General features: G+C 42.5%; 6 protein-coding genes across 6 annotated transcripts in view; 4 read left to right on the top strand and 2 right to left on the bottom strand.

Moving 5' to 3' along the window:
- The first annotated feature begins 11,511 nt into the window (after nt 1-11,511).
- On the top strand, nt 11,512-19,550 carry LOC124481282 (sodium- and chloride-dependent GABA transporter 1-like). The gene is made up of 15 exons (XM_047041221.1): nt 11,512-11,917; nt 12,957-13,335; nt 13,516-13,647; nt 13,849-13,949; nt 14,084-14,193; nt 14,340-14,472; nt 15,193-15,327; nt 15,435-15,538; nt 16,175-16,299; nt 16,499-16,611; nt 17,244-17,375; nt 17,594-17,696; nt 18,076-18,176; nt 18,331-18,498; nt 18,699-19,550. The coding sequence occupies exons 2-15, from the start codon at nt 13,110-13,112 to the stop codon at nt 19,164-19,166; spliced, it is 2,151 nt and encodes a 716-aa protein (XP_046897177.1). The 5' UTR covers nt 11,512-11,917; nt 12,957-13,109; the 3' UTR covers nt 19,167-19,550.
- An 11,083-nt stretch (nt 19,551-30,633) lies between these two features.
- Nucleotides 30,634-35,536, bottom strand: LOC124481278 (transcription cofactor vestigial-like protein 4). The gene is made up of 6 exons (XM_047041214.1): nt 35,350-35,536; nt 34,803-34,946; nt 34,117-34,282; nt 33,634-33,859; nt 33,418-33,532; nt 30,634-33,240 (listed from the first exon to the last, which is right to left on the bottom strand). The coding sequence occupies exons 2-6, from the start codon at nt 34,882-34,884 to the stop codon at nt 33,041-33,043; spliced, it is 789 nt and encodes a 262-aa protein (XP_046897170.1). The 5' UTR covers nt 34,885-34,946; nt 35,350-35,536; the 3' UTR covers nt 30,634-33,040.
- A 2,189-nt stretch (nt 35,537-37,725) lies between these two features.
- syn2a (synapsin IIa) lies at nt 37,726-51,858 on the top strand. Its single transcript, XM_047041199.1, has 13 exons — nt 37,726-38,279; nt 45,946-46,003; nt 46,150-46,241; nt 46,314-46,470; nt 46,685-46,774; nt 46,977-47,039; nt 47,291-47,433; nt 47,519-47,593; nt 47,874-47,976; nt 48,076-48,225; nt 48,311-48,377; nt 51,415-51,598; nt 51,706-51,858. The coding sequence occupies exons 1-13, from the start codon at nt 37,948-37,950 to the stop codon at nt 51,836-51,838; spliced, it is 1,647 nt and encodes a 548-aa protein (XP_046897155.1). The 5' UTR covers nt 37,726-37,947; the 3' UTR covers nt 51,839-51,858.
- An 813-nt stretch (nt 51,859-52,671) lies between these two features.
- On the top strand, nt 52,672-56,811 carry LOC124481272 (peroxisome proliferator-activated receptor gamma-like). The gene is made up of 7 exons (XM_047041200.1): nt 52,672-52,774; nt 53,391-53,618; nt 53,746-53,978; nt 54,232-54,370; nt 54,958-55,154; nt 55,331-55,835; nt 56,070-56,811. Exons 2-7 carry the CDS (start codon nt 53,393-53,395, stop codon nt 56,315-56,317), a joined length of 1,548 nt encoding a protein of 515 aa, XP_046897156.1. The 5' UTR covers nt 52,672-52,774; nt 53,391-53,392; the 3' UTR covers nt 56,318-56,811.
- Nucleotides 56,812-57,459: 648 nt separating this feature from the next.
- On the bottom strand, nt 57,460-66,982 carry raf1a (Raf-1 proto-oncogene, serine/threonine kinase a). The gene is made up of 18 exons (XM_047041222.1): nt 66,492-66,982; nt 64,772-64,998; nt 64,537-64,649; nt 63,997-64,099; nt 63,748-63,905; nt 63,298-63,390; nt 61,861-62,014; nt 61,234-61,350; nt 61,045-61,069; nt 60,810-60,925; nt 60,527-60,644; nt 60,286-60,370; nt 59,947-60,123; nt 59,793-59,839; nt 59,528-59,646; nt 59,251-59,382; nt 58,824-58,958; nt 57,460-58,695 (listed from the first exon to the last, which is right to left on the bottom strand). Exons 2-18 carry the CDS (start codon nt 64,970-64,972, stop codon nt 58,555-58,557), a joined length of 2,034 nt encoding a protein of 677 aa, XP_046897178.1. The 5' UTR covers nt 64,973-64,998; nt 66,492-66,982; the 3' UTR covers nt 57,460-58,554.
- Nucleotides 66,983-69,550: 2,568 nt separating this feature from the next.
- cnbpa (CCHC-type zinc finger, nucleic acid binding protein a) overlaps nt 69,551-70,510 on the top strand; it is a 3,400-nt gene continuing 2,440 nt past the window's right edge. The window contains exon 1 of the mRNA XM_047041218.1: nt 69,551-69,648. The gene's annotated coding sequence lies outside the window, so the exon portion shown is untranslated. The remainder of the gene's footprint in view (nt 69,649-70,510) is intronic.

Below are 70,510 nucleotides of genomic sequence, written 5' to 3'. Positions count from 1 at the left end.
TTGACATGAGGTAATGATGTGCAAATATTGAATTAGATTATCTCCCTTCACGGGAGATACCTGTCACCTAGATACCTAGAATATACTAAGTCTTGTGGTATGAATCAAGGCCATTTTGACAAGCAAAATAAACCCTGCAGAGTTCAGTCATGAAAGCCATTGCCGTAAAGAGACATTCTTATGTTGTTTTGTTAAAATGAGTCCATGAAGAGACAAAGTTTATTTTTCAGAATAATCCATGTTTCCGCCAACATCATACTGGCTTTCAGTACGCATCTGAAATTGTGCAATATTTTGGATAACGGAAATATTCAGTGCACTCATGCTCTGCTACATTATCTTCATGCTAATGTATCTCGAAGGAGAGATACAAGCTGTCTGTAGTGAGATAGAAACACACAAACACACATGCAGTGAGCTGTGGCAGGCACTTTGAGTGACTAGTGATCATGCTGGGTTATAATGGGATGCTAATGGGGACTGGCACAGCCAACAACCACTGCACAACAACCCAAAGAGAGAGAGAGAAATAAAGAGAGTGGCAGAGAGATGGAGAGAGAGAGGGAGAGAGAGAGAGACAGAGAGAGGGGAATGGAAAGGGAGCGATCAAGGTGGTGGTGGTCGTGATGGATGTAAGTGTGTGTGAGTGAGTGTTGGGGCGGGGGGTGCTGGTGTTCACACTGAACAACACATTGCTACCATGTACACCCTTGCTGACACACAGAGACCATCACAGATCGCCTTGACTGTGAGGCGGCCATGCTCAACATCACTCATGCACAGACTTCCCAGACAGAGCCCACACACACCAAACCATCATTCACCAGCTGATCGAGAGAGATACAGAGAAAGAGAGAGGGAGAGACACACAGAGATAGAAAGAGAGAGAGGGAAGGAATGGATGAAACAAGAAAGGCTGAATGATTTGATGGTGGATGTCCTTGATAGCTGTCATCACAGTCATTTGTCATTGTTCTATGTAGGGTTGATCTCATGAGGCCCATGTCCAGCGCCCAGCCCCCAGCCAGTCCAGTCAGTTCTTCCAGCGTAAGCCTATAAGGTTGCCTGTCTGGGTTGGGGTCAGTGCAGTGGCACAATGGATTGAGTCCCTGTTTGGGGAGACAGAGAGCAGAGTGATGAATCCACAGTATCTGTCCCACACAGACCCACCACAGGAGCCAGCAGTAATGAGCTGCTCTGCAGGGGGCAGCAGATTCTAATGTAAAGCTGCTTTGAGCTCACAAACACACAGCGGTATAGAACTCTGCTTGGCACTGCCACAGAGCCTGCATACACGTACATCAAACACAGCATATGGAGAGGGTCGTTTCAATGGAGCACTCCACCAATTTCCTGGTACAGGGGAAGGCTGAGGAGGGAGAGTCAGCCATCTCCTCCACACTCCACAATCAGGCAGTGCATCTCGAATCCACAATTCACCGCACACCGCTTTTTGAGAGGTTGCCATAGAAACTCTGCTGGGTAGTAGCAGGCAGAAAATGAGAGGAGATGAGCGGGGCCATTTCCCCCCTCCCCTCTCCTCTCCACCGACACATTTTGTCCTCACAGTCACTATATTCTTTCCTTCGCCTTTTACACACACGTGTGCATGCTTGCGCGCACACACACGGACACGCACACTCATGCACACACCGGACGTTAAGGAGTGATTATTTGTTCCCTTGTAACCTTAATGAAAATTATTTTTGCTAATGCTATGGTTGACTTGATCCCCATTTCCAAACAATCACATTTCACATGTCAGGGTGAAGAAAGCAGCCAACTGAATTGTACTCCCTGCCCTTGCTTGAAGAGCAAGGGTCTACAGTGGCATATTTGTTTTGTTTAGAAGGTTTGCCAGTGTGAACAAATAATGCTGCATGAATTCTCTAAATCAGTCACATGACACACATGTCGCACGTTGTTTTCTTGTGGTGTTGTCATTGTGGTGATGTGCAGACTAGGTTACGGCACAGGTCTTTCACTTCCTCCCCCTCTCCTCATCTCCTCGGTTGGAGGGTTAGTCTGTGTCCATCAGCTTGTCACTTTCTCTAATGCCCCTTTCCCTTTCTGCCTATCCCCTCTCCCTTCTATTGTGTCTTTCGCGCTTTTTCTTTTTCTGTCTCTCTCTCTTCCTCTTTATCTCGCTCTCTTCCTCCTTCTTCCTAGCCTACTTTATCCATTGCCCCCCCCCCCATCTATGTGATGTGCAGAGAGAGAGTGGTGGACTAGGAGTGACTGGGGGCGTTTACATCTCTCTGTATAGCCAGACTCCTCCAGCGAACACTTACTGCTCAGAGGGGAGTCTATACTCTCTCTACGCTCTCTGCTTTCCTCTCACAAGGAGACTAGCGTAACACCAGAGACAGGGATTAGGAGTTAGAGAACAGGACTGAGGAGAGACAGGATGTCTTTGCACTTTTCTGCTGTGTTGAGGCCCAGTTGGGTTTACATTGAGGGACTGTCATGCAGGCTCTACACTGGTTCTATAATGGACCAATGGTCACGTTTCCCCCAGCCTAATAAAGCCACTCTCTCTGCCTGGAGGGAGGGGGGGGGGGGAGGTTTTCCAGGCCAGTGGACCACCGTGTATCCTAGCCTTCTTTGTTAGCGGTAAGACACCCAGAAAAAGAAATCATCTCACATATAGATTATTCTCTCATGCAAGAGAATATGTCTGTTGGCTGCAACTCAAGGGGTCTCGATTGAGTTTAATTTGCTTACTGTACAGTAGTATGTAGTACAGTGTGCTTGTCAAATGAAATATTGAGAATAAAAATAAATAAATGCAAATGTACACTGAAATAATGTGTTGTGTCCATGGAGCGTACCATTAAATCAAAGGGCCATTTTCCTTCAGTTAAAAAGGTATATTTACATTGCTGGGCACTGCTTATCTCTTACTGACAAATGTTAAAGACACAGCACTGTTTTAGTATTGACAGCTTACCGTAAACTAAAGACCACTGCATTTAGACCATGACTGTGAGTGTATCCATGCACAAATGTGTGTCTCTGTGTGTGTGTGCGCGTGTGTGTGTGTGTGTGCATGTTCATGTATGTGTGTATGTACATATATGTGTACATACATTTGTGTTCACGTTCATGCATGCATGTGCATGCTTGTAATTATTTCTGTATGTCCCATATGACTAATGAGCTTTGATGAAGATGCTTCTGAGCACAGATGACACACTCTTCAGTAATCAGTGCTCCTCATTGTCATGGCCAGCTGTGTGCGTCACAGTGCTGACGGTGGGCTCAGTACATCACTGCCCTGCAGTTACAGACTTAACACCTTCACTACCTCTCTCTCACAGGACCCAGGCACTGTCCACAGCAAACATCTCTCTCCTCTTTCTCTCCTCTTTCTTTCTTTTTCTCTCTCTCTCTTTCTCTCTCCCTCTTAACATTGTGCTGTTATAAAGTCCAGAGTTCCACAAGTGTGAAAACAGGTCATATCATGGTCACAGTATGTATGTACACGGTATTTGAGTTTGCTTGTATTTTGGGAAAGGAGGACACATATGAAACCAAAGACAAGCTACTTCAAGCATGAACAGCAATATCCTGCTTTTACGTAAAGGTTAATGTCTGATAACATTGTCCAACATTTCAGCTTTTCTTTCTGAGTTTTCATTCTCCCAATGACTATTCTGCCCAATGGCAAATTTTAATATACATGCAAATTAGCAATCTGGGTTACTTACATAATTGCAATCATTTTTGGGGGTCTGCAGCAACAAAACTTCCAGATCATCAAAGTCCAAATTTTCTCTCTTCAGGCATATCAAAAGCATTTTTTGACAAAATCATTATTGTATATGTGTCTGTGCTTTGAACTGGATGTCAAATGTTATTCAATATGCTTAGGTATAGACCTCCAAAATTATAATAAGCATTGGTGGTAAGATTTTGTATATATGTATTTCTATAAATTCTCAGGGAAATTGAGAAAAAAGAAAAAAATAAGTATATATAATATATAATATTCTGTAGTCTCCCTGAGTATTATTTCCATCACTGCTGAGGTGATATCTTGACAAAGCACACACACATGCACACACACACATACACACACACATGCAGATGCAGCATGGCTGAAGGAGGAAGAAGGCACCTATGCATGGGTCAGTGTGTGAGGTTCGGCCCTGGGCCCTGGGCCCCAGGGTCCAGTGGAGTGTGCTGTGATTTGACAAGGCTGATGATGAGAGACTCTGTAAATATCCGGCCCTCATGTGACTCACTGCATGGCCTCAAGGAATCAACAAAAGGTCAATGTTTCCTGATGCCACTGCCAACAACTGAATGAAATGACTTCATGCCTTGCTCCTGCATCTGTCCCAGTTTACGAGTTACACTCAGCACTGGAGGTGTCGCATTCCCACCAAATAAACTGCTCATTCACTGCTCTGCCAATTTTACTTTACACAGAAAGGTGTAAAGGTTGAGAGGTTACTACATTTGTATACACAGACATACAGGCACACACACATCGACACTCCTTGTCCAGGGCTTTACAAAGGCGCACACTGTTAGCTTCTGGGTTCATCTCATCATCCCTCTCACATCTGTCCATGACAACAGTGTCTGCATGTTATTCAGCACCATAATATGCAACATAATTTGTTTTACTACTGTACTTTAAGATATATGCAGGGGTAAATGGCATCGCTTAGAGTGGCCACCAATACAACCAATACTACAGAGAAAAAACCCACTCATGACCTTTTAGGGAAAAGATTTGGAAACAAAGTTTCCCCTTGGAAACTTAATACCTAAATCTGGCATTTCCTAGTTCATGAAATGAAAGGTGAAGAAATAGCCTAGGACACGTTTTGTTCTTAAATTATTATGTAAAACAATGGTACATTTCCATCCTGAAAAGGGGTACATGAAAGTATGAAAAAGGTACATTTCACAAAAGCTTTCCAGAATTACCCTTTTGTACTATTTTTCACCCTAATACTCATTGGCCATGGCTCATTTTCTGGGAAGAACATGTGCAAGAACACAAATTAATTGAGTTCACACAGTGCACTCCCCTACACATAACACATGTGGTGTTTTAGGGTTACTGGACCCAGGGTAATGAATGTGTGTGTAGAAGTAAACGAGTACAAATCAACCAAAAAGGTTTACTGTGCACTGTGTTCCTCCTCTCTGGTGCTGCTGTCTGAACACAGCTCCAAGAGCCTGTCTGCCTTCTTGCATGGCTGATTGTCTCCTGCCTTTGTCACACTCTTTACTCTTTGTAGTTTGTGAAAGTATAAAATGGTTTACGGAAACCTGCATTACAATACAGACTTTGTCTTTATATTTTACTGTTGTCTTGTTTTGCTTGTCCTCATACATGTAAAGCGACTTTGAGTGTTAGAAAAGCGCTATAAAAAAACGAATTATTATTATTAATACATTCTTCGTTATATTCCTTTAATGCAATGTAAGAAATGAACAATGCCCAGTCAGGCAGTTCATTTACAGAAATGTTTATGGCATGTTGTTTTAAAACCCCGATGATTGTGGGTTCATCAGACCAGAGCATATTAAGTGAATGACATCAATTTGAACACCACACAAGGGATTAATGGACTCCATTTTGTGAGTGGACCATAATATGAAGTAAACCGGGAGTGTAATATGTGTGTAAACACCACATGTACCTGCAGATGATCCCACTGTTTGATATTGATCAATCAGGTCTGCTATTTTCCTCTAAGCTCTTTGTACTGGTGTCAAGGGTCTCTGGCTTGCTTTTGGTTACCATGCAAATGTCAGGTGAAGTGTTGTTTATTCCTTTGGTGGTTCAATAAAGACATTGGATCTACATGACAGGACATCTTTTTACCAATGTGTTAACATCTAGCTACTTCTGAGTTGTAATAGATGAACCTTAAAGACAGATATCTGGACAGTGAAGACAGAATATATTTTGGGTACTACTCACTGTTTACTCACTGTAAATATTTCCCTCCACTTGGTGTGTGTAGCTGGAATCCAAGCACTCCTCTCTCTAACCAAACCGGCACCCAAAATGCGTTGGTGGAAAAGGGGTATAAGACTCCCTCAGAGGAGGCCGATCAGATTAATCCTCCACTTTGTAAAAAAAAGATTGTTTCATTTTCAACCCATCATGTTAGAGAGCTTTTCATAGATCTCAATGGCCAGAAGGTTCTTCGCAGGTGTGTTGAATAAGTGTTTGTAGGGTTGTGCAGTGGGTCTAAGGCTGGAGGAGAGCTGGGCTGAGCTCCCTGCAGCACAGCTCTGTGGGTCAGTTGATTAGTCGATCAGCTGAGACTGCCATGACTGATACACAGCTGGGAACACTCCAACAACCTATTTGCAGAAGGATCCTTTAATTAAGCATCATGTGCTGTGGAGAACCACTGGAGGCCCCACTGTGGGCAGAGATTTCATCCAGCCAGAAAATTCAAACTCCACGCACGCTTTTGGCACTTTTATGAAAAGATTTAAGGTGACAGCAACAAGAAGAAGATTTTTTTTTCATTTTTGGGGGTGGGGGGTGGGGGAGGTTTGGCCTGCTTTCCTAAGCTCTTTATACAGACACGAATCATAACTGTGCACAATCCCTGTCTTCATGCCAAATAACGTTTAGCACAATGGAATTTGGATTCCAGTCAATATGGTTCTATGTTCTAAGTACCTGAAGATACTCTCCTGTATTTTAAAGATTTGTTTTCCTTCTACTACACTTAGCTAATCTTTAAATACCAATGTTGGTGCTGACTACGCTGATCTGACTCTCATTAACGTTGCCATTGTTCTCCTGAAAGTACTAATGACTGTATCTGCTCTCCAAGGGGGTTCTGAAGGGTGTGGCATGGTTTGGGGAGTTGGTGTGGATGGATTAGCCCTGACGTCAACAGCACATGTTAATGTGCTTCTCCAAGCTTTCTGTAAAAGCCCTGAATTGGAAGCTTATCTGGGAAATTTGTCCACATGCTCCGGTCCATTCTTGTCAGAGCTGGGAGGATTGCGTGGTCTCACTGATGGGTAGGACTAGCAGCTCACTCAGCTTTGAAGCTGGTAAACCTTTTAAAACCATGACCAAGATTTCCTGCAGTTCTCCTCAGAGGAAATGGACAGAAATAGAAAAGGTTGCAGTTAAAAAAATATATAAATATGCTTGGCTGTCCGCCCAGCCAGCCTCCATCACAAGCAACAGGCTCATAGAATCAGAACAAAACAGCTAAATATTTGATATGTCATTTGGCAGTAAATTACTTGTTGATGATGATTCACTAAGCATGTGCCCATTCCAACTCCTACTAACTGTCCTTTTAACCTGACATCTGTCATTTTCTTGATGCCACAGCACCTCCTACATATGGGGGGAAACTGGTGTGGTGGGTTGATGGCAGGAGAATTGCCCACAATCCAAGATGGCAGCCGGCAAAAACCAACATGGCCGCTGAGCAAGCTTGGTGGAACATTGCTTAATATAAACAGCATCTGCTGCGCAACCTCCATTTCAGACCCAGACATGGCTGGCTGCATGGCAAAAGTCAGACTGCAAGGGCCAGCCAGCCAGTCAGTTTCCATAGTGATGTGGGTGAATAGAGGAGATTAGCAGGGGCAGTGTGCTGCGGAGAGATTGCAGGCTTCTGTCAGAACTCGTCATTCAGACAGCTCCATGTCTCTGCTGCTCCATGTAGCTCATATTTGAAGACGATGATGACCCATTGCCCCCCCTCTCCTCACTCCTCTTCCCCCCTTCCTGCCCGCTGTGTTGTCTGAAAGGAGTGTTGCAGTGCTGCAGTTGGCACCTGGTGTTTTGTGACATTTACTTCGAAAAAATCTTAAGACAATTGGCAGAGAAATAACCTTTTTGTTTGACTGCAGGGTTTCATTGTGAGCTAATGCTACTAATAGGGTGGGGAAAGACAGCAAATCATACATTTTATTACCATTGCAGAAGTAAAGGAAGAGATAGTACCTGTTTATGATAATGGTGATACAAATGACAGCAGAATTAGCAACATTAGTACTGCAATTTGTTTTCAACAAATTGAATCAGTTTTTGCTGGATGTTCAGCTGTTAGTAGCATTGAAGAATCGTATGTGTGTAGTTAGTCCATTTTAAAGGTCCATTTCATCCTTAAGACATTCTCATTTCAATACCCCACATGTATGTTTTCTAACTCTCAGAACTTTAATCTTTGCCATTAATAGAGTTTTTTGTTGAACTTAATTAAACATTTCCAATGGTAGCAGCAGAGCAATCCCACCAGAAGAGAGGCATAATATGAGGAAGATTGAGACCGATTATGCTGTTGCCTAGCAACACGTGTACAAAATTTGAAGCGATCTAGTGCCCATACTGCTATATCATGGAGGTCATATGTTTACAAAACCAACATAAACGTGTGTTGGCTGTCAGGGCTGAGGGTGATGAGGAACTGAGGGGTCTGTCTCCTAGCTGTTCTGCACACATTGGTGCAGACAATGCGAAACATGATGCATCATAGCTGTCAAACATCACAGGTCAAGGAGGCTATGGTGTTTTCTTTGAATGAATGACAAATGCTCCATCAAATGAAATGCTTATTGACACTTTGGTGGAGGAGGGCTTTGACTCATTTGCATTCGAGGAGAAATCAGAGCAAAGAAACGCTCAAGAGAGTGCCAGTGACTGGGGCTCCATAAATCTGAATGACGCTTGCTCACAGTTCCTGGAATGCGACTGGTCAACGCACACCTATTTCCAAGCTCACCATTATTATAAGCCTTTTCATAGACGTTTTGCTGGTAAAACAACTCTGAATATTTTTGTCTAAATGTGTGTGTGCCTGTGAGAGAAAGAGAGACAGAGAGAAAGAGAGAGGGAAGAGAGTTAGAGGAAAGAGGTGAGACAGAGCACTTCATAGTAATTTAGGTCACGTTAAACAAATGGTTTACTGCAGCAAGCAGACAAATCACTTCTTTAAAGTGATTTTGCTGTCTTGGTCTTTTTACATTGCATCACCTCCTGTTCGGAGGGTATTTCTGCATCTATACCTATTAGACAACATTCCTCCATGCTTCTATATTTGACAATTGTGGAAACGTGTAAGCAAATTAAGAATATACGATGACGTGTTTGGTATTGCAGTGCAAATACTGATTCATGAACACTGTCCAACATTGGAGCATGTACATTTTGATGCAAAAACAACAACAAACTGAAATATGTTCATTTTTCCCAGACTGAATAAAAAACAAGTCTGCAACAAATATGAATAAAATATGTGCATCGCTTATGATTAGCATACTAATGACTAATCATCATGCTCATCAGTTCATTTGTGACCTCAAATTGCAGATTGCTGGAAGAAAACACAGGGCCACCGAAAATCAGCTAAAAACCAAGAGATGTTTTGATCCTACATAAATTAGATATGAATGTATATAGATATAGAGTGTATCTGTGCAACTACAGATACATACAGACTAGTATACATACTGGGACTCGATAACCATGAATCACATCAATGGTTCATTTTGGGGATTATTATTTATATTGGATTTAAACATATTTGCCTTGTACTCTCAATTTCACCATCTACGTAATTTCACCATTAAATGATGTAATTTACATTTTGGCCAAGTTTAGAAGGGTGTCTAACTGCAATAATTAATAATTAATATGAGTCACAGTCAATATAAGATCAGGCTGTCCACATTTTTGTTTTTTATTCATTAATCTTTAAGGACATTTCTTTTTACAGTATAATAACTGGAAGGTAAATCCCACGTATTTAATAAAATGACACCAATGTACCATTAATATTAACTTGTCAGTTGAAATCCCAAGATTTCAACTCATTTCCTCAAGCTTTCCAAAAAAACTGTACATAATTTTTTTAAATAAAAAATCACTGACAATGTCATTGCTCATGGTGAATCTTATACACACCTTGCTCAAGCACTCATGGGAAAGAATCAATGAGTTCTAACAAAATAACTTTTATAATTGTTGGTAGGAATCACTTACAAAGCAGTCCTGTTGCAGTGCACATCACATTTACCTATACGAATCCCAGAGTGGAAAACCTTTCAGAAATGATGCTCCAGTATCAAATGGATGGAGTTATTGACCATGAGAGCCCCAGAGTTCAGAGGTCAGTGGAGGGACCAGCATGTCACCAGCCACTGACGTGTGTGTGTTTCAACAGCAGGTGTATAAATATGTGTCATGTTTCACACTTCATGTCCGCGGGGAGAGAAGCCCAGATGGGATTTTAAATGTTACATTTCATGTGGTATCGTTTAGTGGGTTAGTTCACCCCTCATTGGTTTACCATCTGGTGCCCTCTCAGCCATTATATGTGTGTGTGCAGAGGGGATAGGAACATTCACACTGAACTCTACTGCCATAATGCCCCTGATCAAATGACATGATGACTTCCTCTACATTAGTCACACATAACCAGAATTTAGTGCAATAACTCAAAAAGTATCCAGTCTCATGTCATTAAGTCATAGATTGACACATGTAACGGCATTCCTAGCCATTGGTTTGGATATATGAGCATATATGTTAGTGAGGACTTACAATGAGTGAGCAACTTTGATTTGCATTCTTTTTTTTTTTTACAACTGTGACTTCTTATACATCCTATCAATTACCTCATTCTCACTGAGAAAGATATGTAAAGGAGATCAAATGTATCTCTTATGTTACTTATTTTTTCATTTGTTTTCAGATTGTTCAAAAATATAATACTTACATCAAACACCAAATCCAGATAAGACAATGTTGTATTCTTTTAGCTCTACATAGCTCAGGTCTTCAATAAAACACAACAAACATTTCCAAATTCTTGAGCCCACTGCGCGTGTATCGGTGTTCTCACTTTTAAGGCAAACCCAGCTGCCATTTGAATTCTCCTGCTTGAAGCCATGCATTTACTTGAATATGTAAGTTGTATTATTCTCAATTGGGTGAGTTTGTTCCTCTCACATCATCCATTCATTTCTGCAGACGATAGGCTAACACGATTACAGGCAGAGTCAGACAATCAGCGAGTGCCCCCTCCCTTTATTGACGGACTCACTTATCACATTTGCCAAATTGCAGACAGCGTCCGGGCTCACCTTACAAATTGCACATTGGGAATTTTTATCATGTTGAATATGTCCTATGTTTTCAGTTAGCACCCTGACGTTGCATCTCTTTTTAGGGAGGCTGGACTGTGTTGGGGTAACAGATATTAGGATGGGGCTAAGAGCGAGGAACACAGACATTCGATTTTTTTTTCTCAAATTGAAAACGGTGATAGGTCGGGGGAAATACTAATTACAAAATACCTGTAATCAAGTTAATTAAAAAATGTGTTCAAATTAGATTTTAGTTAGTTGTGAATTATTTGCTAGAAATGAGTTTATTATTGAAATAAAGTTGCAAGGAACTATAAGACAAACCAGTATGTCCATCTTCCCTGCAATTAATCGTAATTTGGCAGTTTGTAAAACAGGAGCAACTCATTTGAAATCATTAAATATTAAGAACCAGGCTCCAGTGCTATGTTACTCTTGACTGTGTATAGGGAAGAGGAGGGGGGGCGACTTTCAGATGACATTGACGCTATGTAGACGGGAGTTGAGAACTGCGCTCCCTTCAACGTTTCTGGTTGTTGATGTTAGACAGTCGCACAAGGCGAAGCGGCTGCTTCTCGTGTTGATTCGCCACCTCGTCAGCACTGCGCGCTGCTGGACAGCTCCCCGCTGCGGGATACGTGCGCGCTTTCCTCTCGGACACCTTTGGCGCTGGTTCCAAGTATTTTAATGGAAAGAAAATATATTTATGTTCCAAGTAAAACTGGAAGTTTACAACTTCAGGAGGAATCTACGGATACCTCGTTTCAAGATTTGTGGCAGGCAGCACATCCTCGGTGGCAGAGAGCACAGAATAATTGTGAGTAAATTGGCTTCTCATGCCTTTCAGAATTCCTTTGCCTACTAAGGTGTCTCACAACGTAAGTGAGACACATATTTGATTAGTTTGCTGTCACTGATAATTCTGGTGATTAAACTCGGGATTGAATGTGTCAGAAACCTATGTTACTGAATGGTTTTGCATGAGAACAGCTCCGAACCGCGTTATAGCTAATTAAATGTTGAAGTAATAGCTCTTTCTAACGATTAAAATGGTGCAAATCTGTGTACGCACTTTGATGCGTGTTCGTGTCTTTTGGTTCCCTAGGCTATTTATTGAATGGAATGGAATTTAGAGCCTATTTGTGCAGCCGGATGCGTAAAGCTTTACGCTTTGGACATTCCTTTGTCTCCACAATACGATTGTATTCCAGTTGGGTTGAGAGATTTCTTTCTGTTTTCTTGTCGATTAAATAGAGCAAATGTAATTGTTAAAAGGAACGGCAGGTGTTAATTGTTGCTCACAACAAATTCGCATATTGACGATCTCATTCTCTGGAATATTATATTGCTGTTGTGCGTCTCGCGCAAAGTGTATGTTCCTGGATTCTGTGTGTAGAAGTTCTGGCTATATAACAAACACTATTGCATGGTTAGATTTGCTCTCCTTTATTGTCTCCACTAATTCTATAGCAGAATGCATGTTCTGTTCTGATTGTGGGGACAGCTTTCGAAATGCCATCTAGACTACGCACAACTAATTATCTGCGTATTATTGGTGGAAAAAGTCTAGCATGAGTTTTCTGCAATTGTTTTTGCATTGCGTGCTGTAACATGATGAGTTTAGAAATTCGTATCATGTTGAATGCGGTTGATGGAAAAAAATATCCCTTCCTTGTTTACCAGTAATTTGTGCAAATGTGTCTAATTGTGTATTATGGTTATTTAACATAACCAATTTACATTATGGTGTTGTTACAGTCACATTCTGGGCTGGCAATCAATCATGTTGTTTCATCAATCTCTTAAATTGAGTGCGCCCTCAAAAAACGACAAATTACTCTATTCACCGATTCCAGGTTAACGGCAACAGACGAGCCGTGTCTCCATAGTCTTCACCTCCCCCAAACATTTGGTCCAAAGGTTTGGTGTAAACCGCGAAGCTGCTGTCTGCGTGGACTGGTGCTGAAGCCTCCCGTCCGACTGCCAGGACCTCTGCCAAATCCAGAGACATGGCGACGAACGGCACCAAAACGGATGCACAAGTGACAGAACTGAACGAAGTGGCAACTAATGACAAACCCAAGTCACTGGATGTGAAAGAAGAAAAGAAGAAGGATCTTCCCGAAAGAGAAACATGGGGGGGGAGATTTGATTTCCTTCTGTCGTGTGTAGGTTATGCAATTGGACTAGGCAACGTATGGAGATTTCCATATCTCTGTGGAAAAAACGGTGGAGGTAAACATAAATTAGAATATGTGGTCTAGGGCCTATTTGCTTCGTCAATTGATGCCTAATTGAAAATGATTAACTGAATGTGTAACGTGTGCACAGTGCAAATATGCAGACAATATCATTTGAATATCAATTAGATGTATGCTTATTCTAATCTAATTTGATTCACTTATGTCCATCCAGGAGCCTTCTTGATTCCTTATTTTTTGACCCTCATATTCGCTGGGATCCCCTTGTTTCTGCTGGAATGCTCCCTTGGCCAGTACACGTCTATTGGCGGGCTTGGTGTGTGGAAACTGGCTCCCATGTTCAAAGGTATTCATTTTTCATCCTCACAAAGGCATTATCTGTTTTATATGCAAATGATCGTGGTCATTTCTACAGTTCTGATCAATGACCTCAAACAGATGTAGAATGGCCCTTCTGGTGAATATCTGCACCATTACATGCCACATTTTCTTTGTTCGTATATTATTCTATAATTAATTAGAAATCTGCTTGATTTCCAACTGATAGGTGTTGGCCTTGCAGCAGCTGTTCTGTCCTTCTGGCTAAACATTTACTACATTGTCATCATTTCCTGGGCTATTTACTACCTGTATAATTCGTTTACCACTGTAAGTACTTATCTTATTTCATATGGGGATGAAATTATTACACTTTACTCTTGTCTATGTGAAGAACCCAATACGTTAATGTGTGGTTATGTAATGTAATGTAAATGAAGGAGAACAAATCGTCTGTTTTGCAGGACCTTCCATGGAGTTCATGTAACAATCCATGGAACACAGAAAAATGTTACTCAAACTACAGCATTGCATATAACACCAATCTCACCAGTTCTGTACTGGAGTTCTGGGAGTAAGACATTGACTGCTTTCTCTATGCTTTAAACAATACTGCAGTAGGGTGGCATGCACCCTCTTAGAAATAAATAATAAGTAGCCACTTAGCTACACAGCTTCCTCCCTATGTGTATAATAATCTCATTGTTGCACATCTTATAGGCGAAACATGCATCAGATGACCGATGGCTTGGATAAACCAGGACAGATACGATGGCCATTGGCTATAACACTGGCAATCGCTTGGGTCCTTGTGTACTTCTGTATCTGGAAAGGGGTTAGCTGGACGGGAAAGGTGAGATGTGGTTTTCCTTTGTCAGACTCTATTCCTTGATTTCCAATATACAACGTTTGGCAGTTATGCAATATTCATAATTCTCGTATCACCTCATCAATCATTTAGAATGCAGGGAGTATTGTCCAGATTGATTTTAGAATGAGAGAATAGACATCAAACACACAGTAATCATATTCACACTCATGGTGCTTTCTCTAATTCCATTTCTCCTGACAGTTTTTATACAGTGGGGGTTTGGCTTTAAGCTTGGAGGAGGAGCTAACAGGCCCACTAGAATCTGGTTGCTTCTCTCCCCAGTATTCTACCCCAGTGTAGCTACATTTGGAAAATCGAAGGCATCATGTGCCCATGGAAAGTAACATGTGTTGTGGTTGCGAAACACCCCACACACTGTCTTTTCTTTGCTCACAAATTGTATACGCAGTGTCGTAAAAGTCAAAAGTAAAAAATAAATAAAAGGAATGGTGAAATGGCATTGATTCAAATTTAAACCTGAATGAATTTCCTAACTTGAATGTTCTTGCATGTTGTGCCCTCTTCTGTCTGTGAGAGATGTGAGTTGAGGAAATAGAAAGGGACTCTCTGCTCCTCTGAAAGACCTTTTGTAGTGTCAGAATTACAATGTGTTCATTCAGGGACTTAGCTGTTCTTCCAACAGTATAGTTTTACCATGCAGTGTCTCCTTGGTGATATTGACTCATGAATGATATTTCCTAGGTGGTGTACTTCTCAGCCACATACCCTTATTTCATGCTGTTCATTCTGTTCATCCGTGGAGTTACTCTGCCTGGAGCGAAAGAGGGAATTCTCTTCTATATTACACCTGACTTTCAGAAACTCAAAGAGTCTGAGGTAATGGTAGATTGTTCAAAGTAATATATAAATCTTCTGTATGTTTGAGTTACCATTGATAAGCTTCTTTGTCAGTCAGTTAATGGATGCCTGTCTGTCTTTGTCAGGTATGGCTAGATGCAGCCACCCAAATATTTTTCTCTTATGGATTAGGACTGGGGTCCTTGATAGCTCTGGGCAGCTATAACACGTTCAATAACAATGTTTACAGGTAAGATTGGAGGATGGAGTGTTCGATTTAAATTAGACTGTGGCTATAAGAGGGTCTTGAGGACAATTGATGTACTGTGAGATGCCTGAATGAACACCGTCTGTTATGTATAATAATCAATAGAATTTTATGATAATTCATTGCTTTGATTCTGCATAGCACATTTACAGATGCACATTAGTTAACAACTGCAGAGCCTCCCCTCCAATAGCATCTTCATGGTTCTAGGTCACACAAATTGCTTATCTGTTGCGTAATTACGGGGCCCTTAACTTGCATTTATTTCAATTGGCTTGTTGTTTTTGATTATCCCAATAATACCCAGCTAGAGGTCGAGGCTTTTCATCATACAATTAACTGTGTAAAGACAAACTCTACTTTGTAAATGGGGCCTTACTATCCATTGAAATTAGGATAATATCATTTAACATGTATTTTAAACATTAAACCTATAGGCATGTTTTCATGGCATGTGATCAATACAGACGTCAATAGCTGTTCAGTTATCTCCCTGGCGGAAACAAGCTTCCTCTCTTTCTCCAGAGAGGCCCCCTTTTCAGGAAGGCATGATATAGGAGAAATGACAAATCACTTGAAGCGCTGACAACAGAACTGTTTGATGTTTTCTCTCCCCAGAGACTCAATCATTGTGTGCTGCATCAACTCCTTCACCAGCATGTTTGCTGGCTTTGTCATCTTCTCTATTGTTGGCTTCATGGCGAACGTGTCAAACAGGCCCATTGCTGATGTTGCAGCTTCAGGTAACTATTCCACATGCTCCCTCTGTAATTGCACCATCACACCAATGCTAAACAAAGAAGTGTAACACTGAGGATCCTGACTCCAGCTCACGGCAGTCATGATTCACTCAAACTGAAGGTAAACATCCAGTCCTACACTGACAAAAGGCATTGGGAAAAAAGGATACATCATGTTTTCACCTTGTTGTTTCTTCCACAGGCCCCGGCTTGGCTTTCCTTGCCTACCCAGAGGCTGTGACCCAGCTACCCGTCTCTCCTCTCTGGGCCATCCTGTTCTTCTCTATGCTGCTGATGCTGGGGATTGACAGCCAGGTATGAGATGCTCTGACCTAGATATGTAAGCACAGGTACTTATCATACCATGCCTGTTCTGGTTTATTTTTATGGTAAACATGCAATCTGCTGCTGGTGGACAATTGTGTCTGAACTTTGACTTCTCCTGTCAGATGGTTTTACTGCAGCATATCACCTCCATCTGCCCCCAGGCTTCTCTCCCCCATCCTCTCTGCTGTATGAGATATGGGTTACTTTGAGGCTGTTGAAACCAGCAATAATGATACATTAAATGTACTCCTTCCATCCACCACTTACCCAACCCATTGGGAAACAAGAAAAATCTTAAATATTTTGACTTATTATTATTAATTCCCAAGATGGCCTCAAAGAAGGGGCCATTAAGAAGTATTTGGTTTGAATGCATCACAATGACCACAAAACAATGTGTAATCTGCTGAATTGATAGAATATAATTCATCAATGTCCTTTATAATTGTCACTAGTTAAAGGGTGGGCTACTTTGCAAATGTAATGGTATGTTTACAATTTCTGTCTTGAATAAAATAATAATCATTGGAATTCACAATTTTGGGACTACCTATCAACCCACAGCCTAGCCTGACTCCCAGCCTCAGGTCTTACAGTAGGATTCCCTGTCATTGTTTCAGTTCTGCACAGTGGAGGGCTTTATCACTGCTCTGGTGGATGAGTTTCCTACAGCTCTTAGAGGGAGACGAGAGCTCTTCATCGCAGCTGTCTGTTTTGTCTCCTACCTCATCGGCCTGTCTAACATCACACAGGTACACCAAACATCTGCTCTTTCACATCAGTACTGTATAGGAGGGACAACTAAGGATTATTGAAACCTTATTGAAATCTAAAAAGTATTAGAAATGCACTGTAAGGATTAGCAACTCTAATAAACATTGCAGTTTCTCCTCTGCAAGAGTCATTCAGAAAACCTTAGTTAAGATTTACTGTATGTAGTGGTTCATCTGACAACTGTGTCTGTCACCAGGGTGGGATCTACGTGTTTAAGCTGTTTGACTACTACTCTGCCAGTGGAATGTGTCTGCTCTTCCTGGTCTTCTTTGAGTGCATCTCAATATCCTGGTGCTATGGTGGGTGTTATCACTGAGGACATCCGCCCTTCATCTGCTTTGTAGATCCAAAATATGTAAGAAACAGGACATACATGACAAGTGTTGCACTTTACTTAAGTGCAAACTAATTGTCTCCTTTTGTTGGATGAAAAAATCCTTGAAAAGAGGATAAAAAATGTAACAGATTGAAGGCGAGGGTAATTGTAAAGGTGGAATGAAAGAACCACCTCACACCTGTCCAGAGGCATTAGTGAAGCTTGGAAGGTGCTGTTGCCTCAAGGATATCAGGGCTCACACGTTGTATCCCCCTTTCCTCATCAGAATGCATGACAGACCACCGGTAAATTGAAATAAATTGGATATGAATATTTTGATTGTACAATCATTTATCTCACAGGTGTGAACAAGTTCTATGACAACATCCAGGAGATGATTGGCTATAAACCCTGTATATGGTTTAAGATGTGCTGGGTCGTGTTCACCCCTCTCATCGTCGGTGTAAGTACCCTGAACAGATCCAATCGTACATCCAACGTCATGCGATGAAAAATGAAATCAACATGTATGTCAATATCCCTATCCCGGGGCTAGTCAGAACCTAGAATCAGGGATGTCAGGGTGATGCATAATGAGTTTCCCATGTCTTCCACAGGGGGTGTTCCTGTTCAGTGCCTTCCAAATGGTCCCCCTCACCATGGGCGACTACGTGTTTCCCGGCTGGGGCCAGGGAGTAGGCTGGCTTATGGCTCTCTCCTCCATGTTGCTCATCCCGGGATACATGATTTACATGTTCATTGGCCTCAAGGGCACTTACAAAGAGGTACCAGACTGTATCTTGTCTTTATACTGTTAAGGTGGTCCCCTTGGGAAAATTAGGCATCATGATCGTTTGTCTTTATTGATTCTTGTTATTTGTGTAGTAAACCTGATATTTTCATCATGGCACAGCTTTGGGATATGTCTGCTGGTATTGATTTGACATTTACAGTGGGTCTCAATCATCTTGTGTTGTTTTCCCAGCGCCTGCGGATAATGCTACAGCCCCCAGCAGTGGTACGACGGCCCCAGGAGAATGGACCTGAGCAACAGGTGGAGACCAACGCAGCAAATTTAGCTAGCCCTGCTAACCCAGCTGCTCCTGCCATCCCAGTTGTTCCTGCCACCCCAGCTGTTCCTGCCACCCCGGCTGCCCCAGCTGCCCCAGCTGCCCCAGCCGCCCCAACTGCCCCAGCTGCCCCAGCTGCTGCAGCAAGCCCCACCAATCCAACCAGCCCTGCTGCCCCAGCCAACCCAGCTCCTCCTGCCAACCCAGCCACTGCAGCCAGTCCTGTGAACCCGACCAGCCCAACCAACCCAACCCAGACCACAAGCCCAACTAACCCGATCAGCCCCACCTATCCGCCAAACCCAGTTAGCCCAACAGAGCCTATCATCCCCCTCAACCCTGTGAGTCCCCCTAACCTGACCAATGCAGAGGCCAATGTCTAGATGTGAAAGAAACCTTAACGGAGAGAAGAGACCAAGGACTTTCAAGATTTTAATTGATTCACCTACCTCCAGGGGCAATATGTGATCAAACCGGATTTTAGATTCATGTTCAATTTTTCTGCATTTGTACAACCAACCTGGTAATGTCTTATTATTGGTACTGTATGCATTACAAAAACAAAAATCAAAGACTGTTAATGTTCTCAAAACTCCCGTAAATCTGAGAAAAAAAAGTTAACATAGTGTGTAATACTGTGAGAAAATACAAATATTGAAAATAGAATAGCAATTTGTTAAATATATTCATGAACCGAGTAAATGCAGTGTGAATATAGTAGAGATGAAGTAGTCACCATGGTCACCATGGGAGAGAGGAGGGGACAGGGTCCAGTCATTATGTGGTTGTTTACCAAGCCTCACACTGTTGTCCCCTCTGTGAGGCTCCTTACAGATCACCCTGATGATGAGGGAAACTTTGCCGAAGCACAATGCCAATATGAAGATGAAGTCAATGAGCCCTGGAGTATTCCAGTATCTGTTGCAAAAGAATTTGTGTGAGAGAGACTGTTATTTTATCTTCCTTTTTGAGTAAAAAAAAAAAACTTTTATGTGATTGATACATTTTTAGAATTATTTTTAGGATGTTTTCTACTATACATGTTGTGACCGAGGACCAAAATCGTAGGCAGACAAAAGCAAAAACTATCTATGCCATGTAGAGTTCAGTTTGTGAAGTACAGGGTACAAAAATGTACTAAAAAAAATATGAGCACAGGGTTAGAAAAGTGATTTACCAACATTGACTATCTCTTAATGCTGACAGTCAATCCTGTTTACGTTTTGCATGCTTTCCTCAGGAACATCAGTGACAATTTCCAAAATGTATCCTAACAAAAATAAAAAACTAGATCAGACACAGAGAAGGCCTTAAGCCAGTTATTAATCAATTTCTAAGTCATGGTCTGTTTACACGACTGGGCACATTTCCAGAATAACACATTTTTGCGCAAGCAAACAATATTGGACCAACTCTGTGTTTAAAGAAAGTCATTCATTTTACTTTATGTGTAATGATCAATTATATTTTGATCAATATGTATTCAGCAATACATATGTAGACGTATGGGTGCAGACCAGTATGAGAGTGGTCTGCTTCTCTTTTCTTTACGTTGTCTTTGCTTTACTAGTGAAAAGCACAAAGCTTTAATTTCAACAGACTTTTGCCATGACGTGTGAGGACAATGCTAGTTTGCTTCTATGGCAGCTACAGTGAAAGCATCTGATTGATCGAAACATGTTTACTTTGAAAAGCAAAACAACGGAGTGGAAATGTGAAATGGCTACAGTTCATGTCCTGTGAATTTTGTATAAAGTTACTCTACCACAGTTTTCTCTGGAACTTTGTTGTAAAACTGTACTGTGTAAAACATGTAACTGTGAATGTCTGTAATACATTGGAAGTTATTGTCTAAATGTTGAAAAAATTCTAAAGGAGTTGCTGTTTTCTGCAATAATATTTTGATCACAGAAACTAAAGCACATATCTTACAGAAGTATATGAAATGACGATGACAATGAAGATATTGATGATTATATTAAAAATAGAAACTATGTCTAGTAAAAATGATATTGTTTTGTATATTTTTAACTGTCTCACTGCCTAATGTACAACATAATATATACATGATATGTATTTAAATGGTGTCACATGATAAAGCACGATTGTCATGTTATACAAAAAGAAAAAATATTGAAAAAATAAAGAATTATAGAAAACACTACGACAGGTCCTGCCTATTTTTATTACAGCACACAAACCTCATGCAGCCTCCTGTATCCTGTAGCTGTTGTTGTCAATGAAAATGGGGTCACAGTCTTATCAAAACAGAGTGCATTCTGCATTTAATGTTCACATCACATTGTTTCTCATATTGGTGATGAAAACTGCGACATTCCCTTGATGTTTACTGTATCATCAGATTTGCACATGTAATGAAATGCACTGTTGAGAAAATATAAGGCAAGGATCAGGCAAAACAATGTTTTGATATGGATGCATTTTCAGGGCGCTGACTGGAGCCATGTGGACGACAGGAGATGAAATAGAAGGAATTTATGGAATAGAATCAAAACTAGAAAAGTGAAAGGCCAAAATAATCTGGTGCATAAAATAAATAAAAGCTCAATTCAAAATGGGTCAGTTTCATCTATACAAAATGACAGTAAAATATCTGAAAGGCAGCCTGGTGTTGTTGCAAGCATCCACAGCCGAAGCTGAGTGAGGCCACAGCAGGCACATCACCACTGCACAACTCTGGCCCCGCGGCCTGACGTACCCACCCGCTCCATCTCCCAAACCCCTTCTATACGGCTGTGTGTGTCTGTGTGTCTGTTTGTGAGTGTCGTCTGTGTGTGTGTGTGTGTGTATGTGTGCCTGCCTTCTCCCCCACCTCCTGCAGTTGCTGCTTCCATTAGCTTCCAGTGTGATAAAAGAGATGGCACCAGCTGACACCACAACAATGACTCGCACATGGATGAAAGAATGAGATGTCCCCTCTGGTAGCTTGAGGCAAACTGTGTGTGTGGGCGTGTGTGTGTGTGTGTGTGTGTGTGTGTGTGTGCATGTGTGGGTGTTTTTGTGTGTCTGTGAGGATATTGGGGTTTGAATAATTGTCCCTAATGAAAGCTCCTATGAACTAGGCAGTGATGGATGACTTACTAGCCTCCCTATTCCCAGATGTATAATTTAGCATCATTACCTATGAAAACCAGTCACCACTAAGACAACTTAAACTGATGTTTCATGTCCATGAAGGTAATGGATCATCATTGTTAGCTGGGGACGACAGTTGAGGGAAGCTCTTAATTTGTTAGAATCAGTCAAGCAGAACACATTTGTTTTGCTGGATGTACAGACCTAGGCATTAATAAAAAACTTTTGTATTTTTCTAGATAGTGATCATATATGTTCCATATTGACATATGATGGAGACAGATATCTTTGGAAAGCAGAGCAGGGGACATTGATTGGTGTTGGGTGCAATGAGTGAGGCACACTGAGAGGAGAGCCTATTTTTAAAGCAAAAAAGGGCTTGGAGTGTGGCCGCGGGAGAGGACACTGAAGGAGCAAACTGGTGATCCATGATGCTTTTATAAAAGGATGACAGTCGCTCCAGCTTATAAACTCACACAGGCCACTGTTATTAATCCTCAAAGCCCACTGAGGAGGAGAGGCTAATTCTGGTTTTGGGATGAAACGATTGATAATTATGGGGATCATTTTCTGTTTCTCCCCTTATTAAGCGCTTATGTTTTGGAACATAATGACCGTTCTATTTTGCATATATCCTTGTGAATCACCTAGCCTTCATCATTTCCACCAAAAAATGTTGCTCACCTGTGACAGTTTTTTTCTGATACATTTTGTTTGCCCAAGACTTCCGTCTGAGTTACCCTCACCAGAGAATTCAAAGCAAATACTTTAATGAATAACTAATCTTTGCAGATGCATGAATCTACATATCAATGTAATCAGAGGATTGTGTGCATGGCTATTTTCAGCAGAGGGGCTGAGAGGATGTCAAGCGTGCATAGCCTCTCTGCATATATGCTAATCGTACTTCATTTCCAATTTGAATATGAACCCTGCTGAAATGAACTTGTTAACCAGTACATTAAACAATCGTGCAATCGTATGTTTTTGCACGATTTTGCCCAGGATATTCACTACGTCTACATTCAGACTACTACTACCTGAATCTCAGTCATGCATTTTATCAGTGCTGTCGTTTGACGAGGATTGAGATTGGAGGCTGCCTGCAAGGATGTGTTAAGTCATATTTTGCTCCTGATTCGTCTGTTGATGAGATTTTTGGGTGACACAGCAGATATAGATGTGGCTCAGAGGCAGGCGAGGCACTCACTTATCTACCGAGGTAGCAACTGCAGACAGCCCATACATACCAAAAAGGTAGCCCAGTCATGTCTCACACTAGTGGGTTATCTAGCTCTGTAAGAATATGCAAGGGTTTTAACAAATCCCCCTCTTCTGAAAATTATACAGAACCTTCAAAAAGGAGGATTAATATTTCCCATCCCCCATCCCTCTTCAGCAAATGGTTGCTGTGGACCTGTGATTTATAGCGCTGATTCACTGTGTGTCAGTAAGGTAGTATTTAAATATTGCAACTGCTTGAGTTTCTCCCTGGCTATGATGAAAAACCATTTTGTTTCCCCTCATGATCACATTTTGGATAACATATTTACTCAATGAATAATCTGAGTGAAGTGGTGTCTGGGCCCTTGTAGATACTTGGTATGCTTTGGGCCTTCTGCACTTGTGCTTAAGAATTAGCCTCTATCTGAGAGTGGGAATTTAAACTCACAAGAAGAAGCCATTTTAGATAATCAGGAGGCTATCCCTAGTGACCTTCAGTTTGTGCCAGCCTGTCTTGTCTTTTGTCACAGCTTATAACATCTCCCCAATGTGCCAGAGGCTTATTGAAGAGTCACTGTAGATTACAGTTTGGGTCAAACCCTGCATGCAAATTAGCCAGAGACTAGTCAAAGAGAAACACTGAGAGAAGCAGGGAGCCAGCTAGATGCCTCATGGGAAGATAGAACTGCAACTGCAATCACCATCCTGTAAACCTGGGAATGCACATGGGTAATACATCTGTTTTCTTTTTCTTTCTTTTTTAAGCTCAAAAGCAATATTTGTATTGTGGGATTGGATTTGTTCGTTATTTTGAAGATACATGTGCTGAAAGACTTGTAATGAGTGGCATCAACCTCTTGACCTATGAAGAGGGTCATTAACTAATTATTTTTGGATGTGTCAGAAGTGAACAGCTCCTCCTAACTCTTTGCCGGGGTGTAAAGTTCCACATGGTGAGTGAGACATGTTCCTCTCCCTGCATGTCACGCACACTGTCTGATCTTCTGCTCCATCGGCCAGCCAATGGCTCATCACTGCAGCCCCGGGTCCTCAGTCAGATGTGACTGAAGGGTCCCCAGCCAGACAACAGACATGCCCATGTGTCTGCTTCAGGCACCACTACACATGTTAGAAATGAGTCCCTTCAGCTTATGCCAGCTGATGAATCAGCTGTCTTAGAATTGTCTCACAAGATTTCTTTCTGACAGATGTAATATTGTGAAACGTGTACTATTTGTGTTTGTGTGTGTGTGATTAGATACCTGACTCTCTATAATACTTTCTCTTTCACTTTAACGCACTTGTCTGTGTGTCTTTCTCACTCTTAAAACATATTAATCACTAGAACACTAAGTATAATATATGTCATCACTGTTTACATTTATGTTGGTACCTCTTCTAAAAGCATACATTTATACAAACTTGTTACAGCAAACACACACTCCCTTGTATGCACACATGATGAAGAGATAGTAGGGTTTTTCCATTAGGCGAAGACTAGGGGCTGTGGTGAATCAGAGCTCTCATGGGGCTGATGTGGCCCATTCTTTCTATTCCCAACTGTCAGAGAGGCTCAGGGGCCGTGTTCACTGATGGGTGAGTGGGACCAGGCTGGGCCACAGCAGCCTTTCCAGCCAGGGCCCTTGCTCCTGGGGCAGCTCTGCTTCAGTCCCCTTACAGTCCCCTATCCTGGAGCTCAACAGGAGCCAGCATGCTCAGTCAGGAACATCATGGAGCCTTAAGGGTTTTGTACAGTCAATAAACAACCGTCACTTACGGGGGGGTCTGTAGATGTCATATACAGTATTTAGTACCTGAATGTAGACTGCACGAATCAGTTTCCAACCCCGTACATGGTATAATGAAATAGTATGGACCAACCGAACATAAGGCTCTCAATCATCCTCCATCATGGTCTGACAGTATGTGTGTTTCCCTAAGCAGCTAGATGCAAGCAGTGTTGAGAGGGACGCTCCTGTCGGCTGTCAAACACATCTCTTGGCAGGGCATAATGTGGCGCGCGACGCGTCACTGCCTATCACTCCACCTTACAGCTGACCAGCCGCTCACGCATGCCCTGTGCACCTCTGAAGCCCAAAACAGACACTGTCAGGTGTGATAACGGTTTGAGCCCCAAAACAAGCTCTGAAGCCCTAGCCTCTCCCATTCTCCCCTGCTCCACTTGATGTTTCTGCCGCAGAGCTCACGGCCCACAATGCATTGCAGCCAGTGAATGTGCAGCATGTCCTGAGAATACTTCTCTTCTGGTTCACCTGCTCATCCCCCCTCCCTCCTCCTGGCTGAACCCCATAGATAACCTGGCTGCTCTGCTCCCTTGGACCGGGCTCTTCTAAGAGGCGGGGGGCTGAGAAGAGATAAGGAGGGCTACCGTACCAGAGGGAATCAAAAAGTCCTCTATCGGTCCAGGTTCTTTATAGTTTAAAATGACCGAAAGGTACAAGTTACAGCATGTAGAGTGTAGAGCATACAGTAGGCCCACACATGTCACTCCAGGACATGCTCCCCCTGAAGCTTGGACTGGGAGCCAGATGATTCCCTCTCTCTCTTTCTCTTTTTCTTGCTTTCTCCATTTCTCTGTTGTTCTTCTGTCCTCTGGCGTCTTCCATGCTCCTTGGTACCAAAATCTGCTGCCTACATTTAGCGTTGGGGGATTTTACTCCTCGGCACACACTCATTATTTCAATCCTCGCTAGCCCGCGGACAGGCACAGTCTCTCTGACAGCGTTTGATGCTATCTCTCTCTCTCTCTCTCTCAGTCTCTCTATCTCCCTCTCTCTCTCTCCCCCAATTCATTCTCTTGGATGACAAAACCTGTGGAAACAGCAGCAATGGACAAATAGTGTTACTTGCAAACCTATTAAGCACTGGTCTGTTGACACATCTTGGAAAATATCAAAGGATGTTTATTAATGTGAAGGATTGTGTTGGCATGCTGAGTCACTATATACATCACCAAAACAGAAAATATCTTTATTTCTACCGACAAGAGTTTGAAGTGACATAGGCCTGTATAGGGTACACATACATGAACTACCTCACACTACACTAGTCTATGATCCACACATCTGGGTCCAGTGGCATGATCCTGCAAAGCATATCCAACCTGGCTGTCTGTTTCCTATAGTGAACCTCCTGATCATTCCCCTTTTGTTCTGTTTGGTTTCCGACATAAAGGGGAGCGATGGCGTAGATATGGTTGCCTACTGTGTAGTCTGAGGATACTCGAGACTGATAAAACAATGTGATGGTGGAGAAGAAATGGGGAAGGGAGTGATTTTCTGTGGCGGATTGTTCTCTTTGATCTGGAGTGCAGTGAAAGGAGGACATTATGTAACATCTTCAGCACACACATGGCTGAGTGTGTGACTGCCAAACAGAGAGAGGGAGAGAGACAGACAGATAGACAGACAGATCAACAAACAGAGAGAGAGAGAGAGAGAGAGAGAGAGAGAGAGAGAGAGAGAGAGAGAGAGAGAGAAAGAGAGAAAGAGAGAAAGAGAGACACTGAGAGACACTGAGAGGCAGGAAAGATGGAAGACGTGAGAGGAGAAACATTGCCACTCAAATTGGCATTGGGTCACTTTCCTTATTAGGGCTACTCAGTCAAGCAGCTATAACATGCGTCCTAACGAGCCTGATAATGAGACATGAGAATGCCCCTTAGTGATGGTTCAGCATTTATCTGCTGCTCCATGACCGAGTCCTACTGTCGCCATACACATCTTTTTCTGTGTCAGTTGGTACGCAGGAAATAATTTGTATAATTGCAATGGGTGCTGATGTTGTAAGACATTAAAAATGTGGTTGCTGGCTAACAAGAAATATTGGCTGATCATTTGTTTTTGTTCAAATGAAACTACTGATTATCTTGAGAAAGAAAACATGGTGCCGAAGCCATTGTGTGGCAGATGGATTCCATGATCAATCATTCAACGAGGAATCAATATTTCAAAGTTCAAGGGAAATTATGTAATGTGTCTTAACAGAATGGTCTTCATCAAACACCATACGGTCCACAGACTTCTTTTCATGCACTCTAATAAGGTTCTCTGAAGTGGAGTAGAGCAGGGTCAAAGACAGAGAGACAACAGCTACTGAGCTAAGCTGAGGCAGCACAAAATCAATCAAGTCATTAATGGAATATAGCCAACAGTGGCTTACATGCCATACATTACGCATCTGAACAAACCATGTTTCAACATCTGGAGGTATGGGGCAGGAGGACAGATATCAGGGATTGGCAGAGTGTGATGGAGGTGGTGAGAAGCCTGTTGATGTGAAGAAGGACTGACAGGTTATGTTTCTGTTCTGGGTATACTGATCCAAAATGACCGTATTGTCTTTCTTTTCCTCCATCGAGGTTATGCCTTTGCCAGAAGTCCACATGACACAATGGATGAGCCTCCACCGTAGCTGAGACCAGAGCCTTCTCAGGTCAGGCCTCTGAAGGTAATTCACAAGTACTCACAACCCCCCACTGAACCCTGACTACAGATCCCAATCACGTGGGGCCAAATCAGAGCCTGGCCTCTCAATAATTTCCCCTCGTTTGCGACCCTTTGTAGGGCTGTGGCTGCATTTGGAAATGACGTGTTCTGTAATCGGGTGTGTAGGGCTGTCAGCTCAGGGTGCATGATCTTGCCAGCATGACTCAAGTCTGCCCGTGAGCCGCTTCTTGCGCTTGTGCATCTACTCCAGTTGCTTGTATGATCTCTTTTAGATTCTCTTGCCCAAGGATGTGTGTGCATTCTTACAGCAGAAAGACACAGATATATTTTTTTAAGGGTGGGGGTGTGTTGGGAGGTGTATAGATAATATTCAGATAATTTACTGGCAATTATGCAAATTTCCCAGATGTGGAGCATTCAAGGATGTTGTAGATAGCAGAGCAGCCTCACCGCCTCATCAGCCACAGCAAATTTGGAATTATGTAAAAAAAGAGAAAAAAAGATCTTTATCAGACGTGTGCTCAGGCCAACATGTGGGCTACATACAGGCCAACATGTGGGCTACATACAGGCCAACATGTGGGCTACATACAGGCCAACCTGTGGGCTACATACAGGCCAACATGTGGGCTACATACAGACCAACCTGTGGGCTACATACAGGCCAACCTGTGGGCTACATACAGGCCAACATGTGGGCTACCTACAGGCCAACATGTGGGCTACCTACAGGCCAACATGTGGGCTACATACTGGCCAACATGTGGGCTACATACAGGCCAACATGTGGGCTACATACAGGCCAACATGTGGGCTACATACTGGCCAACATGTGGGCTACATACAGGCCAATGTGTGTGACAGGAAAGGAGAGGGCCACTCCTCCCTCCACCCTTTAGTTTACTGACTCATTCATTCAATGGGATTAATTGTCACATGATACTATCTGTCTGATTTGTGCGACTGCCTGTACTATATTGGCTGCTTCATTTTACATATTAGCGTATGAGGCAAATGGAGCAGAAAGCATTGACCGACATCAGTTTTGACTATGTCTGAGAGCAGAGGCCATCCCCTTACAGAAATAACAGCAGGCAGGGACTGAAGACCAGTCCTCATCGCCAGCCCGTCATGATCCTTGCTGGCTTTGCACACTGAAAGGGCCGCTTGAATTTGACGTGACCCTGAAGTGTCGTCCTGATTTAGACCCTATTCTCAGTGTCGGCTGCCGATGTGGATTGATGTCTATGCTGGGTTTGTTCTTGGTTTAGATTTTACACAAGCAAGGAAATGTGGATTTTCACTTGCAAAAATCCCAAAGGAGCAGGCTTCCTTGGAAGGCTTGGCTTGTGCTGGCATTGTGGTAACTGAATGGCTGGGTCTAATCTGGTGAAGGCAGGGGTCTGTTGGAGGGGGTTTGAAGCAGCTTTGAGCCTGAGGGAATAGAGCCACAAAAAACGAAGGGATCTTGTTCTACCAGTGAAAGGATTTGTGTTATGAGGAGTGTTGGGTGTATTCAAATTTTCCAAACTGAGGGGGCGCTAGCGTATTGACTCCGTTGTATTTACAACAAACCCATTGATAATAACGCTATCCAAAAGAATCCTGTCGCATGACGAAATCTTCAGAAAAAAAAATCTGTTGCAGTCTTTTTGTTTTGACAAAAGCAGCTGCTTTCAAAGACCAATACCAAACAACTGCAAAGCAAGAAAGACATAGAATCTCTTGAACGACACAACAATCCTTGCAGCTTTTATCATGAAATGTCATCATGCTATTTTTTCTTTCACACAAAAACAAAAGATCTATTTTGAAGTCGGTAAAAAAATATTCGACATAAATAATATATATTTATATAAGACATTTCCTCAAATCTCCTCAAATCAAGTCTTTCCAGAGTGATGATGCTCAATTCTTTGTCTGGTCTCCAGGGAAGGGATGGAGTTATGGTTCTGTTTGAAAAGTGATTCAACACTGCCATCTGCTGCGTAACACCAAGAAACAGGTTTGGCCCCAACCAACAATTGAGTTGGCAAAGCTTTGTTGTTTGAATATACCAAAAGCAATAGTCCTGATATTTTTGCATTTCAAAATATGACTACGGTCAATATAGGTTAAGTGTGCGAAAAAGAACAGTTAGGATTTGAGACACCACAATGATTTCTCATTTCAATTAGCCCCTCTGAGTCAAGGACCTCACATGCATAGCTACAACTTTTACAGGAAAACAACTATGACTAGTATCCCAAAACAGGAGGAAACATTAAAGTGGGTGTAACTCTTTCCATAGTGAGAAAATAACTCAAACCAGATGTTCTGGTTCTGTGTCACACATTTTGCTTCAATAGCCAAGAGACCTTCACGAATATTTTTCATGTAAATTTGTTATGAATTTAATTAATTGGTTTTATTGTACTTACTCTAATTTAATAACACATTAGAAATTTTGACCCGAGATGATACAAGATTGATGATACAAGATTTTGGAAGGTCTTCCAAAATGCAGACCTTCTTTGCGCTCTCCAATTAAGTTGCTTTATAAAGTTTCTCAACAGTGAAGGCTAAATTACAGGGTTACGACCGGCCGGCCTGGCGCCAGCCTCCAGGATTCACTATTGGCTTTACACGTTAACACTGCTCTAGTGTGTGGGTGTGTTTCTTCATTAAGTCTTATTACATAATTTTTGTTTGTCATTCAGGCATTGTCATGGACATATCTGGGGGTTTTTTTTAACCCTGAACTGTCTTTTTACGGCTCTAAAGGAGAGCAAATTCACTTAGTTCATCTTTTGTTATTTGGCCCCTCTAAATAACAAAACGTGTGTGTTTGTGTGTTGAGAGGCAGAGAGAAGTACTGTCATCCATCTCAGCCAGCCCAGAGAAACAACTAAACCACAGAACTAAATCACAGCACAGCTGCAGCTTGTTACCCTGTGACTCCCAAGAAAGGCCGATTGGGTCATTTGTGAATACTATACAGTAAACTTCAGCAGCCCTGAGTATACTGAGAACTAGTAAACAAATGTTCATGAATTTACAATACATTTCTGTTGAGCCGTGGTCTGTGAAAGAGCACTTTTGTTTATTTAGAAGAAATCAAGTAGAAAAACAGTGGCATTTTCTTCTTGAGAAGGCCAAAAGTGAACAAAATACAGATGAACAGGCAACAGTATTTCAATGCATTTTCCGTGTGAAAGACACCAGGAAGATTTAGTTTCTGCAACTTATCTAAAGCGGCCCAAGCTGTTTACTTGTAGTTAAATAATATTGGAATATGAAACCCACAGACATTGCTGAGAATAGGCCTGTGTCAAACAGGCAGATCCCCAGAAAACCCATTATTTCCAAACTGCGGTCCATACAGACTGCAGCACTGCAGTCATCCTGACATGGTACCGAGAGAGTCTTTTCATAGAATGACTGATGTGTTCCTGCACTTATCACACCTTTGACAATCCTGGAAAAAGATCAACTTTTTGATGAAGATAAAAAGGCATGGTTAGAGGATAATGAATATCCATGCTACATGAGTACATTGTTCTTAAAAAAAAAAAAAAAATCCTCTACAATCATTACGCGCGGCGCAACGATAGTCTTAAGATGTCCAAGTAAAACAAAAGATTAAAAAACAGGATAGTTAATATAGTAAATTTTAGACAGTGTAGAATATTAAATGCACATATATAATTTTCTCAAACGGCTGAAAAGTTACTCAATCTCAATGTACAATATCATTTTCTGTCAGTGTTGACACATAAGCTAGGTTTACTAAAGAAATAATAATGGTAATACAAGTTATTCATCAAAAGGATCAGCCCTATCAAGACTTTTGGACTTGGGATGGCATTCACACTGATTTTCCTCTAAGCTTTCAAATCTAGACAGTTCACATCCAAAGACCACCATTTTGAGGAAATACACTTCTGCTCACAACGCTTAAATAAAATTTACAAGACCTCATTTAAGTTACAAAGGTAACCAAGTTGGGTCCTACTGAAAGAATAGTCACTGTGTTTAGGCCTCTGTATGAAGACGCTTAAGAAAGGCTTTGTTCAAGGCCAGGTAGGTGGAAAGTACACTTTTAAAAGAAATCTAATATTTGACTAATAATGACCGAGGAATGTATTCCAACACTCAGAACAGTAGTCAATCTGACAAGGTTTCATCAAATGGGATAGAATATGCTTAAAGTTAAGCGGAGGCAATACAGTTTGAATAAATAAAAGTATTACTGATGACTGTATCATGAAGATAGTCAACTCTTAGATAGGACTGGTCTATCGATTATGAAGGTTTTCAATCATGCATAAAGCTATAGCATCCATTGCCATAGAATAACCATGCAATCTAGCTTGCTAAACTGCATTCCCAGCCTGGCCGGAGGCTGTGTTTTGTGGATGGATGCTAATGTAGACATATACTAATGAAAACCAGATACAAAACATATATTGAGTACAACTGTACCAGCAGTGAGTATTTCTAACTGTTAAGGATAAAAAATTAAATCTGAGGGTAAATAGACAGAAAAAGAGTTTGTAATAGATCCCAGCTATTTGAAAACATGCTTCTTGGTGAGAAGAGTTCAATACAAATGTCTAATCTACCAAGTGAACCACAGTGAGTAGAAAAATAAAACACAAAAAGACTAACATTATATTTAGTTAATATGTAGGTCCAGTTCAGTACTGTGGGAAAACTGAAGAAAAATGGGGAAACTACCAGAATTAAACTTGCAAATCTAAAATGACACTGTCACACTTGAACATGTTAGCTCAGATTGAAAAAGGTAAGGAGTTGCCAAAACAGTCATACACATGAAAGTGCAAATCAGACCTTGCTGTCATTTTCAAGTAAAACATGAAAAACAGCAGGGTGACATGAGTGAAGATGTTGTCATAGTAAACCTAGGATGTCAGAAATGAGCAAAGAGGGCGCAAAGCAAACCTATGGCTTCTTGTTGGAAAAGGCAATGGATTTCTTTGGTTAATAAGTAAGGCAAAAGAGGGATTGGAAAAAACATCTGACCTTTCATGGAGGTATCTATCAATTAATATGATCAGAAATATTACTGCACTATACTTTAAGTCTGCAAAACTCGTAACATTATAATAACACTGCCCACAAAATGCTAGTCATATAGATGGTTTCTCAACCTGGCATTTTCCAAAATAGAATCTGAACCAATTAATTTCCTCCCCTGATGTGACCTAAAACGGTGGGGGTGTGGGTAAAGGGCAGTAAAGTGTACTTTAACAGAGGCTGGCAGAAAACCTCTGGGTCCATAAAAGAGCACCCAAAGTGAGCACCATATTCAAACCAATACGTATTTTGTCTTGTTCTCAGCTCAGGGGAAGTTGTGCTAGGTGAAGGATATGGTGAACCATCTGTACTCTTCATGAGGAAACACAGAACAAGAGTGTGATTCACCATCCAACATCCAGGGAAGCAGTCACTCCTGCCTCCCCATATCAGAAGTTGGTCTCTGGGCTTGGGGGCCCTCCTCCCTTGGCTTTGATCTGGAGCCAGGTCTCCCCGAGGGCCTTGGCGAAATGGTCGTCCACAGAACCTGTGATGGAGACGGAATTGGACACAGGCTCTGGCTCCTTGTAGTTCTTCCCCAGGCTGCGGCGGAAGTGCTCCTCAATCACAGGGTCACAGGCTGTGTTGGCTGAGGTTAGAGAGGAGTGACAGGCTAATCAAACCACTGTCAATACAAACAGCTGTAATGAAAACCTACCAAATTATACATGTTCAATGGCAGGCATGTGAGATACATTTCACGGAGCATGTAAATACTTTGACTCAACCAGAAATGTTGACTGGGGCATACTAACGCAAGACTTACCGTTGGTCTTCCTCTGGTCAATGGGTGGGCTAGGTGAACAACCGTTCTTGTGGCAGTGAGAGAGGTTGCAGTTACGATTGCTTGCAGGAGCACAGGTGATCACTGAAGGACGATTCTATAACATAAACAAATGAACAAATGGTTAAGGGTTGATGAGTGGAAACAGAAGACAAAGGGCAGAATCATAGGGATTTTGGTCTTTCCACAGTAACTCACCTGCTTGCGCTCCACAGGACCAGACATGCCAGGTATCTCAGTGCTCCCCAGACTAGAATCCAGGTTGCTTTTGGTCAGGGCCAGTGGCTGCTCCATGCTATAGCTGTGGACTGAGGTGTACATGTGGTTGCCATGGAGACCATTGGAAGAGGAAGTGATGCGCTCAGCAGGGCTCGGGCTGTGGCTCCAGGGGTCATTGCGGTTGACTCCACCAGTGGGCCGTCCCCTTGTTAAAGAGAGGACAAGTGGCAAATTATTCTGAAGGCATAACACACAGACCACCAACTGCTCTGTCTATTCATAGGCCACTTAAATCTGCCCTCTTTGATGTCAGCCGATTGACTGTGCAGTGTTGCTTAATGGGGTAGCAGGGATTTAGTGGCTGTATGTCTTGTTCACAACACACTTGGCATGGCAATGGACATGGCATTTGCTTTACAACCTCGAGCAGCTAGTTGCATCTCATTTTCATGATGCACTTACAGTTGTGCAGCAAACAGACGGCTCATTTTGGTCATATGGTCATTGTCACAGTCAATACGTTCTTCCACTTGTTCTTCACCATACTTTCTTTTGCTGGGGCATATGGGAGGAGGTCCAGTTCTCATGCTGGTCATTGCAGTTGGTATGGAAGGCATCCTGGACTCACCTGTGTGGGTGAAATTAAGCTCACTCATTGTGGTATACTGTCATTTCACAAACAATTTAAAGACGCATGCTGGGATATCTTGATAACTTCCTTGTTAACTCCAGTTGGACGATCGCTATCAGAAGACTAGCTAAAAATGCGTTCAGACGGTTTAAAGGTAACAAGTGACTGTTTTTACGAAACCACAGTTGCCTAACTTATTTTGCCAGCTCCAAAGCAAAGATGCTAGACAGCAACTTAGCTATCGAAAAATGCTTGGCGAATAAAATCCCTTCTGATTCTGATGCATGTGGTTTTATTTTTTTGCTTGACTGCTCGTAAGACTTAACTAGTTAGTTAGCTGTTTGATGTCAGTGGTAAGAAAAGGAAGAATACACTTACTAACTAGGTGATAAATGTCATCCAGTATAGAAGTGCAAGTTAAGTAGCTTTCTGTTTGTCACCCGAGTCCAACTACGTTAACTGGCTGAGGCCGACGGAGGTGCGCAAAATCTCGCAGGTGTACGTCAAGACTACTTACCTTCATAGTGAAGTCTCCCAATGTTGTTGTTCATTTTGTCCAGGAACTGAGAGTTCAACAGGTCCATTCTCGTGAAAAGCATTTACACGTACTTGCTGATTGCTAACATGAAGTTAGCAATGTGTAAGCTAAGCAGCTCCTTTCCTGCGGAAATCGAAAACATCAAGTGTTACTAGTACTGTATTTAGCTCAGTGGCTAGCTAGCAATCTACGATGGCTTGGTTGCTAGCTAGTCCACTGCTATCCGTACTACAACTACTTGTATTAGTAACAAAGTTTATGTAGCTAAAGAACCGTTGTCTTTAAACTTGTCACCAGCTGAACAAATCTAGGTACAGTAGGCTAGACTAGCTCAAATAAAAACGAAAATAAAGTTACTTCGACGATGGCAAACATGAGTTGGCTAGCTGACGCGTTACACCAGCTATAGGCTAACTAGCTATTTTGCTGTATTGGCTAGTAAAGTTAGCCTAGCTTGCAAGCTAACGCTAGTCAACTTTTTAAAGTCAGAGAAACCATTTGCGAGCTTACGAAAACGACAACTTACAGTTCGTTCTTGATTATAGGTCAGACAAAATATCAAAGCTGAAGAAATGTAATGTGTATCACTTTTCACAAATCAATTGGTTGACATTTCTACTCAAAACCATTCGCTAAGACAAAGGGACGTTGCGCCATATCTTGTCACAGAACAGACCAGAGAAAACACAGCAAAGAAGTCTGGCTAGGTTAGCTAGCACAAGCTCAAAGTGAATCATCGATTGCGCATGTCCCCTTCGTCAGAAAAGACAGACTACTTGAGAATGGAAGAGACACGACTCGGAGTTACAAATAGCAGGTTGGAATTTCGCAAGTGCTTCAGTGCCTTTATTCGTAACAATGTTGGTGTTATGTAATTTCACACAATAATAATATTAATTTTGTATTGTTAACATCTCATTACAGGGGCTAAACCAGGCTAATTTCCAAATGCCTCACTGAACTTGCAGTGCTGACGGACACAACACAGGTTGACAATCATGTTGACAATCATGTTGAGAAACATGTTGAGAAACATGTTCTACATGTTCTACAAATAGCAGAAAAAAATTAAGGGGTGACATTATATAGTCATAGTTGAAACAAGCGCCAAACAATTGGTACGACCACGGGGACAATTTGGGGGACTGACCAACCAACTGACCGACAGAGCGAGCTATAGAGCTGCTAAAAAGCAGCCAGACGTAGTTGGATCCCAACAAGGTTAGTTGCCAGGATGACTACTGTTAAGAGTGTAGTGTTCAGTGGGCACACTAGCAAATACACGACCTATTCTGTTTCATCTATCCTCTTTGCATCCAAGGTCATTTACGTTCTTCTGGGAATTTCAGTGAAATATCAAATTTGATTTGTATAGTCCTTTTGACAAGCAATGTCAATGAAGGCTGCCAATGGAAATTCCCCTAAAACAACTTAAAAACCATAAAATAAGGAATAAGCCAGGAAAAAATGGAAGACACCTTGGGAGGAGCATCTCAGTGAGGGACCCTTCCTTGGTTGGTGATGCATAGAAATGCAGACCATAGGCTGAAAACAATTATGCTGTAAGAGTTAAACAGTAGTAAACCACACTAAACACACATTTGTACCTGCAAGACAAATCTTGGTTTCTTTCTTTTTTACTGATCTATAGTTTATTAAACTTTTCAATACAAAGGTACAACATATACTACAGAAATATACTCACATAACAGCATAAATGGTAGCCTACAGAAGAAACACAAAACAATACATTTTAGATAACACACAACATAACCCCAACCCTGCTGCACCAAAATAGACATACAAATAAAAATACATACAGTATGTAAAAAGTACTTGCATTTGCACATTTTAGATGTGATTTCCAAATACAGTTTCCATGGTGATGGGATTACATTGTCTGCCACTACTTGTAATCCTAGTGTGTGCAGAGTACTCTGGGGGAGAAACCTGACATTTAATAACAACCTGAGGAACACCTCCTGGGTCAAAGAGGAAGGAAATGAGTCAGGCTGCACTCCAGCCTAGCAGCTTGTAACACTTCAGATTACACTGTCATAATTACGCTATACTACAGTGAAAATATGTTGACTATAAAGGCAATGCTGATGCTGTTATGGCCTGTAAATATGAACAATTAAATAGGCTACATAACCATCATAGTGATGTGAAGATAAACCATGGCGCTTTGCAACATGTGATTGTGTGATCTGAAATCCAATTAGGTGGCAAGATGATGTTCGTTCATTAGGATTCAAAGCAGGCAAGGCCTACTAATCAAGAATGTACAAATACACCCGAATGAACACATAATGATGACCTTGTGCGAAGATATGCAGCAGAGGTGATAAACATAAACAATGCATTAACATTGATATTGTAAGGAAATCCATCCGAAATGCATCCTGCTGACTGCATGTGTTCAGCAACATTAGTGGATTTATTTAAACAGCAGAAATCCTTGAGGTAGAAGAGGGGGTTAACAGCATTGGTGTCCCCGGAGACTGCTGCTGACTCCTGCCTCTCTTTCTACCAGGCACACTGACACAAGCACCAACAGCCATTTTCTGTGTTCCCTACTAGAGCTGTATTGGACAACATACAAGAAACAAAAGGACTGGAGAAGGAGAAACAAGAAGCACTGATCAGACAGAAGGGGGAAACAGTAGTGGAGGTTTCCCCAATATTACATTAGCGCATTTTCCATCGGAAACCCCTCTTTTTTTTTGCAGTAGTATGAAAAAGCTGTGATGCCTGTGAGGCAGCAGAGAAGGGGGGAGGGGTGGAAGAGACAGGCACGCATACGATACCAGCGAGTGGGAGTGGGGAAGAAAGGAGGAGGGGAGGGAGGGGCAGAGCGTGAGCATCTCTTGCAGTCATTCTGGCCAACGGAGGCAGGCGATTGGCTGTGGGAGAGGAGAGCGTCACGGACACAGAGGGGGAGCTCTGAGGATGCTCCACTGAGCTGGGAGTGAACACATTCACTGGGAGTGTGCATGGAGAACTGAGCTTTCACCAGCTGCTCACTAGGAACTGGTACCCTCTGCCAAATCATCTGACCCACGGGTGATATATATTGTCGTTCCGATTCAGAGCTCGTTGAATCGTGCACTCAGCTGCAGCCATGAACTACCTGCGCAGGCGTCTCTCGGACAGCACCTTCATCTCCAACCTACCGAATGGATACATGACAGACCTCCAGAGGCCTGACCCCTCTCCGCCTCCTCCAGCCGCCCCAGCCAAGTCTCCTACTGCTGGGCCTACTCCCCCCGCTACCTCCCCAAATCCAGAGAGGAAAGCACAGCCAGCTCAATCCAGTGGGGCAGGGTTCTTCAGCTCCATCACCAATGTAGTCAAGCAGACAGCTGCTTCAGCAGGACTAGTGGAACAGACTACAGTCACGACTCCCAAGAAGTTCAAGATCCTTCTGGTCATCGATGAACCGCAGCAGGAATGGTGAGAAAAAAACTGTTGTTGCTGTGCAAGGTCTATGTTGTGGCTTAAATAATTGATGTTTGTTATTTGCACTTAGTTAATACAGCCACAATCTGTGAGATTGATAAGGTTATTCTTCTTTAAAACTAGCCTGTCCTCTTAACCAGGTCAATCTCGAAAAATGGGTTTCTTTGGTCGAGCTTTGGTTCTGTTTAGACTTAGTGATAAAGTATTGTTTAAAAGATGTGCCATTCAAAAGGTCTGGCATCTGTCTAGGGCTTTGCAGACTTGATCAGGTTATTGCCTGCATATTGACATCACTGCATGTCAGAGTAATGACAAAACACAGACAGGACCCTTCAGTAGGGGAGGAGATCAGGTCAGATCTCTACAGTAACAAGATTAAAACCCTCTCTTGGAACACTCTTGTGTTTGGCACACCATCTTGTATCATAACAGAGCATACACCAGCCCCTGCAGGATTTGCTGTGAAATTATAATATTTCATTGATTCATTCATTGATTCCTTTCTGGTTTTGACAGAAATCACTGTATTTTTATATTATCGTAGTATTCACAATATAACTATACTATCATATCAGTATATATTTTGAAAATGTATCATGTATTTTACTTTGTAACAGCCACCTGTCAGCAAATGTTGTTTTCAAATCAATCAAGATAATGCCATAGCTTTACATCACTCATGAAAGGGAAACCTATCAATATTCAACAGGCACTGTGTGTAGGAAGCTTGTTTTCTCCATGGAGTAAAGACTGCAGTGCCTTCCAGTCCTCAATGAGATTGCCCTCCTGCTCTGTGATAGGCAGCATGTCACATGACCAACCACCACCACACTATATTCGACGGTCTTCAATACTACATGGTCGATCACACAAGTGATACGTGAACCTGTGCCTGGAGAGGAATGTTAAAGCATTATATAGTATGCCACATGCATGATCAGACATGTTTTAGGCGATTGAACCCCAGCCAGCTGCAGTGTCTGGGGTCTATCACTGAGAGCTAGTTTACACAGTTAGAGGAGCAATCAGATTTTTTATGTACCTGGTGTGCAGAGCAGAGGCCAAAACCATTGCAGTGTTCATCAGCTAGTGTTTGATTTGATAACTGGTGGGTGAGAAATGTATTTTGTCAGTGAGTAAAACTGTTGAGCGACAGCTTAAGTAACTGTTTGCACTGGATCCAAAGCCATGCACCCAGTCTCATGGAATCCTGTATATTGTTTACCAGTGCAGGTTCATGCTGTAGCTAGGTTGCAAAAAATGAATGTGGGCATTATACTAATACGACTTTGCTGTTTTCAAGGTTACCGTCATACAGCGGAAGAACATACTATGACACAAATCTTATTATGAGTATCATTATCATTCTTACTTAAAGCACAACATTTCTTTATAATCCAGTATGCAGATGGGAGAGAGAGAGGGAGAGTGTTAGCCTTAGCCTATAGGACACATCTGTGCTTGGATGACATGTTGCATGAGCTGTTTCTGAAGGTTACTTAGGCACTCTGAAACTGAAAGATGCAACCCATTGCATAACGCCCATGTTAATGCAACCACAAAAACACATTTATTGGCATCTTCAGCTGTAGACGTCCAATATGCTTGTGCAACCCTTGAGTGGAATTTCCCTTTGATATTTTATGAGCCCTATTCTTTTAATGTAGACTGGCAGACAGGTCCTCTTGTCTCCAGTCCACATGTAATTTGGTCATGAGAGAGGCAATCTGTTTGGTGAATAGAAACCCTAATAAGATCAGACCTTAATTAGCTAAAAGGATGTGATCACAGTGAGCACGTTGCTCTACCTTTGCATGGACAACAGGATGCTGTAAAATGCAATAATACGGCAATCCCCTCATTTATTTTATGAGATGTCTCGTTTAAATAATGAGATCAAAGTGCTGCCAAGCATAAAAGGTCACTTGTCTTGGAGAATGTTGAGAAGACAGATGCAAATGACCATTCATACTGTTCACTCGGCTGCTGAAGCTGATTTTGTAGCTAAAATGTTAAAGCAGTGTTTTTCTGACCAGCCTTCCCTGAACTCCCCCAGATCCAGAGACTGGAGGAGCCCTCAGTCCTGAGCACTGTCTAGCTCTTATGTTCCCAGGCTAACACATGTTTACGCCTCTTGACTAGAATATAAGTGATTGTCCTCCTATCTTTTACATACCATGGGATTGGTGGCTAAAAGGACTATCATTGTGTGTGTGTATCTGTGTGTGTTGGTGGGGGTGGAGGTGGTGGGGGGGGGGACTTGGCCTCTGATTGCTTTATTGACTGTAGGATTTACCCACATCTTTTAGGCTGTGGTTGTCAATCACAATGACAATGTTTGCGACTGTTGGTTCACCTATGCAATCGATTTTCCCCTCATCACTCATAAGAACATCGTAGATCCGTAGTTTGGTTACCTTGTAAATAAAACAGCATATTTGCATTGAGAGTAATATAAAAGAGTGCCATCAAGCCTATTGGTCAGCAAGATTATGTCTGTAAATGAAAACCTTTTTATATGATATGCCTCTTCATTTGTCTTTCTGTGATATAAACACAATGACATCCTGGCCAAGGGCTGTTTTTTTATTTGTTTCAGTTTGTGGTGGGGGCTGGTTCAGGATCAGCAGACAGGGTCAGACAGGTTCTGAGTGCTCCAGGACACACACTGAAATGGAACCAGACAAAAGCTTTGCAGTCCCCACTGACTGAAGGCTTGGGCCATAAGCCCTGCTTTCACACGTCCAAACTAGAATCTAGGTTTAATATGTAATGAGTTTATTGTTTCTGCACATTAGGTCCCTGAGGAGTATGTTAAATGTTGCTGAAAGTGACCAAATGTTCTTTCAACAGTCACTTACTGGTAAAATGAAAGAGCATCTCTTTTCCTCTACCCTGCTATCTTAATTGGAGAGTGCTGATTAGTGGTTGCCAAGAGAACTAGACAAAAGGCATTTGGTGCTAGAAACAGAAAAGCTGCAAAAACAATACTGTATGTCTCTAATTGCTCGTAGAACATGGAAGCCATAATGATGAATTAGCAACTATCACCATGACCGAAGCTTGATGTAGTGATAGAGATTATGTCCAATCATGCCTTTATTACTGCAATTATGTTTTTAACTCTTTAGAGGAAGAGCAATTAGATGGGAACGCACCACAAATGTCTCACTGTTTGTTCAATGAAATTGAAGCCCGTCATAATGGTGTCACGGTTTCAGTGTTTGTGTATCATTATGTACTCTGTTTTGTGTAGGTGTATGAGAGTGCATGTTATCATGACCCACCCTGTACTGTAGCTCCCACAGAGCAGTGATGACCTCATGGATGACCTCAGGGATGACCTCATGGATGACCTCAGGGATGATCTCATGGATGACCTCAGGGATGACCTCAGGGATGACCTCATGGATGACCTCAGGGATGACCTCAGGGATGACCTCAGGGATGACATGTGTGCCCTCTTTAAACCCTACAACATAATTCCCTGGACACATCCCTCCTTGCATGCTGCAATGGATATAACATCCCAAAGGAGACATAATAACATCTTCTAGATCATTAATAGAAAACCCACCTTGACACAACAGCTCTGTGCCTGATCCAGTATATTGTGCTGATGGACAATGCAGTGCATTGGTGTGTGAAAGGAAGGTGAGGTAGTATTGAAACTGTTCCCCTTACAGGCTCTATTGACAGATCCAAGGCAAAGTGTTTTGTGGTTCACTAACACCTACCAAGGTGTTAGTGAACCCCCTCACTAACACCAGTTCCTCACTGACAGCCTTCTCCCTTTTCAATCGCTGAACATTATCTTCTAAAATGACGAACAGAAGGTGGGAAGACACTAGCATATTTTGACACAAGGTAATTTCCTTCCTGCTGTCAGGCTTGCAGATAGCTTTTTATATTCTGGTTGTTCTGTTTGGAGTTAGAAAATATCAAGGACATGATGGGCCCTATACAATCCATATGATGTAAGATGTTTCTATGTTTTAGCATACATCATCTTGTGATACACCTGGACACCAGGTCTTCAGCTGTTTCAGGTCTTTCAACAATCAGACACCCTCACAAGGTGATGTTGATGAAGCCCTGGCTTGTGTTCAGATGGCACTACCACACCCACGGTTCTCCTTTCCTGATCCACAGCCTAGGTGGCCAACTTGATGGCCCGTTCGCTTACTGGCCCCTGAGATGCCCATCATGTTGAAGACCAGACACCTCAGTGGACTCACACATCACTCTCCACACACATCACTCCACAAACATCACTCTCCACACACATCACTCTCCCCACACATCACTCCACACACATCACTCTCCACACACATCACTCTCCACACACATCACTCTCCACACACATCACTCTCCACACACATCACTCCACACACATCACTCTCCACACACATCACTCCACACACATCACTCTCCACACACATCACTCCACACACATCACTCTCCACACACATCACTCCACACACATCACTCTCCACACACATCACTCCACACACATCACTCTCCACACACATCACTCCACACACATCACTCTCCACACACATCACTCCACACACATCACTCCACACGCATCACCCTCCACACACATCACCTCTTCATCTCCTCACAGTGGTCTTCCTTGCTTTATATGCACAAATACAATGAAGAAATACTGGCAATGTCAGGGAAAAAGAGAGGGGAGGAAATGGTCCGGGCTGAATTATAACCCGGGAATGGTGAGTTCTAAGAAAATACTCCGTTTGAAGGCTTCAGAAATCAACATCCTGTCTGGTAGAGGTGGGAATCTTTTGGTACCTCACGATTCGAATCGATTCTTGGGGTCACAATTCGATCACAAATTTCCAAGATAAAAAAAATAATACAAAAATTCAAGTTGTGAATCGTTAGACTGAATCGCGATTTGAATGTGAATCGATTTCTTCCCCTACCCCTACGTCTGGCCTCTCTGGCAGCAGTTTCTGGGAACTTCAGTTGCTTCCCCAGGTCGACTTTCAGCTCTTATGTCGTTGCTAGCAGCCAGGCATTTGATGTTGGCTCCTTCCCAGCCCTGCGATGGTCTTCTTTGCTCGGTGAAGGCACTTGCAATGGCTAATCCCACTGCAGATGTTGTCTGGCTCCAGAGGAAGCCCCTCGCCCGGGGCTTTGGAGCAGCCGCTGAGGATGTTCTCCAGGGTCCCTCTTCTCAGGTGCAGAGGGCAAGGCTGTTTTAGATTTCCTAATAAGTTTGTTGAACCTTCTAGAAAGGAATTTAAAGATGCAATTCAAAGCAAGGAATTCTCAGTAGTGTTATGAAGCTCACAACACTTAGTCTGTGTCTTCCATTAAGGTCTGCCTCATTAAAGGAGCCTGCCAGTCACCCAGCAGGGTGTGTCCAGTGACAAGAGTACTGTCCAACAAATCACTCAGCATTCAGAGAGAACAGATGGAAGCATCAGACTTTCAAGACAAATGTCACAGCGTGGATCTATCCTCTTCTTTTTTTTTTTTTTTTACTGAAGTGAGTAATGAGGCATTAGTATTCATATCACTGTCACCAGCCTAGCTAGCAAATCATCTGTCCATCTCAGACACACACTCAAATTCACACCTAAATGTCACTGTCATAATATTCATACAAAATATTGTTTGGATTTTTCAGGACTGCCTACAGCAGTGTCTTCAATCTCTCATTCTATTTTAAATGCCTTAATTTAAGAAATAACTTGGGTCTTGCAATATATGCAGTCATGCTCTCTGTTTGTCTTTCTGTCTCAGGCATTACGCTTCCACTTGAGATTTGACACATTTGAATATATATGACATCATTCCAGGTTCTGCTAACCATGTAGCATTATTTGGGAGGCTGATGGCATGAGGCTCATTCAGCCTGAGTGGCTCCTGCTCATCAGAGGACATCCATCAACCTTCACCACAAGTACCAATCTTCAACTAGGCCCATCACCATGGGAACCTTCCAGTTTAAAAATATCAAACTATCCCCACAGCATCTGTTGTCTTGAGCTTTTGGCTGCAATTTAGCAAGGATTTTCTAATTTCTGTACCTCAATATAACATTGATAAACCGGATGGGTGTTGTAAAAGAGATAGTTTCATCCACAAGACAAATGATTTCACTGTACGACACTGTGCTTCACCGTTTTAAACTTGGATTGGGAAGGAATGGAGTCTTTGTGCCAATAAAATCTTTTGAAATAATAAAGCCCTTATAAACAAGTTCACCCTGAGCAGACAAATCAACAAAACTTACTATGTTAAAATAATGCCAAAAGTGGGAACTGAAAGAAGGGGACAGTTGTAAAAAGGAGACTGTTTCTTAAACCAACCCTGACCTATTTTCTATTCCAATGCATGCGTTGTCACTGACTGTGAGTCATGTCTGTGGCTGAGCTGACTGGATCTAAGGACTGGAGCTATTGCAGCAAGCAGAGTCTACAGGCCTTTCATTCCCTCAGTCCTCCTCAACATGATTCATATTCCACTTGTTTCCCTCCCCAGACAGATAAATTCCCCTCTCAAATGAGAGCAGTCATGAATTATTCAACCGCCCCCCGATACTAGACAGGGTGTATTGTGTTTGGCAAACAATGACAGCGTGAAACAAAAGTGGAAATGTATCGAATAATTCCTCAAGTTGTGGGCAACAGTAGTTTTTCAGTTAGTAGGCAATATAGTAGGATTAATGTCAATAGAGGGTACTGAGGGTACCATTATCTACAATGCCCTTCATTAGGCTGGTCCCTGAAAATATGTGTTGTGTTCTGAGCTACACTATTTAAGCCCAGTTCCAAACTGATGAAGGAGAGCCAATTAAATATGTTGTGCCCCTTATATGACCACAACTGAGGTTTTAGCCATTGAAAATCCATTAGCTTAGAGTACTGCCATGGTAACATTGAAGAAAGAAAGCCAATGATGTTATTGGTACTCTGACACTAGGTTTGTGTTCATTAAGCACCACTAAAGCTAACTGTGCTTCTCCCATCAATCTAAGGCAACTTAGGTATGCTGCTCTCTTTATCCATGGCTGCATTCAATAACTGTGCTCTGTTGGTTCAATACTCTGTAGTCTGTCTGCCTGTCTGGAGAGACTAAAGAGAGCACCATCAGTACGGACAGAGCTCCATGTTTAGTTGACACCGGGCTCACTCAGTTCTGCTCAAATTCAACAAATTAGCATTTTAGGGGCTCAAGCCTACAACTGTCAGCAGTCAGAATGCAATGAGAGTTAGAAGGATAACTATCACCTTAAAGTCTATTTGCCATTTGAAGTATATTCAAATTCAGAAGATTGTTGTTCAGTGGTCAAGTGACTGCAGTGTACCATTCAGTGAAGAGCCACTGGGTGGCAGCAAGGGTTTCAACCATTATGTGAAATACACGTGATTGAGATGTATTGTAAATACGCCACAATAATGGCAAATTTACTATGAGATATTGTGTAAATTGTTTATGTTACGTGCATGATTGCAATTCAAGTATTAAGATGCATTTGTCTTGTCCAATATTTACCCATGTCATTGGCAGTTGAAGAATGATAGATGGTACAACTTAGAAGAGTACAGTTATTTAATTGGGGAAACATCTTTGTTGTATCATATTGCACAGAAAAGGTTAATCAAAATTGTGTTTCTGTGTTGCTTAGGGCAAAGCTTTTCAGAGGGAAGAAAGTGCAAGGGGATTATGACATCAAAGTGGAACAGGTAAGCCTTATTAGGAAAGCCGCATTGATTTCCTTCTGTCCTGGGTTATTACCTATCTTGACATGCTGTGTTATACAGAGAATGGCTGTACTATCAATATTCCTAACCTTTCTTCATATTGATGTGTCTGTCTCTCTTTTCCTCAGGCTGAATTCAATGAGATCAATATCGTGGCTCACGCCAATGGGACCTGCAACGTGGACATGCAGGTGCTGAGGAATGGAACTAAGGTGGTCAGGTGAGACCCTCGCACACACTCACACTTTTCATGCTGTCTATGTATGTCTCTAACACATGCTGTTGTTTACAGGTCGTTCAAGCCTGACTTTGTCCTCATCCGTCAGCATGCCTTCAGCATGACCCAGAACGAGGACTTCCGTAACTTGATCATTGGCCTGCAGTATGGTGGCATCCCCAGCATCAACTCCCTGGAGTCCATCTACAACTTATGTGACAAACCCTGGGCGGTAAGGACACCCAGGCAGTCTGGCAATATGTGCTGAATGAATATGCAGCTCAATGACAGTGACTGGGGAGCAGAATTTGTGGGCCTTTGTGGGTTTCCAGCCTACAATAATATTGTCTTCAACGACCCATTCGAATTTGACCTAATTCGAAATGTGACCTATTTTGATTAAAAGAAACAGTATGTCTGAATGACTTATTTCTCTATGTCTCCAGTTTGCTCAGTTAATAAGCACCTACAAGAAGCTGGGAGCAGAGAAGTTTCCTCTGATTGAGCAGACCTTTTATCCCAACTACAAAGAGATGGTGAGAGCCTGAAGATTACGATCTCACATCCTCTGAAATGTGTGACATCTTTGTAAAAGCTGCAGTAGAGGTCAGGCTGAATATGAGTCATGCTGTAAAACTTCCAGTCCCTTTAGAAAAATGTTCAGGTGATTATGTCATGTTTTCCTGAAGCATGAGCATGAGTAGAAATGAAATGACATCGGCATGGCCTTTGTTCCAGGTAACCATGCCAACATTCCCAGTTGTGGTGAAAATTGGACATGCTCACTCCGGTATTGGAAAGGTAGGAATATTGCATATTGTAGTACTTGTATATATTGTACTTTATTTCGTTAGGTTGTTTCTGGGATAATTGTTTGTTTGATAACGAGGTTTTAACAGGTTATACTTTCCGGTACATTTCATAGTAACAGCATGTGGTGTCAAATAAACCTTCTATGAGTATGTGTTCACAGTTCATCGTTGTCTTTGTTGATTGATTGATTTAATTGATAGTTGTCTTTGTGATTGGATCATTTTCTGACTTGTGTCCAGGTGAAAGTGGACAACCACAGTAAGTTCCAGGACATTGCCAGTGTGGTGGCTCTCACCCAGACGTACACCACCACGGAGCCCCTGATTGACTCCAAGTACGACATCCGCATCCAGAAGATTGACAACGACTACAAAGTATACATGTACGTATAAAAATGGTTGAACGATTGCAGTGTAGGTGGGCAAATGAACGTGACGGCGTGTAAAGCATTGTGTCCTGCTCTGCAGGAGGACGTCTATCTCTGGTAACTGGAAGACCAACACTGGCTCAGCCATGCTAGAGCAGGTGGCCATGACTGACAGGTGAGAGAGTACTTCTTCCATCTCATGAAGGAAGTTCATTTTATTTTCATATACTGTTTTATCCAATCAATGTGCATGAGTGTCATGAGGACACCAATTACAATGGCAAACCATGACATTTGTATCTGACTCAGTTGAACTGATAAAGTCTAAGTGCAGTGCACAGCAAAACCGTACCAGTGTGTACTAAGAAATGCAGATGCTCGCACTGACCTTTTAGGAATCATAAACGTCAACGAACAAGTATTTTGAGGGATGATCCTGTCCTCCTCGTGTTTAGGTACAAGCTGTGGGTGGACACCTGCTCTGAGATCTTCGGGGGGCTTGATATCTGTGCAGTGAAGGCCATCCATGGGAAAGATGGGAAAGACTACATCACTGAGGTAAGTCGTCCATACAGTTCAGCCCAGAGGGTTGGGAGCGGCAGGGGGATGAATGGTCATGATGGGGTACTTACAGTACCGGCACATTCTCCCTGCCAGGTGGTGGGCTCATCCATGCCCCTGGTAGGAGAGCACCAGGCAGAGGACAGGCAGCTCATTGCTGACATGGTCCTGGTGAAGATGAACCAGCTGGCAGAGAAGCCCCCTGCAAACCCTCCCCAAAGACCCACCACCATACAGCCATCTCAGGTATGGTAGTCAAGTCAAACACGCATACACTAATGCACACTCACATGTTGGCGTGGACTATCATTGTCGATGTGTTTTCTTGCAGAACGGCGGAGCTAAAGACCTGGTAGCTGAGCTGACCACTAAGCCAGGCGCAGGGCGCCCTCCTCAAGGTTGTCTGCAGTACATTCTCGACTGTAATGGCGTTGCAGTAGGACCCAAATCAGTCCAGGCCAACTGAGCAGCCCAGAATAGAGGGGGTCTAGATAACACAGGTGTACTTTGGCTGACACAAATGCATAGGAGGGAGGGGAGGTGGAGAGACGGACTGTGATCCTGATATTAGTGTGGCACTGTCGTGTGCCGGCCTGGACTGGGTTTCTCCTCTATGCAGTGAAAAAAATGTACTGTCCACTTTGTTTCCCTGTTGATTTGTGTGCTTGTAATGGTCGCCTCTGTTTACCTGTAACCGTGGTTTTTCCTTGGGGCTGTTGTTTACTATGTAATAAGCAGATTGTGCCTACACTGAGTTCAGTGCTGCGGTGTACCACGTGTTTGATTCAGTCATTTGCTATTCTTTGCCCCCCCTCCCCTCCTCCTCCCTTCGTTCTACATTTTGGTGTGTACTTTTAGATATTGTTCCAACTGTGGTTTGTTGTGCAGTTTGGCGTTTGTGTCATTATATATATGTGGGTGTGTATGAATGAAGTGGTAATTATTTTCATACATATATACTAAATCGATATTTATTTTTGTTTTGCATGATTGATCCAAAGGCAGATGACAGTGCAGTATGTTATAAATGTAAATGGGATGTTGATAGTAACATTGCTGTTATTACAGTATATCCTGTTTCCTGGTCGCTGTGATTTATGCCTTGTGAATATGTAAGAGAATTAATATTGTATAAGTTATACAAAGTAAGTTTTACAAATTACATTTATCCATACACTATAATGTTTTATGGTTAAAAACGGACACTCCAGACAATGAATCCCAGGGGTCTATATCAGTTATTATTCTAAAGGAGTTCTTTATGGCATCCTCTATACAGTATTGCATAATTAATTAATTAATTAATTGAAGTGAAGTGATCTTATCTCAGTGAGCATTTTTTAATTATTCCAAATCCACACAGTGAGACTGACAGTTTTCCAAACTGTCACTATGCACAGATTCACACCACGCATCGTCACTAAATATACTAGATTAAATACAAGACTTACAATATTTCAGTGGACTTACCGTTTATCTTTTTGAGCCAAAGAAAGAATATTTAATGTTGTGTAACTCAGCACTTGATCATGCCTCTTGCACAGTCCCCAGTGTAAATATTGATGAGTTGGTGGTGGTAGCAGCAGTGGATATGGGAGACTTATGTCATAGCGTTAGAGTGAAAGAGAAATGTTTCAATGTTACCACATTATGTGACAATAACATTACACCAAATTGTGAGGTTTCAGTGAGTGGCGAATGATCCAATAAATGATGTTATTAACTATATTCCGAAACAGAAAACTGTGCAATGGTAAGAGGGTGTTGCCCAATGCATCTTCAGAAATAATTGATCTGGTTTTAGATTCAACCACAACTCTGTTTATGCACATTGTCACGTGTTGTAATGGGGTTGCCGTGGCAGTGGTGCAGTGATCTGTATTGGGTTATGTATGTTACTGACGTTTTAATGATTTGTCGTATTTGCCTTAACATACTCCTTTTATGAGTTGACAGAGAGTTTTCTTTTTTAGCTTCATATTCTCTATTTTTAAACTTGATCTTCCTTTGTGATTATTCGGAGAGCTATATTCATAAATGTGACAACTGTACATTGAAATAACTGACACCAGTTCACTTAATACATGCTAGGTGACTTAGAGGCGACATATGTTTCCTATTCCTATTTCCTATTGGTCACATAACTCATTCAACATTATGATTTGTGCAACATTTCCAACATATTCGTTTGTTGGTACAATCGTAAAATATGTTCAGCAAGCTCTGTGTGCAATTATTTTCCAAGATGTATTAACTGCCATAGTGTCTGTGAGAGTAAGCTGGAGAGTAACTTTGTAAAAGCCTTGCCTGTGGCTTTATGGATGTGCTGTTTTGATCTGTAGGAAATATGCCATGACGCTTCTACTGGAGAGGATAGAGCAGACATACCATGGTCCTAATAGTTGAGGTTTGGTGCATTCATTTGATTGAAGATGTTATTACAGTAGGAAATCTAAACTGGCCATTGTTGAAAGTTGTAAAACCTATTGGACAGCAGCTATTTGGGACCATGGGTAGCCAACTAACTGTGTACTCTTGGAAGTGGTGTTGGACTGTTTTAAAATCCTGTGAAGAGGATTACAATATTAATATGGAAAATTCCCCTCATGGATATTTCCCTCATGTCACTGGCAATAAAGCTTCATTTGCAATATGTATGGTCTTTGTTGCCATATTTGTTATGGTTGTCAATGTCACATTGTCCACCTTACATGTTAATTATAATGGACAGATAAGATATTTACTAAGATATCATACTATGATATGACACTAGTGAGAACAAAGACAGTCAGCATTTAATACAATCAGTTATACAGTATCTTTCTCCAGACCTTTGCAATTGGCTGGATCAGGAAAGTTGGTCCTGTATGTGGTCAAATCAGAGTATTAAAAGTGGGGAGAACTAAACAAACTAACAAATGAATGATATCTTATTTCCTTCCAAGTCCTGGAGAACTCGTATTTTCCAACCATGACGCATGAACACCCCACATTGCTTTTAATGCATGGAGAGATAGCTGCGGTTTGGTGAAATTGTACCGCTCTGCTTCATGTGCCTTGTGGCTTCAACCCTTTCCTGTTTAAAAACTGTGAATGGAAAGTGTCACAAATTGAATTGTGCTTTTTTACTAATAAGAAGACAAGAAACACATTTAAAGCAGTACCACTTAAAATGTACTCTCTCTCAGACAAATATGTTTTAATATCATTTAGTCTTTCTTGTACTGAAATTAGGGGGCCCTGTGGATCCTAAAGGATCCCTACAGCAAAGTCTGAGGCCTGCTCCACAGTCAACCCCTAAAGCCTTGGTTAAGGACCCAGTCACAAGGCCCATCTCAACCACACAGCAGTCCCTGCCTCAGTCAGCCATTCAGGGCAAGGCAACTACAGGAAACCTGGAGGCGACACCTCAGCCTGATAAACCTTTTCCCCCAGGATGGCACAATTCCAAACCCCAGGTCCAAACAGAGGCTGCTCCTCAGGCCCAAGGTGAGCCATCAGCCCAGCCGCAAAGTGAGACACCTTTTCAAAACCCAGTGAAGGCCTGGAGCCATGAAGGCCAGCCACCTGTGGAACAAGAATCAACGGAGGAGAAGACACGGGCACATCCACAGCTGAAGTAAGATGTTTGAGGAGGCTAGGAATGTGAACATGAAAAGGACGTCCATGAAGTTCTGTTATATTTCTGAGAGACGTTTATATATAATTCTTTCTTTTGTTTTGCAGTAAATCCCAGTCCTTGTCCAGTGCCTTTGGCCTTAAGGAAACCTCCTTTTTTCGCACAGCCAGCGAAGACGTGGCCAAGGCTGAGACCATCCGCAACTTGAGGAAGTCCTTTGCAAGCCTGTTCTCTGACTAGAGACGGGCTGATCAAGCAACAGACAGAAGGAATTTAAAGTGATGCATCAAAACTGTCTGTTTCACTGCCCTCTTTGTTCACTGAGCTTTCACCTTCCTCTGTGATCATGTGTTCTACCAGTCAGAACAGACTAGGCTTTTTCATTTATATTAAGTGTGCGCAAAGGTCAACCATACAGTGACGTAGGCTCAGAGAAACATGTAGCATCAAAACAAGTGTCCCTGTACTCCAGTGGATATGCACATCAGATATAAGTTGCATGTTTTGTGTTTTATGAGTTTTGACAGTGAATCCTTATTGTTACTGTACTAAACTTAAAGTTGAGTATTATCTGTCATACAAACATCTCAAACCACTTAAATAGTGATCTTGCCAATGCCAGGTCAATTGTGTGTCTGAAGGTAATATGTTGAATGCACCTGTGGTTAACTAGTAGTCAGATTCTAATTTTTTTGTGAAATGTATATTTCTCCAATGTGGTTTGCATGTTTTTTTTTCACCATTGTTGCTGTAGTCCTGTTGTAATCTCTAATAAACATCAATATGTACAAGACAAGCCTATTTTGACATGGGATACATGTACATTGAAACAACAAGGCAACATAAGCACATCAGAATTTCTTTGTTTACATATTCAGAGATACTGTCCAATTTATCATCTGTCCACCGATAAAATCATACATTCATTCTTAGAGAACTTTTTATGCCTCTACTGTGCAGATAGTGTTCCTCCTTCCCACTCCAGAGGGTGAGTTTAAGGGGAGGGATTTAGCTGGGGCAGAGGAAGGAAGGTGCACTAAACTAAACTAACCATAAATGAGGTGTCACTTGGCTGCCTGACACACAGTATACCTGCTCAAGTCTGGAAGTCATTGATGGTTTGTAGGACGATAACGAACAATCAACAGACTTGGTGAAAAAGATAAACAAAGACAGGTTGGTGTTCTTTAGTTCTTTTCTGTGAATTTATGATCAGTAAAAGCTGTTCTGTGTTAAAAAAAAAATTAGAAACAGGTATCCTAGAATATGTTTTAAATGTATCTCCTATGGGATCATGTTCAACTGTCTGATCAATGTCTGATCTGGAGACAGTTAAAAAGAGGTATTTTGTAACATTATAGACATGTGGGATGAGGGAATTCTCAGAATTCTTGTGAAGAGGCATTTTTTATCTTTCCTTTATCTTTTGGCATCATTAACCTTTGAGCTTCTTGCTGAGCGCAATGAGTTATTGAGTACCTGTCTGCACAGGTACCTGTCTATACAGGTACTCAAATACACTTAACAAATACACAAAATACACTAAACACAATTTGAAAAATTTAATTAAGAGACAGTCTTTAATGGGTTATGATGACCCATTTTGCTTTGGAGTTAAATAAAAAATGTCCCCAGGCAGTTAACCATTTGGTCATTTAGCAGTTAATCATTAACTACTTCTAGAAATGAAGCGTGGTGGTGATACAGAGCAGAAAAGACTGTTTGTGTCTGTGTCTACCACACTGCTGTTTGTAATGCTGTTTAAGTGCTGCTCTGTTCCCTGGTTTCTCAGAGATGGTAGACAGTCAGTGGAATGTTTGGTCCATGAGTTCTGGGCTCAGCCCACTGGAACTGGCCGAGATGGATACAAGAGAAAACCCTTCTGGCATGATGTTCCTGTCTGCCATGGAGCACCAGCACTACGCCCCCCTGGAGCACAGTCACAGAGATACACAGCTTGCCAGGGACGGAGAGCACACACACTGCTACCCATCCCATCACATGTTCAACCAATACCACAGTAAGTCCTCAGTGACACAGTAACTGCTGCAGTTTACGAGCCACTGTTTACTCACCCAGTCATTAGTTTTTTTAATGTTGTTTCCCTCCATATTGTCTGCTCTCTCACCTAATCTCTTCATGTTTAGGCTCACTGAAAGTGGAGCATGAATTACCACCAGCACCTTCTCCACAGCAGCAGCCGCAGCAGCAGCAGCAGCAGCAGGACATGGGTCTGCATCCACACAGACCCCAGGCTCCCTTCCTGTCCCCAGGTGACACAGACTCACCAGGGGACATGGGCCAGGACATAGACTGCAGAGTGTGTGGGGACAAGGCCTCTGGCTTCCACTATGGTGTCTATGTCTGTGAGGGCTGCAAGGTTAGAATGCCAACTAATCCTGAAGTGGTAGTAAACCTGTATGGGCAGCCTTTGTTTTTTATACTTAGTCTTTGCTTTCTTTATTGTACAAAGGAAGATTAAACTTCAACAGTAGACACGATGAGGAAATACCTGCTAGACTAAGATCCCTTAAGTAGTAAAATTCATAAAATGAGTCAAATGAATGAAGTAAAATATGTGACAAATACAGAGATGCAAAATCATATCTGTCTGTCGGTCTGTCTTCTCTCAGGGATTCTTCCGTAGAACCACAAGGCTGAAACTACAGTATGAACGGTGTGTCCTGCGTTGTCGGATTCACATTAAGAGTCGTAATAAGTGCCAATACTGTCGCTTTCAGAAGTGTCTCCAGGTTGGCATGTCACACAATGGTAAGCAGCATTAGGTTAAAGACTAACAAAAAAAACATTGTGGCATACCAATCCAGTTATCTACTCAGTCAATGATTTCAAAGATCAGGGTTATGTAAAGTTACTTGTAGGTTTAAGGTTACTTACAAAACAAAGTATTGGCTGAAGGAAAAGTAAGCCACAATAATGTAGGCCCTCCCATTTGAATGTGTCACAGTCAAGGATATGCAGTATCATTTGTCTCTTTAGTTGTTAAGGTCAGTTGACCTCACAGTGATCATTGTACTATAAATCATTTCAATTGAAGGTATTGTTAAAACCACTGTCGTGGAAAATATTAAATTCTTGTTTGTAGTAAAAAATACCTGTGCTTTCAGATCAGCTATATTACGTAATGTCAGTCCACTAATGTCAGTCAAAAGAAATCAGTGTTGATATGTTTTTAAATGTTTCTGTTGTACAATCTTGGAAGGATGTTGGTTTCCTTTAACAAACACATCAAAATGCCAAAGATTATGCTTGTGTCAGAAGTCTTGTTCACAATTTTGCACCATTTGTTAAACAGACAATAATAACTCCAACCAATCAGGTCTTTGTCTGCCCTCCAGCCATCCGTTTTGGCCGTATGCCCCATGTGGAGAGGGAGAAGGTGCTGACAGAGTACCTGAAGCTGGAGCCCAGCAACCCTGAGTGTGCAGAGCTGAGAGCCCTGTCCAGGCACCTGGTGAGCTCCTATCACAAGCACTTCCCCCTGACCAAGAGGAAGGCCAGAGCCATCCTCTCTGGGAAAGCAAACAGCAATGCAGTAAGGAGACAATCCTGCCATATGATGACTTCTGAACGCCATTGTTTCATTCTTATAATGAAAGCATCTGTGTTAATATTTGTCTAATTTCACGCACAGATGGAAAAACACAACATGAAACATGTGTCCTGTTATTATGAAACAACTTAAGAGGAAATAACCACCTTCCTTTGTAGCCTTTTGTCATCCATGACATGGAGTCCATGGTGGCAGGCCAGTACTATATGAACTGCAGACAGCTGCTGGTGGATCACCAGAAGCCTGAGCAGCCACCTCATCTGACCCTGCCGGCCCAGCCCTGCTCCCAGGACGCCCAGGGAGAGCTGGAACTATCCTTTTTTCGTAGAGTGCAGTTCTGCGTGGCCGAGGCAGTGCACAAGCTCACTGAGTTTGCCAAGAGCATCCCAGGCTTCAGTCAGCTGGACATGAATGACCAGGTGACTCTGCTGAAGCACGGGGCCATGGAAGTCATGACTGTCATGCTGGTGCCACTCATGAACAAAGATGGCACACTGTTAGCTTATGGACAAATCTTCCTGACTCGTGAGTTCTTCAAAAGCCTGCGCAGTCCCTTTTGCCATATGATGGAGCCCAGGTTTGAGTTTGCGGTGAAGTTCAACATGCTGGAGCTGAATGATAGTGACATAGCACTTTTTCTTGCTGTCATCCTTCTCTGTGGAGGTTAATATCCAACTCAATTTCCCTCTTAGATCAAAATTAATCAGCTTTGGACAGATGCTGAACTAATCCCTAAACCCTGAATAAATTGAATTTCTTTGATTATACTGTATATGAGATCAATGACCAAATCATTTTCCTCCCCATTGCATGTCTTAACTTATCCCTCTTGATCATTCACATTTCTCACTCTGTCCTCTCTTGTCCCTCACTCCCACCCCCTTCTACGGTGTGAAGATCGGCCAGGCCTGGTGAACGTGAAGCCCATAGAGGACCTTCAGGACATGGTGCTGCAGGCTCTGGAACAGCAGCTGAAGACCCTCCACCCTCACTCCCCACAGCTCTTCGCCAAGCTCCTGCAGAAGATAGTCGATTTGCGGCCACTGGTGGCAAACCACGTCCGCCTCATTCACCTCCTAAAGGAGACGGAGCAGGACATGTGTCTGCACCCTCTGCTGAGAGAGATCATGACGGACCTGTACTAGCACTGGGGATTTACTGGAGACATGCCTTTGTTGAAATCCAAGAGGGGATGGGTGTGGGAGATGTTGTCTGCCTGGAACTGTATGATTGCATCATATTATATTATTGTCCGTACAAACAATTTCTTGTGCCATTTCTAAATGAACAATCACTGTTCTGACTGATGTTCAAAGCAGCTCACTGTTGCCATCTGGTGGAGGCTGATACAACTCAATGACTACCTGCCGTTTCACCATCCGGATGCTGTTTGTACCAAATACAAATGGTGCATGACATCATGTTAACACAGATTATACTATCTGAAAATCACTCTGCTCATTTGGTTATGACACCTCTAATTGGCTTTGGTTGGAATTTCATTGTCACTGTGGTGTCGGGCAGAATTGGTTTTATGAGAAACCAAGTGTATAGCTGGCTAATCCCTCTGCTGTGGTCTAGATTTGCTGTGATTGTGTGTGAAGCTACAGATGTCATCAGGGAGGAAATTGGCTCCAGGGATCTGTCAGCCTTCTGGCTACCACTGTCCCCTAGTATCCACAAGCACCTGTCACCATGCCCATGCCTGTCCCCTTGGTAACGTGTTTTCAGTATGTCACGTGCCAACATCTCCATGTCTTGGAGCATGTGCTTTTTGTATATTTGGTAACTAATGTTACCAAAATGTTGATGGTGGCTCTCTTCTCAAGTGTCTTGAAAAGCAGAAATAAACCACAAACAGATAAACACATAAGAGTTGATTTGCTATGTGTTTCATAACTTCTGATGACAGTGTGCTATTTTTCCTCTCACTGTGGTTTTTGAAACACACAATTTACATTTAGTCATTTAGCAGACCCTCTTATCCAGAGCAATTGGATGAGATGAGGGAAAAATACCATTACAAATGCTAACATGTCACATGCTGAGCCCAGGTCAAATGACCAAGAACCAAAACAGTACAGCCATTCTGACTTCTAATGAAACAGAAACTGTCTCAGGTTTCATGTGACACACATTAAGAATGACACAAGCATTTTGTGATGAAATAAGGTGACTAGTGCGTGTAGTGCCTAATGCTGGGATGTCCAAATAACACTTCACTGCTAACAGTACATTTTACTGACGGAAAGCAGAGTGACACACTGTAGTGTGACAGTTATGCATCTGAGTTTAACTTAACTTTATTAAAACAATAGGGAACAAATGACATTCAAGTTTTCAATAAAATGTTTAACCTCCAGAAAAAAAGATGTGGCAGACATATTAGATTTCAAATCATTCTTAAATATTAAAGACAACTGCCCAATATCCAGCTCCCGATGGCCCGCTCATAACACACACTGATCAAACTGTATGTTCATTAGCTACTGATCTGACTACAAGCCATGAACCAATTGAATGGACTGAAGAAACAGCCATCGCTTTTGTTAAGATGTGCAAATTAAAACATTTTCCCTCAATCATTCATGCTTGCCTTCTGCTGACTATATGTACTACATTTCCAGACTGGAGAAAATGGGAAAACAAGCAATGACATTAATATGAGGAAGATGATAATAATTTTAAATCTCTATACGGTTCTGATTATGACGATGTAAAATCAAATACTCCTGTGCAAGAAATGGACTGCATCGTTTGTTTATAATCCTGGGAGGTGTAGTTGTGCAGGGCATGGGTTGTAGGCTTGTTCCTTCAAGCAGGTACGATAAGCTACGTCTTCTTCATAAGAACCGAGGGCAGTCAAACAGAAAGTAGGGTGTGCTTTCCAACTGAAGAGTCACTTCTCTCTTGAGAGTTTCCTTCACATGACCCTGCTTCTCTGTCTCTAGGTAGCTTTGCTTGCTCAATATTTACATTTTGGACAAACCACATTATTGCCATTCTGCCCATTGCACGCATAATAGCAATGGAGAGTTCTAGGGCTCTGTAGTACATCATCACGTGAATTCATCTCTACACTGTTCCACGGGTTGGTTTGCATGACTATGTTTTACATCAATCTTCCACTGGTGTAGATCAGTCAGTGATCAGAAACATACACTGCCTATTTCCACAAAGTCAAAACACCCCATTCCTCTCTCCTTACATAGTGGCTACATGGATGCCTGGGGGCAGGAGAGACAGGACACTGTGCTTTCTGTGGTAGACTAAAGGCAGTCTTATCAGAGGCAGGAGGCAAAAGAGGCAGGCGGCAGTGCTTGCTGTGCTAAAAGACAGGCAGCCTGATGGTGGCCAGAGGCAGGAGGCAGTGCTAGCTGAGCTAGAAGACAGGCAGTCGGCTGGAGGTCAGAGTGCAGGCGTTGATGTCCTCCGTATGAGAGGCTCTGTGCAGTGAGGGCTCAGACGCACTTCGGTTGATTTTAGGAAGCGAGTGCTGCAGCAGCTCAATGGATGACAGGATCTGGTCAAAACAGAGACAAATGAGAGATTGAGAAGATGTAGTCATTAGTGGGTTTCTAACCCCTGCACGTTTGTAAATCAAGTCTTGATATTGGTGTGTGTGTGTGTCATGTCTGAGCAGAGGGCTACCTGGGGGAAAAGTGGCCTCTCATCCTTGATCTTCTTAATGCAGTCAGCCACCAGTCTCTTCATGGCCTTAGGGCAGCTCTTGTAGAGCTTACTGAGGTCTGGAGACAGGTAGCCACGGCCCACCATAAAGATGATCTGTGACAGGAGACAGAAAGAGACGGAGACGTGAGGGATTCAAACACAAAGGACCTAAGGCCAGACCCCCCATCACCACCACCCGGCCAGTGGCCCAAAGCCCCCATGACCACCACCCTGCCAGTGGCCCAGAGCCTCCGTCACCACCACCCGGCCAGTGGCCCAGAGCCTCCGTCACCACCACCCGGCCAGTGGCCCAGAGCCTCCGTCACCACCACCCGGCCAGTGGCCCAGAGCCTCCGTGACCACCACCCGGCCAGCACCTGCTGGGATGAATCATGCCATGGTCTACCTGGTCTCTGTTAGCTATCTGGGAGTAGGGCAGCTCTCCCGTCATCAGCTCGTACAGCACAACACCATAGGAGTAGACGTCAGACTGGAAGCTGTATGGGTTGTTGTCCTGCATCCTTATCACTTCAGGAGCCTGGCCAGGCAAATAGAAATGAGACAAAAGCTGTGTGATTTCCAGGAGAGTTTATGGAAGTCCATGACAAGGACTTAATATGGCGCTTTGTTTCGACGTTGTGCTTCACTCTGAGGGTTTCTTAGGACCAGGAGCTCTGACTGACCATCCACAGGATGGATCCGGAGGGCTGCTCCACCTGATGAGAGCCGCTCCACCTGGCTTTGACCGTGGCCAGACCAAAGTCTCCGATCTTCACCGTCAGGCCTTCATGTAAGAAGATATATGCATTGCTGTCAAGGAAGCAGAGTGGGACTACAGGTTGTACACATGCTTCTTAAGCCTAATTCATTTTCAATTGACAAGTTTGCGCATAGGGTGGCTTAGATGTCGACAAACACATTCTGAAGGAGTCTGACAGTAAAGGATACTGTTTGACTTCATGTCACGGTGGATGATGTTCTTGGCATGCAAATAGCTGAAAAAGAAACAAATTCTCAATGAGTTGAATGTCACAATGTGCATAAATCGCAGTGGGTGCTGCCATCCCTGTTCAAGTTTGAATGTGAAATAGTATGGACTCACTCCATGCCCTGAGCTGTCTGCCTGGCAATATCAATGAGCTGGAACATCTGGAGGTTGGTCTCCTGAACGTGCAGGTGCTTGTAGAGGCTGCTCCCATCACACCACTGGGTCACAATGGCCAGGTTGTCTTTCGTCATGTAGCCCATGAACAACAGGATGTTGACATGTCGTGTCTTCCTGCAACCAGACACAGAGAGGAAAAGGAAGTCCAAGAAACAAAGATGAGATAGTGACTTAACAAAAAATATTGGTCAAGAATTCATTAGCGGCAAACAAATCCAGTAAAGGAGTGGCCATCTTCCCTTGCAGGCAGCGACTGCAGCCCTCCCCAGGTCTTACCTCAGGACAGCCACCTCGTTCCTGAAGGCCTGGAACTGCTCTGGTGTGGGGTCAACCACTTTCAGGATCTTCACTGCCACATCCCCTGTAACCACCCAATACACAGGTCATAGAAGAATACCATTACATCACAACAGACAACTATACTCTGAGGCAGCAATGCCATGCAGGTATGATAGTGCTGAAGCTAACTCAAGATGACTGGCTCCAAGTGTAAACTAAACAGTAGGGTCATGCTCACCATGCCATTTCCCTTTGTATACGGTTCCAAAAGAGCCTGAGCCAATGCGAGAGTGCAGAACTACCTCAGAGGCTTCAATCTCCCAATAGTAGCTGGAGTCTCGCTTGTCCCTTGGTCTCTGAGGAACCACAGAAACCATAATACACAACTAATGACAAACAACAGAGAGAACCTACTTTATGTTTGACATCAGCCTGTTTTAATAGGGTTAATATTACACCGTATGGACATCACAATTTGTTTCCTGACTACACTTCTTAAAGTTTGAAGTTGTATGACTCACAATTTTGTTCTTCTCCTGAGAGTTGAAGGATGGAGCCCTCTCTCGCTGGGTGGGCGCAGGGGCTTTGGGCTGGGATTGGGACCACTCTGTGGGACTCTGGCTAGGGGAGCTCCCTGCTGCAGTGTGAAAATGGAGGTATGTCAGACAGGCTTGTACCAGAGTAGGAGGTGCAGCTGGAAAATGTTGCTGTGGTCGTATTGAACTCATGTATAAGCTGCAACTGTGAAGAACATACCCGAGTCAGGCCCACGCATTGCATCCTGGATGAATACAAAACACAAAGATGAGTCAGATTGGTCAGACTGCACTATTTGTCATTGCATAGTTGGATAGGTCTGTTGGGAAGGAGAAACCTGAATACTAGTCTCTTCCAATGTATACCATGTTGGTGTGAACACGGCACTCAGTCACTGGGCTTCCTAACCTGGTCTGGGCTCTCTGACGGCACGTCTAAAGAGTTGGAGAAGCGGACAATACCTACTCTCCTCTTCAGCCAAAACCTCCGGCACCAGAAGCTAGGGGAGGCATTCAGGCAGGCTAGCTACTCTCCGCCAGGAAAAGAGAGCACACAGGAGGGAAGGGCAAGGAAGACAGGAGAAGAGAAAGAGGGAAAAAGAGTGAAGGAAAGGGAGGAAAGACTGAGACATACCCGGGTGTTTGTGTAAAGAGCTTCAGGTGGAAATATTCCACATGGAGTGCCAATTCTAACCCTGCAGTTAGATTCACACACAGGTACCGAGGTATACAAAAAGCAAACTAGCAGGGGAAAATCAGGATAAGACAGAAAGATGTGAAGTTTGCTACACGGTCGAAAAGAAATGGCACACAGAGATCACACATTAACAGGGGAGTCATGCAAATCAAGCAGAACCCATTCCAGGTGGATTACTTAATGGAGAGTGGGCAGAGCAGATCACAGATCAGAGCCAGTGGAGCATGGTTGGGATGCCTGGCATGGAAGAGAGCCAGATGACTCTCAGAGAAGGGTTATTTAAAGACAGGCTGCCTGTCCTCCAGGAGAGCCTTGGGGGCCCTCCTGGTGTGTTGTTACCTCGATCATGCTGCTGTCGATGGGCAGGGTGGTGCTGACCATGTGGACGTTGGGCGTGGAGGTGGAGCGCTGCCTCTGGGACAGAGCGCCCCCTGTAGGGGGATAGGCCATGGTGTAGTTGATGGCGTGAGGGGTGGAGTAGCGGTGCAAGGAACTGGATGGGGTGGGATGAATATCAGGAGGAGAATGAGAAGCAACACCCAGCAGCACTGCAACTCCAATTTCATCAAACCATTCTCACAGGGGTGGGGTGGGTGCCAGGTTATCTGCCTTTTTGTCTTATTTTGTTCCCAGCCTCAGAAACAGAAAGCCTTCGTTTTGGTTAGTTTCAGACTGTTATACACATTTGAAGATAGCCATCTTGATCATTGGTTATCTCAAGAGGATGTAAGTAACAACAACATGACTTCTGTCTATTCTGGTCATTATAAATGTGCCTGTGCATTTCATGAAACAAAGTGCAACACACTTAGAAACCAGCATAGTTATGTTACTACAGAATATACCAGTGCTTATGTTTCAAAACACTACCCCTCCTTTTACTTCTGGCTCGTGGTTGGGTAGCTATATTTCACTTTCAGTCTCCGCCTAGCACTAAAATGATTCTACAGCACAAAGTTTAGTTAGTATAGAAACTCAACCCAGTCACAATAATTCAGGTCATTTAACATCATAACTTCCTATTACAGTCAGAATGAGAGGCGATGGTGATCCTGATGTCTGCAGATGTGGGTCAGTGGAGCTGACTGAGACGTCAGGTTCTGTGCTGTGTGGAACAGTTGAAAACAGTTCTCCATGTAGGAGTGACATACATCAACAGAGCTCACATTACACCACACTCAGAACTGTTTAGTGCACTTCATAAGTACAAATCCCTCCTTTGGCAGTACAGGACTAAGTTTCCAAAGAGCATTTGAGATTTCTCTGAACGGAACAATTTGATCCTGTGTGTGAGAGCTAATTTGGCAATTAGCAGTGTTTTTTAACTGTTCTAAGTGCTGCTGAAACAACAGGCTCTTTTCACGCCTCTCCTTACATCAGCTCCCTTGACTGGAAAGCCCCTATGAAGCTAAAGACTTATTCAAAAACAGAATTTTTTCTATTTAAGGAACTTAAGGTGCTTTTCCGAGTACAGATGCAACAGTTGAGCTTCAGGCAAGAATGACAATCAGTGATATTGGTTATTATGACATGTAAGTCAAGTATCACTTCCTAACTAACTCCACTCAACCTAATTTTGTCTCAATCTATCCTATAATCTCCATAACCCTGTAACCCAAAGGTGGTGGGACATATCTGCGTGATTGTGACACAGCTGGCTGCAGATTAGAAGTCGCTTGTTCAGAGTAGCATCCCATAATGTCCAGTGGTAGCTGTACGTGGCTGAAGATGGTCATGGGCTGAGGTTTAGGCTGATAACAGGGGGTGGAACCTTACCTGCTGGGGGGGCGGGACAGGGACTCTCTCATTCTCCTGGATGTCAAGGGAGGAAGGGAGGGACCACCACTTTCACCCGGTGTTGGGAATAACCTACAAAGGGAGTAACCATGCGAATCAATGCTCTGTTCTGAAGGCAAGTAGGCAGAATGATATGTGTGAGTGAAAGGAGGCAGTCAAACAGCAGTCTCAATCATGCGAGCCTGTTGTCACCATCAAAGTATGTCTATACATTTTACATGATCTACTTAACTGTATTGCTACGTAAGGACAAACACATTATTCAGTTACACTCTAACAAAATGTGACTGCAATGTTGTGACTGCAATGTTGTGACTGCAATGTTGTGACTGCAATTGTCACAGACTTTTTTCATAAAGACCACATCATTGTTCAAGAAAGAAAATAGGGATTAGTAGATCTTCTCTGAATGCAGTATAAGAGCCTTACAAGAGTTGTCTGATGTTGCTCCAGTCCACGCACATTGTGGGCACTTTGGTGCTGCAATGCTCATGGAATTTGTAGCCGCATGTTTGGCAGCGGAAACCGTTCAGCAGGAACTTCTGGCAAATATCGCAGAAGGCCAACTTCAGAAATGTTTTCCGAACCTGAGAAATTATTAGGAATGTATTTGATTTTCCAGGCAGAAATACTTGCATTTGACTGGGTACATTCTTTACAGTGACTTCAGATACATACAAAATTGTGCGTTGTCAGTGGTACGTGATCTAAAACCTCCACCAGCAGTTCTTCCCCAATGAGTGAGGTAGAATCAGTGTTCCAATCCATTCGCAACTTTTTACTGCAATAGAAGACAGAAACAGGCGTCCAATTGGAGCACATTAAGTGGTTTTGTTCATAGATCTACTGGACAGTTACATCCCCGAGTCAAATCAAATCAAATTTATTTGTATAGCCCTTTTTACACGCAAGCATGTCACAGAGGGCTTTACATACGCCCATAGAATTGCCCCTCAACCAACCTAAACCCTCAAGGAAGACAAGGAAAAACTCCCAGAAAAACTCCCAATGGGAGAAAAAATGGAAGAAACCTTGGGAGGAGCAATTCAGAGAGGGATCCCCTCCTCCAGAGACGGTTGGTAGGAGAGAGGAGCAAAACACAAGCTAAACATAGTCATACAGTGTCAATGGGTTTTGAAACACCAAAACCCATTGTTCGCCTTTATAGACGTTTCGCCTTTATAGACAAGTCTACACAAGCACAAGGCCAGGTCTCACCTCCTTTGTCCATGGTGCAGTCTGAAGACAGCACAGCACTCTGGCTGCAGCCCCCGAACCTTAAGGGCTTTGATCAAGCAGCTGTGCAGGGTCATACCTGCTCGCACGTTGACCTGGAAGGGGAGGGGGCAGCAGAACACAGCTATGTCAGAACTCCTAAGCTGTTTCAGGATGCCCAGTAGGCTCTGTATCAGCCTTGTTGCTTCGGCTGGCCTATCCTGCCTGGTTAGCTCACCACAGTGCGCTGCTGGTTGGGGAGGTAGACTCGGATGGTGCTGCTCGCCTTGGAGTCGGGCGCCTTGCTATCATCTGAGGAGCGCCGCTGGTACGGGAATCCCTGGACCATGGTGGGCGAGAGGCAGGGCCCTTCAAACACGGAGTCCTTAAGGCCAAAGCCGTTGTTCAGGCTCTTCCACGCTCCCTGGAGGTGCTCCATTAGCAAAGGCAGGTGCTCTCACTGGTCTGTAACAAAGAGGACAGAGATAGAGACAGGCGACAGTGAACACATTTCTCTGTTGCAAAGACTGCCAATATTTTCCCACGAGCCAACCACCTGAGCATTACCGCGGCGTTGCAACTCAGAACTGCAGAATCTGCAAAATCCTAGTGTCTAGTTAGTCAAGTCCAAGTGTCTCATGTAGCCTATAATGTCAGAGCTGAACTCCAGTTAAAGCCCACACTATACAGAGTATACATACAAAGCTTTCTGAAGCAAAAAGAAACATCTGCAGATTTCACCCGCCTACTTGGTGTATGGAGGGAGGAGCCATAATACTGTGAGGAGTGTGGACATTAACTAATCCAGTCAGACCAGGAGAATCTCATGCCTCACCCGAGGTCAACCATGCTTTTATTGGATGCACTTCAACTGGCCTGCTAGTCTGAGGGACAAGCCACAAAACACAAACGTGTGTTCACTTTGATACGGATATAAACTGGTCATAAAGAATCTGCTTTCCCAAAGGTCATCATCCTTGATCAAATTGAAGGCATTATGCATTGTATTCTGCTAATCACTGGGAACCTTATAAACAATACAGTTTATAACAGTTAAGTTTGCCAGCCCTAACCACAAATAGGCTGAGCCTGTGCTCCCAGCTATGTTTTCAATACAAATACAGTACACTCCCTCTCTCTTTTTCTCTCTCTGACACAGTAGAAGTGTTTTACACAATGACCATGCATAGATGATTTACTGATGTTCGTGGTTAACTTTAAACCCACAAAGTCCATATGTCCCAACAGAGACAAGGTATAGAACAGCCCAGTAATGATGCACTAACTAGGCCTATATAGGTATATACCATAGACCCAGAGTAGTAGACGACAGCATGACTTTGTGGTGTTTATTATATGTTTGGTTAGACTACAACCTGCATGAACATCAATGTGAAACACTAGTGTGGTCAGTAAAAACTGATTCATCTGGTCAACAATGGAAAGCTTTTCATGTAGACTATTGACTGGCCTGAACATATGTACATTATTGTGTCCGTATAGTAGCGATTGTCAGCACCATCATCACCACAATATCGAATCATCCAGTGACTCGCACATCAAAACGTATTGAGTGAAACAGTTGCGTATTGCCTAATCAGCTTTACGGACAGGAAAATAGTCTGGTTTGTCAAATATAGCCTATACTTCAAACTTGTTGCATTGGTTGCAAAGAGATAAAACAACGAGTATCAATTTCTAATTCCAACAGTACAAATCACAACTTAACCTCTATTTTTAACGATAAAACAGTTTCATAAGAACATGCAACGTTATGTAGAATCTACAATTGCTTGTTTGGGCCCTTTACTAACGATCAAAACGCAACATCAGCTTCCAACCTTTTAATTATGATTTTAAAAAACTAACTCTTGCATTGCAATTAGATAGCGGCCCTAGAGATATGATATAATTGACCAACGGTCATTAAATAAAAAGCACTATTAGAGCCTACTTACCAAAGAAAGTTAGAAAACCTCAGCTCCGCCATAACTTGAGGAAAAGTGAAGCCGATGACATCATCATATTTGCAACACATTCAGAAGAAAAAAACGATATGATCAAAGCAAAATGTGTGAAGCTATGGAACGGTATTTAGATCCACGTATCGCACCATTCCAGTGCAAAAACGATAATATGGAGTGAAACTCAAATGAGTATAATTAACATTCCCTTTCAGTGTCTTTCATTTGATCCGAACGGAAAAAGTAATACTGGCATAGCGATGGACGTTCCAAAAGTCCCAGAGTATGTGAAGGACACACGCAGATTACGTTATTGTGGTCAAGAATTAAAAGTGCAAAAATTCTGGTCGCATTCCAATCAATATTTACGATATGCACAGAGAAGGTGAAAGGGCTTGAATTCTTGCCGTGCGCCTGTCTGACGCCAGTGATTGAAACAGGACCTCGCAGTCACAACGAGAGTTGCAACTATACACACAGCCCATTAGAACACAAGTTGAGCCCACTGAGCCCACCCACTCCACTAAGCATGATATTTTCTGTTGGAAAAATCTGAACAAAAAGAAGACAAACCCCCGCGACAAACAGGACAGTGCTATTTATCAGACTACATGGCCCATATAGCAAAATGATATGTTACATTTAGTCAACGCTTTGATGGTATATTTTATGCACTAATACAGTAGACGAACTTAACTTACCAAAGTTAGGTTATATCTTTTATAAATTAAATATAGATATGATGGTTTTGGTATAGATAAAAAAAAATGAACTAAAGTTCCATTGTGAAATGTTCAATAGCAGAATCAGCATCAAAATAATCACACGTGCACCATCCTCTGGTGAAGAACAAGAGTGCAGCAACTGTGGATTTTGTTGTACAAACTTCATTGTAAGATAAAGCTTTTTAGAACATTGCCACTGAGAAAACCCCATTATGTTGGACGCAATATCAGTATATGATATATGTGTCTGCCACTGAATCTTCCAAAACATTTTCATATGACAAATGATTCCCCATTGGACAGGATATAGAAAATACATTCCAAATAAATGATGACCCAAAGAAACAATATTACCCATATTAAACCTGTCACTCACCATGTGTTTACCATCTTTAGTATTCCAGGCTGAGGACAACTGAAATTCCCACAAATGGTGATGATCTCAAGGATTTTATCAACGAGACAGACTTGAGTAGAAGGAACACAGTTACCTTGCACTTCTCAGCTACATCACATTCCCCTCCTCTGTATGGTGAAAGCCTGTGATGATTATGCAAAGCTAAATGCATTCTTACCCAGACGCTATGATGATCATACTGTGTCCTGTCAAACCTTCACATTTTTCACCATCCATGTTACATCCCTATTTCAATTTTTATACTAGTCATGGCTTGTAATAATCCTAATGCCAGGAAACAGTAGACCAAACACTGTACATGTACAGTATAGAGAGGAAGAGGGCAGGGCTGTTCTTTAGCTGTTTACTCTTAAGGTACTCCATGAACCATCACTTGCAATATTTATAAATATGATCATCGTGTAATGCATTATTATTTATAAACTGGTCTGCATCCCACCAAGATTATGAGAACCGATGTATAATAAGTATAGTAGAGGGTGTCAGAGGCCATTATAATTCTCAGAAATTGTGAACACATGTTCCTTGATTTTCAACAATGAAAGTCACCTTAAGAAAATGATGATTGCATCTTTCCCACTTATTGATCTGAACATGAGCACTCAGCAGATGCTTAAAACCTCCATGCTTCGATATTCCTCTGATCTGGTGCCCAAAACGTGATGCAATCTATTTTATCAAGATGGGTCTGTATATATTTAGAACTAAACTTGTGTTTTTTGGAACTGAAGCTATAGACAATCAGCTCAACAATCTTACAGAAACACTGTTGTTGCATCAGAATGCATTTGGACTGCGTTTTCTCTTTAGATTAATGTCACAGACAACCCAAACCAACTTGTGCCATTACAAGCCTATACAGTAATGTTTAATGCCCCCCTCTATAAGATGGCGTCATTTTAGTTAGAAAAAGATACTGTATAGACTTGAGGGTTCGGGTTCAAGGGGCACATCCTCATATTGGTTGGCCCACAAAGGGAATGGCTTTTACTATGAATTATTCAAGTAGGCCTACGTTTTGCTATTACAAACATAGAAGTTCTCTCATTAAACCTGTAACCAAAATGAATTGGGAGAGTGGTTCCAAAGGTCACATCATCACAAATTACTTTTAACTATCTCTCTTCAGTTGTTGAGGCTGTCCATAATGACCTTTGAACCATATCCCCGATCCACACAATGTTGTTGTTTTTTATTCAAGTGAGACAATTGTTAAAGGGGAAACTTAAATAGTACATGAGTTATGTTCATAGTGACAACTTCAGTGGTAGTAAAACTTGTTGGTGCAATACACAGTGGAAACAAATCCAGAAACGTTTGAATACTGTCTGATAAAAGTAAGGCCAAATTCTTCTGAAGGGGACCAAATCGATATAGCTCGTGTAAGACCAATAGGCCTACGTGATGTGTTTTCAAATGAAAATGTATGCCATAATGCAATACATTTTTATCCAGGTGTATCTGGTATACTAGAAAACTAGGTAAAAAAGTGTAGGCTACATTACAATGACTAGGTTAGGTTACAATATACTACTGAGTGAGCAGTTATGCTAGCAATTAAAGAAAGTAAGCTACAATACACTGCATAACGTTCTGATGAATTGAATATTTCTGGCATTTCTTACGTATCCTATTTGCTCACTAAAAATGAACATTTTAGGTCCTCTGTGACATTTATATGTCAATGTGTATGAAAATCATAGCCTCAAAACGTAAGGCCAATAAACATTTAGATTCAACCCTCACCTTCCAGGGAGCCCGCATTCGGCAGTTTCTGTTGTGGACAGGATATGATGACATTCTTGTTTACTGATTCGCCCAATCATGGAGGCGGTTCCCAGATTCTCTCGTGTATGATTGGCTATAGAAAAACATTGCGCCCAAGTGAATTTTACTTGATGTAATGACACTCCTCCCTGAAACTCGTGTTCACACCGCATGTCGCGCAGCGGAGAGAGGAGGCGTAACAGCTAAGAATCACCTAACAGTAGCTAGGTAGCTAACTAAGGTAAGCAATTAATGTGTTTATTTAAGACTGCACATAGTTAGTGACTGAAATATCAACGTGTTAGAAGTCCATCAAACGGTGGTTTTAAGATGCTTAATTTTGTGATTTGCTGATGCCATTTAACGGGATTGGTTTTTGGCCTGGTCAATACGTGCAATCTGCGCGGGATTCGGGGAAAATCGCATATTCTTGCGTTTTACAAGACAATCGCAGAGAACATATCTATTCAGAGGAGGCGATTTTTTCCCCCTTTAAAGTGCAGCAGCCCAACTGTAAATTGAGACTTTGAATGGCCGTCGATGCGGCCTGGACCCCTACCACACTAGCCAGCTTGCTTTAGCTGCCTAGCTTAAGCTAACTGTTGTTGGGTTGAGAAAGCAGCTGCACCTCAACGTGACAAGGCCAAAAAGCCTCCACTGATGTTTTGTCTTGCCGACGAAGACTCTCTTTCTACTTCTACGTCAATTTATTTTAGAAATATGATACCAGAGCATAATTAAATGGCTCCGAAATTTACTGGTACATATCTGGAAATTACTAGCAGTACTAAATCAATTGCCGCTGAACGTCACATGTGTTGCATTGCTAGCCACGCTAGCTTGCGACAGACTGGCCTTGTAGCCCGCATGCAGTCGGATCTAGCTAGCTAGGCACAAACTTTAACTAACTACTGTACTTAAGGCGTCAAGTGTTGGCAAGCCGTTTGCTTTGCGTAAAAGAGGGTGAACTTTGAGACCAGGTGTATTGTAATTTTGATTATATTAGCTCGCTAAATCGAAAACTGGAAATATTAGCTAGTCTGCTAGCCAAGTTAGTTCGTTAGACTAGCAAGCCAAGTCCAACCAATTGCGATGTAACGTGC

This window comes from Hypomesus transpacificus, chromosome 18 (assembly GCF_021917145.1).
Source record: "Hypomesus transpacificus isolate Combined female chromosome 18, fHypTra1, whole genome shotgun sequence".
In the NCBI taxonomy this organism is placed as follows: Eukaryota; Metazoa; Chordata; class Actinopteri; order Osmeriformes; family Osmeridae; genus Hypomesus; species Hypomesus transpacificus.
This window is presented reverse-complemented; position numbering and strand designations above follow the sequence as displayed.

Excerpts from the sequence above, each read along its gene's own strand:
- LOC124481282 (XM_047041221.1), top strand. The coding sequence starts at position 13,110 with ATGGCGACGAACGGCACCAAAACGGATGCACAAGTGACAGAACTGAAC. Across the intron at positions 16,300-16,498 it reads TGCTGATGTTGCAGCTTCAG|GCCCCGGCTTGGCTTTCCTT; the intron begins GTAACTATTCCA and ends TTTCTTCCACAG. Across the intron at positions 18,177-18,330 it reads TCACCCCTCTCATCGTCGGT|GGGGTGTTCCTGTTCAGTGC; the intron begins GTAAGTACCCTG and ends TGTCTTCCACAG.
- LOC124481278 (XM_047041214.1), bottom strand. The coding sequence starts at position 34,884 with ATGCTTTTCACGAGAATGGACCTGTTGAACTCTCAGTTCCTGGACAAA. Across the intron at positions 33,860-34,116 it reads CGTCTGTTTGCTGCACAACT|GGGACGGCCCACTGGTGGAG; the intron begins GTAAGTGCATCA and ends CTCTTTAACAAG. Across the intron at positions 33,533-33,633 it reads GTCCTGTGGAGCGCAAGCAG|AATCGTCCTTCAGTGATCAC; the intron begins GTGAGTTACTGT and ends TTTATGTTATAG.
- syn2a (XM_047041199.1), top strand. The coding sequence starts at position 37,948 with ATGAACTACCTGCGCAGGCGTCTCTCGGACAGCACCTTCATCTCCAAC. Across the intron at positions 46,242-46,313 it reads AATGGAACTAAGGTGGTCAG|GTCGTTCAAGCCTGACTTTG; the intron begins GTGAGACCCTCG and ends TGTTGTTTACAG. Across the intron at positions 46,775-46,976 it reads ATCCCAACTACAAAGAGATG|GTAACCATGCCAACATTCCC; the intron begins GTGAGAGCCTGA and ends CCTTTGTTCCAG.
- LOC124481272 (XM_047041200.1), top strand. The coding sequence starts at position 53,393 with ATGGTAGACAGTCAGTGGAATGTTTGGTCCATGAGTTCTGGGCTCAGC. Across the intron at positions 54,371-54,957 it reads GGTTGGCATGTCACACAATG|CCATCCGTTTTGGCCGTATG; the intron begins GTAAGCAGCATT and ends TCTGCCCTCCAG. Across the intron at positions 55,836-56,069 it reads TGTCATCCTTCTCTGTGGAG|ATCGGCCAGGCCTGGTGAAC; the intron begins GTTAATATCCAA and ends TACGGTGTGAAG.
- raf1a (XM_047041222.1), bottom strand. The coding sequence starts at position 64,972 with ATGGAGCACCTCCAGGGAGCGTGGAAGAGCCTGAACAACGGCTTTGGC. Across the intron at positions 60,124-60,285 it reads AACGAGGTGGCTGTCCTGAG|GAAGACACGACATGTCAACA; the intron begins GTAAGACCTGGG and ends GTCTGGTTGCAG. Across the intron at positions 59,647-59,792 it reads CCGTGACATGAAGTCAAACA|ATATCTTCTTACATGAAGGC; the intron begins GTATCCTTTACT and ends ACAGCAATGCAT.